The 66,449-nt window shown below is 49.7% G+C and overlaps 1 protein-coding gene and 1 long non-coding RNA gene across 4 annotated transcripts; one reads left to right on the top strand and one right to left on the bottom strand.

Moving 5' to 3' along the window:
• The first annotated feature begins 26,884 nt into the window (after nt 1-26,884).
• Nucleotides 26,885-63,125, top strand: RFT1 (RFT1 homolog). 2 transcript variants are annotated; one of them, XM_032322157.1, is made up of 13 exons: nt 26,885-26,994; nt 31,323-31,408; nt 33,650-33,766; nt 34,871-35,060; nt 35,632-35,733; nt 39,252-39,389; nt 45,557-45,635; nt 49,311-49,361; nt 50,627-50,757; nt 51,921-52,065; nt 56,467-56,572; nt 62,100-62,349; nt 62,657-63,125. In XM_032322157.1, exons 1-13 carry the CDS (start codon nt 26,932-26,934, stop codon nt 62,822-62,824), a joined length of 1,626 nt encoding a protein of 541 aa, XP_032178048.1. In that variant the 5' UTR covers nt 26,885-26,931; the 3' UTR covers nt 62,825-63,125. The 2 variants fall into 2 exon arrangements, with proteins under 2 accessions (XP_032178048.1, XP_032178057.1); XM_032322166.1 differs by lacking the exon at nt 49,311-49,361.
• On the bottom strand, nt 30,774-38,615 carry LOC116578155. 2 transcript variants are annotated; one of them, XR_004280754.1, is made up of 5 exons: nt 38,541-38,615; nt 38,085-38,301; nt 33,179-33,602; nt 32,956-33,079; nt 30,774-31,373 (listed from the first exon to the last, which is right to left on the bottom strand). It is a non-coding gene; the product is annotated as an uncharacterized LOC116578155 (long non-coding RNA). The 2 variants fall into 2 exon arrangements; XR_004280751.1 differs by having other exon boundaries at nt 32,956-33,602.
• Nucleotides 63,126-66,449: the final 3,324 nt, after the last annotated feature.

Here is a 66,449-nt window from a genome sequence, read left to right as displayed (position 1 = left end):
CTGGGCCCAAATGCCATTTCCCACACCCTCATGTCTCTCCCTGTCTTGGTTGCATCCACTCACACGCCACTTCTCCCTGACACCCAGCTGTGAATCTAGAGCAATTCCCTGAGCTGAGGAACCGTATTCATTAGAGTGTTTTGTGTCCTGGTCCTCTTACCCCCACCCCATGGCTTCCCTGGGGCTGGGCTGGAGAGAAGGGTGATGGAGGTGAGCTTCAGGTGATTTCTGCCCACCTGGGATCAAGTTTCCTTTCCGATTCTTTCCTCCAGGCCCACAGTGACCAACTTATCCTCTCCCTCAGCATCAACAGTTAGCCCACTTCATGCTAGGCTGTACCCTTTGGGATCTCCGGGTCTAACCGCAAGACCTTTGCTCCCACACCCTAAGATTCACCTTAGGACATGGAAAGGAAGAATAATGGCTATCACTGATGGAGCCTCCCCAGGGTCAGGCCCCTGCACCCCATGAATGTGTTCACTCCGTTCAGTCCTCAAGACCCCACAAGGTAAGGACCACTATTAGTGCCACTTTGGGTGAAGAGCAAAACTGCATCTCAAAGACAGGTGAGACCACTTGCCCAAATGGTACACAGCTAGGGAATGGCAGGGTCAGGATTCGAACCAAACTGCCCTGCTCCGAAGCCCATGTTTTATATCAGCGGTTCTCAATCTCAACACTCCTTCCCTTCGGCGCAGATAATTCCTTGCTGTAAGGACTGTCCTGTGACTTGCAGGATATTTAGCAGCACGCCTGCCCTCTACACACTAGATGCCAATAGCACTCCTCTCCCTCAAGTTGTGGCAGATAAAGATATCTCCAGACTGCCAAATGTCCTCGGTAGGGGAGGGGCAAGAGAGCAAAAATCACACCTTCTTAAGAACCATGACTTTAGAGCAGGGCTGGTAGCATGCTGTGGGAGCCAGAAAGACTTAAATTAGACACCAGGAAGGACTTTCTGGACCCTCGGGATTATGCAGACACATGAGCTCAAGGGCTGTGAGCACATACTGGCATCAGCCAGTCTCTCTGTTCTGGAAACTTCAAGGGGAAGTGTGGTGCACCCGAAGAGGGGCAGAGAGGCTGAGGCAGTGTAGGCCACACTGTGACAAGGGTAGAGGAAGGATGCAGGTGGGCTTCCATCCAGAGACAAGCCTGGTGACCAGGGACCCTGAGGAGGGTCACCTCTCATGACCCTGGGGAGAACAAGCCAAGCTCAGCTGGAACCACTGTGCATGGCAGAACTGTTCCTGTGCACCACACTGGGCTAGTATCCCTATAACATGCCTGCTCCCCACCTTGGAAGGGCCTCCTGAGGCCTGGGAGCAAGCCCGGGCTATGTCACCTGCTAACTGTATGACCTTAGGCATCGACCACACCTTTCTGCTCATGACAGACCCATGTCAGGGGCTGAGTCACAGTTAGGTGAGATGAGGTGTGGGAAACCTCAGCCAGGGTGGACACCTGGTGAGTGCTCAGCTCCCATGGGCCAGGGAATAGGTACCGTCACTTTGCTGAGTCACAGGCTATCAGCCTCGGAAGAGCCCTCGATGGCCTCTCATGACACGGGGTGTAAATCCCCAAGCAGGGCTGGGCCCTTGGCAACTGTTCAGAAGTGGTACTTTCTTTTCTTCCTCCTTTGGATTTGCAGCCAAGGAAACAGGCCCATCACAGAGAGTGGTGGACAGTGTCCGGACCCCTACTCCTAGCACGCACCCAGGGCTCTTCCTCTCTGGGCTTCCTGCAGGGTATGCCCAGAGGAGGGCTGGCTTGATTAGTGCAGCTCCTACCCCATCCAAAGGCCATGAATGCTGGGGGCCCCCAGACCCCTCCACAGGAAGTCCAGGACTCAGCTAAACCACCCGGAACAGGCCTGAACTTTCCCCTGTTCCCGGGGCCCACCTAACTGGGGGGCAGGATGGGGTTTCCCCCCCTCCCCTTGATCCCTGCCAAAAGTTGGTCCTTGCTCTGGCCTCTCTGCCCCTCCCTTTCTTGCTCCTCTGTATCATCATCCCTGTCCTTAAAGCTTTGGCTGCAGGTGCCATCCTCATCACACCCAGAGTGCTAGCCTGGCCATGGTAGATTCACTCATGTTTCTCGAGCAGGAGGCCCACGTCAGCAGGGATGTTGTGCCTGGGCCATCGTTGGGGAATGGAGAAGCCAAGAGGGTTCTGCTGGAAGTTGGAAGGGCACTTGGGACATGGTCCAAACTGTGGCCCTATCTCAGGCCACAAAGATAGTCATGAGCAGGGATGGCAGCCTTGGGCACTGGGTAGGGGGCAAGTAAGTGCTGTGGCTTTGGGAGCAGTGCCACATGGTAGTAGAATGCTGGGCTAAGGGTTTGAGGGGCCAAGTTCACATCCTGGCTCTGACCTGGACCTGGACTTAACTGCAGATGAGCTTCCTCATCTGTGGAATGGAGATGATAAAAGTAATACTGGCCTGGTGGGCGGTTGGGAGGGTAGGAGAGACCGAGCTCATGGGGTGCTAGGCATGAGACTCAATCCAAGAGTTAGTGAGACCCAGCTAACAGTCCCCAAGTTCTGTCCTCCATGCATTCGTGTTTGGGTGAAACTTGAGAAGTACTTGGGGGTAGGCAAGGGGAAGGTGCTTTCTGAGAGCATGGGGCACAGGGCTTTGCTGGGGCTCTCATGGGTATGCAGCCCCTGGCTTGCCCCAATCCTATACTGACCATGGCAGAACACCTGCCCACCTGAGTTCCCACCTCTGGGGAGGCTGGATGGATGTCGGTGCTGTCAGAGCCAGGAACAGAACGAAAGCTTTTCCCTGGCACAGAGACCCAAGGGAGCGTCCACCTCTTCCCCATCACCACTGGGCCTCTCCCATTCCTTCCTCCCCCCCCACGCAACAGCACCCTCTGCTCTAATCCGCTAGGTCTCACACTAAGCTCTGACACCCGCGCTCGCCAGGCCCCTCGCCTCCTCGTCTACCCATGCCTCAGTTTCCTCCCGCAGCGGGCAGCTCACCCAGCCCAGCTTGGCTGGTGGGGTACGGGGGACAGGCCCTGCGCGTGAGGGCGGCCCTCGCGGTGGGGAGGGTGCGGAAGAACAGCGGGCACACGGTCGTCCACCGTGCGACACACATACACACACACACACACACACACCCCATCCGCGCCCAGACCGCCGCGCGCGCCCCCGCAGGCATGTCTCGGTGTTAGGGTACGGACTGGCCTCGGGCCCGGCCACGCCCCGCCCCGCCCCGCCCCGCCCCTGGGAAGCCTGAGGGAGCCGCGCCGGAGGCCCCGCCCCGCCTTGTGACGCACGCCGGGCTATAAAAGGGCCGGCTCTATTCCCGGGTCCGGCTGCCACCTGGAGGCTGGGCTGGCCCCGTCACCTCGGTCACGGCGCCACTTGGCGCCTTCGGCTCCTCATCCTTCTTCGCAGCGGGATCTGTCCAGGAAAGTCCGTGAGACCTGACTGCGCCCATTTGGTGGACGGCACAGCCAACGCCGTGGGAAAGAGGGTCGTCCAAGGCACCGCAGCCTGTCCCCTAGGAGGGAGCCTGTGAGAAGACCGTGAGGACAGGGGCTTGGACTGGGGATGAGAGATGCGGAGAGAGAGTCACAGAAATCTAGAAAAGTAATGACACGCTTTGGCTATTCTGATGAAAAATAAGGAATTAAGGAAAATAAAGACGAGTTTACAGAGGAAAGTAGAAGTCTCCCATAATTACCCCGATAATTTGATCTCCCCAGATAGATCTACTCTCCACACTGATTATATCTTTAGAAACTGTTGTGCTGGAGGCCACCATCCGGAAAAACTTTCTAGAGAAGATGACAGAACACTCTGGGGCTTAGGACCCCTTAATAATTTTTCCCTGGGACAGGGATGGGGGGAGGGGGAGTGGTCCTAGGCTCCTGATCCAAGTTTCACCCAGGGTTTACCAATACCTCTGAGCAGGACTGTGAGCAGGGGCAGTGGGCAGTGCCCAGAGAGAAGTGGTTGGGCCAGTTGGACCAGCAGACTGTGAGCAAGCGCCCGCATACTGGCATAGCCAGCACCCTCCATCCCAGGTCCTCCAGGGTATAAGAGGCCCCAGGGCACCAGGACACCCCTTGTCAACCCACTCTACCTTCCCCCCACACGCTGCTCATCAAAACCCCTGCCTCTGCTCAAGCTGGGCTTTGTCCCTGGAATGCCATTCCGCCAAACTCTCCACCATCTCACAAGGCCCCCTACAAAAAGTCCTCCTCCAGGGAGCCTCCCAGATGCCTGCCGCTCACCAAGGAGGTCCTCTGTTTCCCATAAACCCTCCCTTCAAGGCTACCCCACCGGCCTGCACTGTCCAGAGCCTGTCCTAAGGCCCCAACCACGTGGCACAGAGGCTCCGGAGAGGGAAGAACTAGCAGGCAGCCTCCACACTAACTGGCTATGTGACCTTGAGCAACTCCCTTGGGGCTGCTCTGAGCGGGGAATTGAAATGTTGGGAGCAAAGGGCCCAGCCTGTGCCCAGGGCTAGAAACAGGCCACTGGGCTATCCGTGTCCAGCTCCCTCAGACTGTGAGCTCCCTTGGCTGAGACATGCCTCCACCCCAATGCCCAGCCGGTTGAAGGGGGCAGAGGCAGAGGTTAGCCTCCCTGGGGAGCAGAGTCTCACCCTCAGACTGCTGCCCACCCCACCACCTTCACACGCCTGAGCCCTGTCTCTGCCCACAGGCTTCTGTGGGCAGAGGCTGTGGCCACCTTGGCCACAGCAGCTAGGCAGACAGCCAGGCTGCTGGGCAGCAGGAATGGTGAGGCCTTGGGGCAAGAAACACAGCCAGTTCCCAGACCAGCCCCTTGGGGCCTGTGAGCACTGGGCACTCATCCCAGAGCAGTGGAGGAAGGGGAGGAAGAAGGCTGGAATTTCTGGATAATGGGTGGCATTTGGGTCAAGGGCTGGGGTACACAGTCTAAGCCCTCAGGTGGGACCCTTTACACTCCCGCTCTAGGCCAGTGGGGTGAGGACTCAGGCCGGCTGAATACAGCTGCACCAGGGTTCTCCAGGATGAGGACTGGAACTATAGCTTCAGGTACCGAGTCCAGAATCACAGGAGCCACCAGGTGTGGGGGAGATCTGGGATCATGCTAGAGGGCCTTGCAAAGAAGACAAACTGACTTTCAACTTGGCCTCAGGTTTCACAACCTGGAAGCCTGGGAAGTTCATGCTGATGTCTGCTCTAGTTCTATCATGTTGCAAAGCAGCTGTGCTGGCGTGTCCTCCGGGGTAGGGGTGTGCACACATGTGCACCGCTCCCAGCCTTGGGGGCATCGCTCCAGGGCAAGCCTGGAGGGGGTTGAGATTAGAACTCAGGAAAGCATGAGTGGGTTTGAATGCCAGGCCTTAGGGGCTGCAGTGGGAGTGTTCTGGGGAATCTGACTTTGGGTTCTTGTGTATGCATGTAAGGGCCAGATGGTTTGGGGGGGTGGGGGTAGTTGAAAGGAACAGAGTGGCAGAAAAGCCCAGCCTTCCCTCCTGTTCCTCAAGGCCCCTCCTTCCACATCACCCTCCTGAAAACCCTGGAATCTAGAGAAGAAGTCCCTAAGGAAGGCTCCATGTCCCCCCAGGCTTTGGAGAAGGCATGTGGTGGCCAAACTTCAGTCACTGTCGGGAGTGCCATGTGTGCCTAGCACGGCCATGGTGCAAAGAAGAAAAATAAACTTGTCCCCCCTGAGGCAGAAGCTTTGTTCCAGAAGAGGGGGAGGGGAGAGAGTCTTCATAGAGGCTTGGATGGACTGAAGTGGGCCTGCACTGAGCAGCCCTCTGCCCTGTCACTCAGCCTGCTCAACTCTTCCCCCCCAGAGCAGCTGCCACCCCAGCCAGGCCCCAGGTCACGAGGGAAGCTCATGCAGGTGTTTGTCTCCTATTCTGACTTCTCCATTCATTTGTCCCCATTGTCGCCACCCTGGCCAGGCCCACTGGTGTCTCTCATCCAGCCATCTGGCGTCTTGTCTACTCGGGACCCCACCCCCCCACCCCCAACAGCTTTTTCTCCTCACAGCAACCACACAATACTCCTAACATGCCAAGGACTGCACACTCCCCACCGAAGCTGACCAAGGATCTCTCAGGACAAAGGACAAAGTCTAGACATGACCACCAGGCCCAGTATGGTTTAGCCCTCCAGCTCCAGTGAGAGAGAGTTCTTTCAGTTCCCGCTGGACAACATCCTGTAATTTCTCACCTCAGGACTTTCCCTGTGCTGTTCCCTTTGTTTGGTACTCCATGCCAGCCAACTCCTTCTCAGACTTCAAGTAGGTCTTGGCTTAGTGAGAACCTCCTCCAGGAAGCCTTCCCTAACCCCTTATACCAGGTTCAGTAAGACCTCAGACATCAGGGCAGAGTGTGCCTTCTAGCCCTGGGGAACCACACACCTGGGGCTTGGGGTATGGTCCAGCGGCCAAGCCCCAGCCTTAGCCCCCAGGTCTCGGAGGAAGAGAAAAGAGGGTGTCAGGAAGAAGCGAGGGCAACCGACAAGGGGCGGGGCTCAGTTTGGCTCCTGGAGCCCTGTCCCCCCTGTCCCGTAGGGCCTCACCAGGTTGCTAGTCCCCCAAGTCTACCTCTTCCAGAACTTCCAGGCCGTGGGTTACCTGGACCTGAGGCTCTCCCACTGATTATAGTCCCCTAGCTGAGCCCCGGTCGGAGGGAGTCCTAGGAATTGAGGGCAGACCTGGCTTCCTGGGGCTTGTCAGATGGGAGGCAGGCACAACCTAGATCCTCAGAGAAAGAGTAAACCGCCGGGCTGGAGTGAGACTAAGTGCACACTAGTAAGTGAGTTTGTGTCAGGGCTGGGGTGGTGGCAGAGCCGAGGCTGACACGGGCCCCCAGTGGACCTGCTTAAGGAGATGCATGGGGTGCTTGTGCCCCCCCCCCCCACCCCTCGCCATGCCTCTGACTCTGACCCGCTGCTGATCCCCGCTCCAGCTGTGCAAGGCAGGCAGCAGAATGGTACCTGTTACTTTGCTGGTAGGACGATACTGGCTCCTTCCAGGGACAAGCTGAGCCGTTCCAAACAGCCTCTTGTTGAACACTTCCCTGCCAAGTAGGGGTGATGCCAACTTACAGGGGAGTCCACTGCTTGAGGCCTCTTGGCAGGTCGGGGGCAGGGTCAGGTCCCCAGGTTTGTGTGAAGCTACAGCCTCCAGGCTTCCAGGAGGAAGAGCTGGTGACTTCAGAGGCAGGGGCATTGCATGGTTAAGCCTGGGTCCCAGGCAGCCAGGTCCCCAGCTCAGTCCTCGGTGGCCACCTGACCTCAGACAGGTAGTTCAGCTTCTCTGAAATGTGATGGAATGATCATAAGAGACCTAGCTCTCCATGGTCACGAGGATGAACTGACCCAGTGAGGGACAGAGGAGGAGGACTTCTGCCTCCCCTATCCCATCTGTCCCCTTCGTGGGTGTGCATGAAGGTCTCTGGGGAGCCCACATGGTTGAGTGCAGTTGTGAGGGGTATAGGAATCCTTTCCTGCCCTTCGGCCCAGCCACACTCTGCTCCCCCAACTTCCACAGAGAGCCCCCCTCATTACTGTCTAATTGCCTGCACCTGGGTAGACCAGGCATTTTGATCCCATCCCAAAGATGAGGAAACTGAGGCTCGGGTGAATCCTTGCTCTAGGCCATACAAGTTGCTTGAGGAGACTGAGGCAGGAGTCCAGGGCCTGGGTTGTCCCCCTGGCCTGCAGAGGGTCCCTGGCCCCTTCCCCAGACAATACATGGGTGCTGAGGTAGGGGCCAGCTCTGCTGCCCAGCCATGGGTTCCAAGGCCAATAGATGGGTGCTGAGGTAGGGGCCGGCTCTGCTGCCCAGCCATGGGTTCCAACAGGGCCTTAGCCAAGACAGCTTCTCAGGAAACTGGAACAGGCCAGAGGTTTCCAAGACTGCTAGCTAGGGCCGGGCCCAGATGGCATCCTGGACTTTGGCCCATGTCTCCACCAGAAGAGGGGATGGAATCTAGCATGATTTAGGAGGCCAGACACCTGTTTTCCTCTGGCTGGCAGGACTGCTCTGCGGGAGGCTCCCAGCTGCCGAATGCAGGGGTGACTGCCCTTTAGAAACCCCTCTTCCCTTCCACACAGCTGTGGTGTTCCCAGCTCACAGGGCAGCCCGGGCTCCTGAGGCTGACCACCTGAGACCAGGAGCAAGCATTAGTAGACGGACCTATCCTTACAGCTCCTGTTGGAGGGCAGTGGCTAAGCCCAGGGGGTCCTGGCAGGAGGTCGGGGTCCCCCCGGGGTGATGGCGGCTGGTCTTCTTGCAGGGAACTCAGCCACTCCGCTCTGTGACCTTGGCCAAGGCACCTCCCCTCCTGGCTTCAACTCCCTTATCTATAAATGGGGCTTTTTGTACCCCTCAGAGACTCGGGGAGTGTGGACCAGAGAGAAGTCTAGCACAGTGCCTGGGTCAGATGTGTCCTTCCTAGATCACTGTGACCTCTGTTATAGGATTTAATTTTGTTATTACCCGGGGTATATGGAGGGATAGCCCAGGGACATTTCCTTTCCATTCCCTGAAGCCCTCTGCATAGAATCTAAGGTTTTTAGAAGATAAATGCAAGCCATTTCATCCAACTCCTCTAACAGTCTGTCATGGGAGACTGAGATCCCAACAAGCAAAGCGACTTGCCTAGGGTACCAGCAACAGACTTCAACGTTTAAGGCCAATTCCAGGAAACAGTGAGGGAGGCCTGTGGGGCTTTCACAGGGTACCCCAAGGGTCAGTGGGGGCCTCCCGTTCCCAGTGCCTTGGACGCCATGCAGACAATGGGAAATGAAGCCTTGGGGAAGGGATTTTCCAGGTAGGCATGAGGGAGCACATCAGGAGGATAGAGTGTTTTAGCAGAGGATGCAGCAGAAGGGAAAGCCTAGAGGCAGGAATGATGGCAATAAGCACCTTAAAATGAATAGCTCGATGAAGGCACGGCCTTTATGGATTATATCCATGCTGTCTGGCTTTCCTGGGGCTGACAGAGCAGGGATCAGAGTGCCCTGCCCTATGCTGGTAATGGCCCAGGCCAGGCAGGGCTGGAGCCACAGGGGGGATTCCACCAGCCAAGAGGCCCAGCTTCCCTCCTCCGAGGCAGTGCCTGAGGCTGACCACAGCCTGTTCCTTGAATACAGTCTTTGGGCATGGGTCCAGGGAGCCTTCGTCAATCTTCGCCCTTCTGACCTTTGCTCTGGGAGCTCGTGCTCAGCCCTTAGCAATGGGTGGCTGGGAACCTGACCCGCAGCTCGTGGGGCAGGGTGTGGGGGGGTGTAGGGGGCTCCTGTGCCACCTCAAACACCTTTCCTCTCCTTCACTCTTGATTCACTCTTGATTTCATTCTTGATTCACTCTTGATTCTGAACCTTTGCCCCATGGTCTCAGACCCCCTGGGACCACTGTTCTGGTATGTGAGCTTCTAGCGGCCGGTAGGGTGAGACTTAGACCGTGTGTGTCTTTGTTCCTTCCCTAGATGCAGGGTCACTCCCTTAAAGGCTGTGTCCTCTTCTCCTGGTCACTGCCAATGCCACCACACATGTGGCCCCACCCCATGAGGGCCAAGTACACCGTAGGGACTTAGCGAAGGCTGGCTTTCCTCTGGCGGCACCCCTGCACCCAGAGACCGTGCTCAGATGTGTTTGTCCACTGCACATTTCTCGGCTTCTCCAGCTCAGGGTTTGCCCTGGAGGCACCTTTCCTCCCAGCACCCCCCATGGGACTCAGGCCAGCATCTTCCTGCATGAGACCAAGGCCTGGGTGGCTGAGGGGAGGAGGAAGAGGGGACAGAACAGAGAAGGACAAGGACAGAGAGTCTATTGTGGGTCTGTGGCTCCCCAGCCCGCTCCATACTATGGCTTCCCACAGTGTCCAAGAGTGCCCTTGGTGCTCCCCATTGTCTTCCCCAGCTGCCTGGCTCCCCAGAGCGGAGGTGGGTCTGGAGAGACCGTGGGCTCCTGACCCCTTGCACCCTGCACTCAGAGGTCAACCTTTTTAGGGGGCCTTCTCCCCAAAGAACTCAACCTTTCACCATATTAGGCAACAGCCAGCTGGTATGGGGCTGCCCGAGAACATCAAAATGAGACGTGACAATAGTTGTTTCTGCTCGGGGCCCCAGTGCCGTGCCAGGAGAGAATGAGAAGTGGCCTAGGATAGCTGACTCTGTCCACAGTGCAGAGCTCAGCAGGCCCAGGGGACACAGGACTCTGGGGAGCTCCCACTGGCCCCATCTTTCCCTGGCCTTCAGGTTCAGAGCATCCCAAGTCCCCAGCTCCAGGGCCCACCACCAGCCTGCATGCCTACCAGTCAGGTCCCCTGGGGTAGACTCTGGCCTCTGCAGAAGATGTGGAGCACATGAACTTGACCTCAGATTAGAATAATAGAATAGAATAATAATAGAATAAGAGAATAATAATAATAACAGTAGTTCCAGCCCCCATGTATCAAGTGCCCATGACCTACCAGGCCCTGAGCTAACACTGGATGCTCTTTAATTGACCAGCCTCTGGTCACTTAAGCCTTTAGCACCTAAACACTGTCAGTACCCCCATTCCTCAGGAGGGGAAACTGAGGGCCAGGAAGGCTGAGTGACATGCTCAAGACACAGTCAAGCTGAGCCTCACAGCCACTAGGCCAGGCTGCCCTAAAGCCACAGGAGTGAGAGTGGGACAGTTGGCCACTGGCCTGGGGGTGAACCAGACAAGAGATGGCGTGGAGGTACTGGCAGCTGGCCAGGGAAGGGCGGAGCTCCCCCTCCAGAAGGCTGCTTCTCCAGCCGCAAAGACTGGTGCAGATCTTGCCTACTTAGTCTCATGGGGCAGGTGTCCAAGGGGCTTCAGGGGGCTGGGAGAACAAGCACAGCACACTGGTCCGGGGCCTCCCCGTGGGCCCTGTGGGTCTGGCCACGACCCTCGGGGCCCACCAAGAGGGGCCATCCCGCCCAGCCCTGCCTGCTCTGATCCCGCAAGATTCTCCCCCCACAACTTGGGAAGCTGTGTGAGGGCACCCGAGCCCGAGTGCTCCTCGAATACCCTGGGCCCAGAGAGGATGCCCGGGTCTGCCAAACAGAGAAGGTGTGGGCCTGCCTCCGGCAGCATAGGGCCTCACCGCCTGGGCCCTTCCCTGGATTATCTGTGGAATTTGCCTTAGAAAACTCTTGGTTGCAGCTGACTGGGGAGGGCAGAGCCAGGCCTGCCCTTGTCACGGGACTCAGGGTCTCAGGCACACTATGGGGAAATACTGATGGGAATCGGACTTGTCACTTGCCCTCTGTTGTTCTTTCCCGTTCTTTTCTCCCTACTCCCCTCTGGCTCTTGCAGATACACTGGTTAAGAGACCACGCATTCATATTTCTATCTCCACAAACCGGAACTACAAACTGACCTTGTGCTTAGTAAGCAACAAGGAACATGCAACCCTTTATTTAGTCCTACTCAGTGCAGAGAGTCGAGGAGAGGTGAAAAGAGGAGGGGGCATATTCTGCGTGGGCTAGGGCGTCCCACTCGGTGCTGGTGGCAGGTCTTACTAAATCATCACAGACCTTCTGGCTGAGCCTGGAGGGATACAGCTCAGAATCCTTCTTAACACAGTCTCAGGGAGCCATCAGCAACCAGTCACAATCGACATACCAAGTCGAAACTCACTGACCTTCTCTTCTTCAGCCCACCCCCTTGCCAAGGATTGAGGCCAGGGTGAGGCCAGGGCTCCCGTGCAAAGCTATCCTTGTCCTGTCCCACCTTGCACTGCCTGTGCCCTGATTTCTTTGTCCTCATTCTGATGCCTAACACAGGACAGGGAGAGGGCAGACAGGATCGTCTGTCATCGCATCTCGGGTTCCTGTGAGGCACTGATGGCCTGGTTAGGGACTTGGCCCCACAGTGGTGCAGAGCCTTTAGACCGAAGATGTCTGGGTTGCTGATCCGAGCACCTTCAACAGCTGTCTCCATCTGGGAACCTGAGACCCTCCCCAGACACATGTCACATGTCTTCTCAGAGCTACCCTGGGGCCCAGGGAACACGGGTCCCCTTGCCTGGCTTCCCGCCTCCCCCAGGACTTCACTGTGCATTCCCTCCCAGGTTGAGGACAAGATCCTGACCACTAACTTGCTTTTTGCAGTCATTCAAACACGTGAATTAGCACCTACTGAATGCCAGAGCCTGTGTCAGGGGCCAAGGGCTTCCTTGAGCAGAAACAGAAGGTCCCTGACTCAAGGAGCTTGAGGTCTGCAGGGGAAGGAGGTGTCTTCCAAGATGGTTTGTTGAGAAAGCATTAAGCTCAGGATCAGACAGTTGGGATGTCAGTTCCAGCACTGCCACTCAGGCCTCAGTTTCCTTGTCTGTGACATGAGGATTATAGTCATAACCCAGTAACACTTGCCTCACAGACTTATTAAAGGATTAAAGATAATTTATCCCATCTTTCAACATTGTTGAGCACTTACTAGATGCCAAGCCTTGCGTTCAACTCAAGGGATGTGATTGCTCTCTTAGAGCTGACAGAAGAAGGAAGAGCAGACAAATCACTAGGAAAAGACCACACAGAGGGAGCAGAACCCAGATGGGGGAAGCCTAGGCACTGGGAGAACCAGGAGAACCCCTAACTCCACCCAGAAAATCAAAGCAGCCTTCCTGGAGGAGGTGACTCCTGAAGGAGGAGAATGAATAGCCAGGCTTAGGGAGAAAGGTGTTCCAGGTGGAGGGAGCAGCTTGGGCAAAGGTTAAGCAGTGAAGATGGTGGACAGGAAAGTGCCTGGCAGTGGACTTCGGCATTTGTTGAAAAAAATGCAAGTCAGGAGAAGGGCCCAAACTGGGTGCTGGATGTGGGACAGATGAACTGGGTCGGGTGTGTCCAGGGAGCTGCATTATTTACTGTCCCAGCTATAAAATATTTACACGGGTTTCCTGATGATTTATGGTGTTTGCTTTCCTACCTCTGGGCTCCTGGCAGGTAAACCACGTGCCCCAGAGCTAAGCCCGGGAGGAGTCCTAAGGCGCTGGTGCAGAGCCCCTCACTGGGCTAGGAGGAGGGCTCTGCTCCCTTCAGCCAAGCTGTTCAGCAGCTCTGAATTCTAATGAAGCGTGAGCTCCACAGGCCTGAGTCCCCAGGGCAGAACCAAGAATCCAGGGTGACAGAGATCCAGGCTGCGGGGCAAGGCTGGCCCAGACAGTGGCCTGGAGCTCGCTGGCTAAGTGGTCTTTCACACGTTCTGGACCTTTCTCCCCTTGTGTCCTTCCCCTGTAAAATGGGGTAAATAGTGCAGTGTTTTGAGGACACTGAGATCACACGGCACAGTATGTGAGCTGGGTGACAGGAAGCTTTAAATTCCTACATGTTTCGTTAAATGTCTGCAAAGGGTAATATTAGGACAACTTGTCTAATGTAGCGCACCTCAACTCTTATAAGTGATTCAAAAGTGTCTTATGTGGGAAGTGGGTATGCGTTGTAACCTGCTTGGGTTGAGAGCTGCGTCTGCAGAAACCTTAGAAGGGCCTGACCTCTCTTTTCATGGGCGGGAGACCAGTCTCCTTTGCTCAGCCCCTCTCTTGGATTCTTTCTAGAGGGCGGCCCAGTTTCCCATTCTTTTCTGCAAAGGAAGAAAGAACAAGCTCCAGACAGTGGGAGGTTAGTGGGATAAGGGGCTCAGGTGAACCTCTGTCCAGGCCAGGGTGATGCCTCCTCTTCCTCCAGGGAGAAGCAACCCCTCAGGCAGAAGGCAGAGCCCCCGAGAGCAGGAATGGCTCCTGGCCATGGGGGCGGGAGGTCTAGGCCATGGCTGATGGGCTCTTAGGTTCCCGCAGATCAGGCTACGGGGGAAAGTGGGCACATGACCAGGTGGGCTCTAGTCTGGGACAGCAGAATGGGCAGGACATTAGCTGAGCAGAGATGCTGTAATCAGTAGATTCCTGAGATAGACTCCTGGAGAATCATGATCCAGTCGAGGATGGGGACCAGGGTCTCCTTCCGGGGCCCTCATGGACCAGCTTGATCAACCTCTCCACTGAGCAGACAGGCACACTGAGGCCAAAGAGAGAAGGATCAGAAGGCCACACCAGATCAGACTTGGGATAGGAACCCAGGGATATCATGCCCGTGTTCTAAGAGTCACAGATCTGTGGACTTTCAGAGAGCAAATGTCCTCAGGGACTACCTGGTCTGTCCCCCCATCACAGTGCACAAAAGAGGAAAGTGCACATCCTGGACCTGTTTGCCTTTCCCAGCTCTAATCTTTGTGGAAGGGGACAGACAGTCTCTTCAGGCTGCCTTCCCTGCACTTTCTCTGTGGCTTGGTTTAGCCTCTGGAGTTACTGCAGGGGAAAGTGGACAGGGACAAGAAGAGAGACGCTTTGGGCATGCCTCCAGCTGTGGCTGCATCTTCTCCACAGCCTCAGCTCTCTCTGGACAGAGCCGATGAGGTTTTATCTTCTTCTGGATGACATGGATATCAGTCAGTAATACTTTAGTGAGAATCAGCTGATGAGTTCCTTAAGCTCACTGCACAAAGCAGAGAAGCTAGCACAGAGCTAGGGTGAGGAATGCAGATCTCCAAAGGGAGAGGGAGCTGAGGAAGAACAGTCGGTTGTCTTAGGCACGCCCTTTCATCCTGGACAAGTGGCCTTACCTCTCTGGGCTTCAGGGTTCAACAGGAAAAGAGAAGCCACCTAGGTATTTCAAATAGATGGAATTAAATGTAGGGAATCCACGACACAGGGGATGGAAGAGTGGAGATGTTATGGGGGAAAGGAGGCCCAGAGAGAAGGAGCCCAGAGAGAAGGACCAGCAAGAAGCCACCCCCATCCCCAGGCTAAAGGGACAAAGGGTAACGGGGTGGTATGCATGTGCTACCCCCCCCCCCCCGGAGATCCCCTCCCTAGACCTCCTCGGCCTGTTGGATTTTCCCCAATACGTTTCTCAACCAGGGTGTTTGTAGCAGCAACTTCCCCATTTTGCAGATACTTCCCTCCCTCGGCCTCAGATCTAGGACACACAGCTCTCTGGAGAATGGCTGCCTCTTCTGCCCAGTTTGTCTGGACCTGGAGAGCCTGGGACCTGTGCCTCACCCCTACCATGTCCAGAGGGAATGCAGGGGGCCTACTAGGCTGAAATGCCAGGAACCTGTGGAGAGGGCTGAAGACTGGTGCCCTCTGAGCAGGGCCCTGGAAACCCAGAAAGTTGAAATCTCCATCCCACTGTCCAAACTTCAAACAGCAGCAGCCCCTCGGGATCTTGAGACCCATGCTCTATCAACCAGTGGACCCGTAAGTATTTACTGAGCACCTACTGTGAGCTGGACATCATCACGTCACCTTGGCTTTACCTGACTCCAGACCTGTGATGTGAGCATTCTGATATAAGCCCATTTTACAGATAGGAAATGGAGCCTTGGAAGGGTCCTGGGTCCCTACACTAAGATGGGACTGTGCTAGTTTATGTTTATGCCCTCACAGCCCTAAGGTATAGACGTGGAGAACACTTGGCATTCACCATTTCAACATCAAGGGTTTCAAGAATTCAAGAGTAACCCCAAAGGTCGGGGATTTTTCTGTCTTTTATAGCATGACTTGGAACCTTGCCTAGGTCAAAGCAGGTGGCGGGAGGCTGATTTGGAGGTTTAAGCAAAGCAAACCAGGCTGAGTTCCTCGGTAGCGCCCTGTGGGAAGGCAAGAGGCATATCAGGCTCTGGGATCAGGTTACCCCCCACCCCATTACAGTTGCCTGACCTTGAGCTGGTCCCTTTATCTCCTCAGTTGTAAGATGAGATTCATAATGCTGACCTTGATGAGTTCTTGCGAAGACTATAATCGCACATGTAAAGGTCCCGATGCTCCTGGCACATAGTAGGGGCTGTGAGGTCAGTGATGTTGACTGTGGCCTTGTAGATGGCGAACCCATCAACATTCATGGCTATACGACAGGCCATGAGGCCTGAGTCAGAGGGAGCTCCAAGGTCAGGCAGGGTGATTCTAGAAGACCAGGGCAGTGAGGAGGGTCCGTGCAGGTGAAATGTGAAGATCAGACAGGCAGGAGGGGCTGAGGGGTGTGCTCAGGGGCTCCGGCCTTTGGGATCCCAAGACGCCTGGGTACAAAGGGCAGCTCAGCCCCTTCCTGGGGGTATGACCTTGAACATGTTACTTCAACGGGTCCTCGCTTTCTTCTATAAATCAGAGGTATCATCAGTGCCCATTTCCTAAAGTATGTAGGGGCGTGGAAGTGCCTGGGATACGCCTGGCCCATGCTAAGTGCTCAGCCAAGTCCATAGACACTGTTCTCCAACATCCGTGGTTACTAGCATTTTCATGGCAGCGGGACAGGAACTCCGGGGCGTGAGTAGACGCTGATGGTCCTCCATGGTGCCAGCGATGTTTCCTGGGCCCTGAGCCCCGCCTGCCTCTCAGCTTTGGCCTTCTCTGAGCGAGCATACCTCTGGTTTCCCATCACTTCCCATCAGATTTGGGTAGGGGAGTGGCCAAGGCCTCCTGACCAGTGGCCTTCTGACAGTTTCATGCTCCCCTATGAGTAGGAAATGGGTCTGGATCCCCCGCTGGGAGTAGCTGGCTCCCTTGTCCTGGTCTCCACACTAATGTCGCTCTGCACAGACCTTCCCTGACACCCTTCCCCACCACTGAAGCAGGCCTCCGATCCCACCACCCGGCCTTCCAGGGTCTGGAGTTACCTCACCGACTGGGTTATTCGATTGTGGTCCCCCTCTCCACCCTGGGAGGAATGCTTCTTGAGACAGAGTCTTATCTGTACCTTAGCCCCCAGTGTGGTGTGTGGCCCTGAAGAGGTTCTTGGTAGATGATTGCTGAATGCACGAAGAGGGATGACCAGCGAAAGCAGAAGGTGTGTCTCCGTGGGAGGCACAGAACCCTGGACAGAGACGAGAAGGCCTGAGTTCCCAGCCTTGTTCCTTTCCAGCCGTGTGACCCTGGGCCCGAGTCTCCCTACGCATACCATCAAGTCTTCGGGGAGAAGAGATCAGAGATGCTTTCGGGTTCCAACATTTTATGCCCCTGAGGGGTCCCCGCCAGGCTCCAGCTTGGAAGCCGCCTCTGCCAGTGGGTAACAGGAAGTTCCAAATGCAGCCTCGTCTATCGTGAAATATATTCTTGGATTGGCTATGTCTGAGCCATGAGTGACTAAGCCCAAAGAATTCTCCCTTTCCTCGGGGCCGCCTTCCAGAGCATGAGGCTTGGGGCACCCCTTACACAAGAGCATGTGCGTGCGCGCGCACACACACACACACATATGCACACATACAAGTTCACGCACGCACTCACACAATCTGCACACACAACTCTTACTTACACCTGCATATAAACACTCACAGTGACCTGTTCACACACACACGCCCCACAACACAGGTGAACACTCACCCACATATGTGATCTGTACATTCTTACTCAGTCACATTCATGCTCAAACATACACATGCCTAGAGGCTTACTCACAAATTCACCCATACCTATACACACGTGCACACTCTCACACACACACACACACACACACGCTCACATTCACTGTCACACACGCTTACTCATGCATCATGTACAAACTCATTCAGTCACACACACAGGCACACACTCATACACAGTCATACACATCCTCTGTTGCACAAACCCAACCCCCACCTGTCTGGCAGCTTGTCCTTCTAGACCCGCACAGACCTGGCCTCGTCTGGTGGCTGTGCCCTCCTCTTTTCCCTCTTGCTTCTATTTATTTTCTTAGTCATGATGAGCATATTTGGAGAAGGATCTATTTTCACCCTATCTGGAAACATATTTCCCCTTGGCCATGAGCTCTGCAGAACAGTGAGAAGGCCAGGAGGGCTGAGGCCAAGCCAGGGTGGAGACCAGAGAGCCACAGAGGCTGGAGGGCTTCCTGGGAGGGTCTTACTGCCCACGCTGGGGCTGCACCTCTGAAGTTCTTTTTGGGTAGCTCTGAACTCAGGGCAGCTGCTCCCTACAGAGGCAACTGTGGCTGGGAGAGTCTGACATCCCTTTTTGCTTCTTCTGTCTGACCTGGGGGTGTCCCTTGATCCTTATCAAATTCTTTCTTTCTTCCTACTTTCCTTCCTTCCTTCCTTCCCTTAAGATTTTATTTATTTATTTACTTGATGGAGAGAGACAGAGCACAAGTGGGAGGAGAGATGGAGGGAGGAACCTCAAGCAGACCCTGCTGAGCACGGAGCTCAATGTGGGGCTCCATCCCAGGACCCTGAGATCATGACCTGAACCGAAGTCAGATGCTTTACTGACTGAGGCACCCAGGCACCCCGGCACCCCGTCAACCTCTCCTTTCTACGAGGGAGTCAAGCCTTCAAAGATTATCTTGTCCCTCACAGTTTTCAGATGACAAAACAAAGAACATGTGTTATACTTAGTGAACATTTCCTCTGCCTCAACCTCTGTAAAGCCCTTTACATGCATCATTTCATTTCATTTCATTTCAGCCTTAGAATCACCTAGAGAATGTGCTAGTATTCTCCCTTTCCACAGATAAGGAAACTGAGACTCAGAGTGCTCAGTCTGAGTGGCTCAGTCGATTGAATGTTACACTCTTGATTTCATCTCTGGTCACAATCACAGGGTCATGAGATTGAGCCCCGCATTGGGCTCTGCACTCCGCAGGGAGTCTGCTTGAGATTCTCTCCCTCTCCTTCTGCCTGTCCCTCCTGCTCATGCCCTCTCTCTCTTTCTCTCAGATAAATAAATAAAATCTTAAAAGAAAGAAAGAAGGAAAGAAAGAGGGCACCTGGTTAGTTCAGTGGATTAAGCCTCTGCCTTCAGGTCAGGTCATGATCTGAGGGTCCTGGGATCAAGCCCCACATGGGCTTTCTGCTCGGCAGGGAGTCTGCTTTCCCCTCTCTCTCTGCCTGCCTCTCTTGCTTGTGATCTCTCTCTGTCAAATAAATAATTAAAATCTTTTTTAAAAAAGAGCAAAACTGAGGCTCAGAGAGGTCAAGGAACAAGCAGAAGGCACACAGCAGTGGGCGGAGAGCAAGGTCCTCAGACCTCAGCAGAGCCCGACTGCTGCCAGCAGTCACCGTGCAGAGCTCCCTGGAGATGAACAGGGGTTATGTGACTGGCCCTGGTTGGGTAGGAGTAGGTTTAAACTGAGAATCCCTGAGGGAGCATACTCAGGCAGTGCCTACCACTTGCAGTCAGCTTCGGGCTACATGGTATTGATCACACTGGTGTCAGGTGTGGTGGGGCAGCCAATGGGCAGGGTAGCCCCTGGGAGGGTACATTACACAGACAGAGCCTCTGAAACCCGAGGCCCTTGTCCACTCTGTGCCTCCTCCCTTTTTTGGAGCCGTGTCCGTTCCCCCACACACATGCTCCAATGTGACAGCCCTGGGAGGCTGGGCAGGGCAAGCTTTCATGCTCCAAGCAGAGTCCCCAAGTTTGCCAGCACATAGTAGGTGCTCAGTAACTATTGGCTAAAATTAAAAAAGAATGTTAAAACAGGCAAAGGCTTTCAACAGACATGTGCCCCAAAAAAGACATGCAAATGGCCAATAGGCACACAAAAAGATGCTCAAGAACATTAGTCATTAGGGAAATGCAAATCGAAAGGACATACTGCTTCATAACTGCTAGCGTGACTATGATTAAAACACGGACAATAGTAAGTATTGGTGAGGATGGGGAGACATCGGAGCCCTTCTCTACTACCAGTGGGGACATAAAATAGTGCAGTCACTGTGAAAATCAGATTAACACGGAGTTAGCACAACCTCACACCCAGATACCTACCCAAGAGAATGGAAAACATGTATGTCCGCACAAAAATCTTTATGCAAATGCTCATAGCAACAGTATCCGTACCAGCCAAAAAGTGGAAACAACACAGCTCTCCACCAGCAGCTAAGTGCATAAACAGAATGTGGTCAAGCTACACGTAGGACAGGGTTCAGCCATAAAAATTACGAAGTACTGGACATTGCCCAACATGGACCATTCTTTAAAAACAAAAAAACAAAACAAAAAAAACCCACTATGTTAAGGGAAAGAATCCTGGTGCAAAAGACCTGGCTCTGTACAATTCCATTTATATGAACTTCCCAGAATCAGCAAATCCAGAGACACAAAGTTGATTCTTGGTATCCAGGAGCTGCGTAGAAGCAAGAAAGGGGAGAGCCTGCTAGTGAGTAGGGGGTTTCTTTTGGGAGTGATGAAAATAAATGCTCTTGATGAAATCCTGGTTGACCCTGGCACAACTCTGGGCATACGCTAACACTCTCTGACTTGTACGCTTTAGAAGGGGTGAATGTAATGGTCTGGAATTATTAAAATAAATTATATTTTAAAATATTTCAATATATAACAACAGAAAAAACAACAACAAAAAAAAGTCAAAAGAATCTCTACGGGGTAGGAGACGGAGGTCCAGAAAGATGGAATGTTTTGCCAGGGTCACAGGGAGAAATGAGGTCAGCCCTGCCATTGCGAATCCGGTGGAAATGTCGCTGACAGCGCCTGTGTGTGTTAGGCACGCTCATTCTGTGTGCCCAGGGGTGTGGAGAGCTCTGCACGCGTTACCTCATTTCATTCTCACCGTGACCCACGTGGTAGGGATTCTGGTTACCCCCGTTTTACAGATGAGGGTAGGAGACTCAGAGAAGTGAGCAAATGACTTCCCCAAAAGGCCTTTGACTTAGATCAGGTCATCTCCAAGTGGTAGGGAAAAGGACCCTGGGAGACCCTTTGTTTGTGGTCTGTTTTGTTTTTTAACATGGCAACCGGCACCCTGAATGCAACAAGAAAGACAGGGACACAAGGAGGGGGCTGCTGCTGCAGCCAGCAGGCTGTTAGAGGGCAGGGAAGGGACGCTGGTCCCCAGCCTAGGATCCTGGCCTTCTGCTGCAAAGCAGCCTCCAAGAAACCAGCATAACAGAGTCTGGGACAACTCTCCATGCTGGACTGTTGTTCCAAAGAGCAGGACACAGCACATTGCTCAAGCTAGGGGCCTCTGCTGGCTCCAGTCCAAATTCTTTGGGGTTTGGGATAAACAAGGACTGCCCCATTTCACCTCTGTGTGACATTTCTACGTTGCAGCCCTTGGTCCTTAGAGCTAGGCCCCAGGGGAGGTCTCTTCCCACTTAGCCCATGAAAAGCCCTGGGTGTCTGTGCCATGTCCAGGCCAGCCGTATGTCAGTGCAGCTCCTCACCACGGATGGCCCAGCAGCAGCTTGTAGGAAACAGGAAGGGTGTGTGTGTTGTGGGGGGGGGGGGGTCTGAGGCCCCACAGCTTGGGCTTAGTCTTGGCTCTGCTACCTGCTGGCGGTATAACCCTAAGCAAATCACTTGACTTTCCTGAGCCTCGGTGGCCTCCTCTGTAAAACGGAGGTAATAACAGATAAGACGATGACATAACGAGTAGAAGTCCAGCTCGCAGGATGGAAGAAAGGATGACCCGAGGTGTCGCATGGGAAGCGGGGGCCTGATCCGACAACATTAACCATTAATTAACATTAACATAACCTTACGGGGGCTGTGGACCGCGACTCAGAAAGCCCGAAGGCTGAGTCCCAGAGTATACTCGCAGGCGTCCACGCCTTCATGTCTTCCCACATCGCGTGCTCTGCACGTGGCCACACAGTCATGCTTTCGTGTCCACACTCCCATATGAACTCACAAGCATGAATCCGTTCATGCACACGGGCACATACCTCCTCGCCCAGACTTCATGTAACTGAAGGCAGCCCCTGGCAAGCAGGCCTGCTCACACCTGCGAGTGCATGCTCCCCTCACCATGCCCATTGAACACGTGTCGCTGAATTTGTTTTCATTCACACATGCATGCCCACCCCCGTGAACTTGTTCTTCTGGGAGCCACCAGCCCAGCACTGGGGCCCAGGCCATTCATAGGACTCCGCACTCCAGGGCAGTCAGAGCCAATGCCTGGGTCCTCCAACGGGCTCGGCCGGTTCCCTCCCATGAGCCCTCGCTGCTCCTGCTCCCTCGGCCCAGCACAGCCCTGTGTTTGACCCAGCCCTCTTGCCCATTCAGGCACAGCCCAAAAACAGCCTCTGCAGGAAAGCTTTGCTGATGCCCCAGCCGGAAACATCTGTCCCCCCACTCCCCCGAATTCTCCAGGCCCATTTCTTCCACCCCAGCCTGCCTGGGATCACACTTGTGTTCTCCTGGAGAGGGACCCCAGGCTCTGAGAGCACAGTGATGGTGCCCCATTTGCCCTTGCGTTCCTTCCCAAGGCACAGCATGGGATGGTGGCTTCGAAACCAGGATGGCATTGAACTGAACCGTACTGCACGCGTGACAGGTCACTCTCCTGTCTCTGCACAAGTCAGTGCCCAGAGGAGCCAGCAGAACCCTGGGCCTATGGCAGCTCACCCTCAATGCATGGGCAGACCCTGGGTCCCCAGGGCAGCACGGTACACCCTTCCTGGCAAGAAATTTCCCGAAGGCCCTCACCCAGGCACTGCCTCCAACCCCTGCTGCCCTGACCACTGACCCACAGCCCAGTCCTGACAGCAAGACCCCTTGCAGGCTGGACAAGCCTGGGGAAGAGCTCAGGACTTGCTTTGACATCTTATTTTCAGCTCATTGAAGGAAGCAGTTTTGTTTTGTATTGTTTTGTTTTGTTTTGTTAAGATTTTATTTATTTATTTGAGAGAGAGAGGTAGGGAGAGAAAGCAGTGGGGAACAGAGGGAGAAGCGGGCTCCCTGTGAGCAGGAAGCCCAGTGCAGGCTCAATCCCAGGACCCTGCAATCATGACCCAGAGCCGAAGGCAGAGGCTTAATGACTGAGCCATACAGGCGCCCCAAGGGAAGCAGTTTGTACAGGGTGCCTTAAGAAGTGTCCTCAGGCAGTGCTTCTCAGAGCCCGGTCCACTGTATCAGAACCACCCAGGGTGTTCGTTAATGCAAATTCCCAGGCCCATCCCAGCCTCTTGAATCAGAACTGCTGAGGTGGAGCCCAGGAATCAGCATTAACAAAAGACACTCTGGTTTAGTCCTAGTTGGGGTCTGAGAGCCACACTGCCAGGGGCAAATTCCAGCACCACCATATACTAGACCTTGGGCAAGTCTGTTACGGCATTGAGCCTCAGTTTCCTGCGTCTGTAAAATGGGGAGAACAAGGCTGCCTACCCCATGGGGCTGCTGTGGGAATAAAATGAGATCATGAAAGCAAAATGCCTGATACTGAGCCTAAACAGGCTCGGCAAATGTGAACTATTAGTTGTTCCGCCGGTGCTCTCACCTTCCCCCTGCCCCAGACCCCCTCCCCCACCGCCAGGACTTCTGAGGGAGGAGCAGAGCCTTGGGGTTCTCCTTCTGGGAGGGGCCCTGGGGGAGGTTCTTGGTGCAGCAGGAAGGCTTGGGAGGGCAGGGCCCTCACCCAAGACACCAGCCACCTACTGGCTGGTGCCTGGGACCGAGCCCAGCTCTGCTTCCTCCCAAGGCACATAGCTTCCTCCCTCCTTAGCGGCCCCCTGGCAACCCGCCCCCCCACTCTGCTCTGCTTCTTGGGGAGACTAGCCGGCTTGGTGTCAGCCCTGGCACTCCCTCTAGCTTTGTAATGAAATAGCCTGCTTGGGTCAGCTTTCCTCTGCAGGGAGGCCACCTGGCACAGAGGGCAGGATGGAGGGGGGCAGCCTGGGGACACAGCTCCTTCAGTGACCACCATCTACAGTCTGGTGTTCTCCAAACCAGGTGACCCCTGGGGAAGAACCCGTCTTCCCTTTTTCCCTAGTGCTTCATCATTCACTTATCCCTGCATTCATTCATTCAATATCCAGATGTGTACTCCATGTCAGGCGCTGGGGCTCGACACTGATCACCAGGACTGACAACCTTTTTCTGTAAAAGGCCAGATAGGAAGTATTTTCAGTTTTGGGGGCACACTATTCTGTTCTGATAGCACGACCGTAGTTGCAGACAGTATGCGGACAAGTGGGTGGACGGGGGTGTTCTCCGAGACCACTTTATTTCTGGACATTGGAATTTGAAGTTCGTATACTTTTCCTGTGTCATCAAATATTTTTCTTTTGATTTTTCCCGCAACCACTTGAAAATGTAAAAATCGTTCTTAGTTTGAAGGCTGTGTACAAAACAGGCAATAGCCAGCAGGCAGCAGTTCACCAGCCTTGAGCTTAGCCTTCTACACAAAACCCACAGATTGTGCCATACCCTCTGGGTACCAGTGCTCCTAGAAGAGGCAAGGCTTTTGGGGAGGCTCGGCATGGAGGTGAGGGAATCCTCTAAGCCCACTCGCGCTTGACCACTGTAGGCCTCCCAGAGTCCATACCCTTGATGCCATGTATGTTCTCTGTGGTTCAGATATGGAAACTCTTAGGTCTCCTTTGGGACCAGAAGCTTTTTGAGGGCAGGAACATCTCCAAGCATTTAGGGTCAGAAAGCATCTGGGTTCAAATACCAGATTGACTGCCCCCTCGCTGAATGACCTTGGGTGAGTCACTAACATCTCTGTGCTTCCTTGTGCTCATATGTAATACCCACCCCAAGAGCTGTTGAGGGAGGTAAAGGAGCTGAAACATACATGTACATTGCACACACGAGTGCCGTGCATGCCACGAGTACCATGGAGTCGGTGGTCAGTACTCACTGGCCCTCAGCAAGGTCCCTCCCCCCACCACCCCAGCACCCAGTATGGCTCTGAGCAAAAAGTGCATGCTCAGTCTCTCCTTACTAAGTCCTAACCTCCAGAATGAGAGAAAAAGGTCCCCTGACTCTGTGCCCAAGAACCCCTCAGAGTCTGTATCCTGGACTCCCCTGAGGCTTTGCTCTTTGGACTTAGCCTGGAGCATTTCCCTTTTGGCTTCTTTGCCCCCAGCAAAACGATCTCCTCGTCTCTGGTAGGCCAGCCCACCAGGATGCCCAGGGTTAGGAGTATGTGGACATGAAGAGCTCTTTGTTGGTTCTGCTTCAGGGGCTAGCCATGGATGAGGCAGCTGCTTGGCTGGGGATAAAGGGAGCGGGAGCCTACCCCGTCTGCCAGCTCAAGCTCCATGGGGATGGGCAAGCTGCCCAGGTCAAGCCCTTGGGCATCTCAGCCATTAGGCCAAATACATTAGGCTGACCCTTTGGCACTTTGCCCTCCTCTCTAGGTATAGTCCTGTCCCAGGTGGGTGCCTGATTTATCTTGCCCTCCAGAACAGCATGTCCCCTCCCCCTCCAAAAGCCTCTCTTACCTTATCTGGTTTCATATTTTTCATAGCACTTATCACTATGTGAAATTTTATTACCAGGACTGTTTCAATTGGTTTCCCTTCCACTAGATTTTAGGTTCCTGAAGAGCCAGACTTTTGTCTGCTTCCATTCTTGTGATTACCCTCACAGGACAGATAGACAGAAAATATCTCCTATTCAATAGATGAGCAGACGGAGGTTGCCAGGTTAGTGAGTAACAGAATGAGGATTCAGGGCCGGGTCTGTCTCATAGTCAAACACATTCTGAGCCTCTATCATTGGACACAGTTTGAGTAATTTGGCAAGATGGAGTGGGGGAGGAGAGGGGATCGGCCTTGAGCCCTGTGGTGTTTCCAACAGCACTAGGCAGCTGTAACAGGGCAGGAGGCGTTTATGGAACTCCTAGAAGCCTTCCCCAATACTGCTGCAACACTCTTGCCTTCTTGAAGCTCATGGCTGTTTAGGCAGAGACACATATTCTAGACTCTTCACTGCAAAGCAGATTGTGCTAGAAGCTGTAAAGGTCACAAAGTGCTTGCCAGGCGCTTAGGCTGCTGTAACAACATACAAAGGACTAGGTGGCTTAAATGACAAGCATTTATTTATTTATTTATTTATTTAGTTCTGGAGGCTGCAAAGTTCAAGATAAAGTGCTGGCTGGTTTGTAGATGGCTGCCTTCTTGCTGTATCCTCATATGGCAGAGAGAGAGCATTCCTTTCTTTCTTATGTCTTCTTATAAAGGCACTAACCCCATTCATGAAGGTACCACGCTCATAACCTATTACCTCCCAAAGGCCCCACCTCCAAGTACCATGACACTGGGGATTAGGGGTTCAACGTGAATTTGGAGAGGACACCAGCATTCACTCCATCGCAGGTCCTGACTGTAGTACTCGGGAAAGTCAGGACAATGGGGTCTGGGAGAATGGGTGAGGGGCTGGATGGGCCATCAGGGAAGGCACTTTGGGCCGAGGGCAACAAGAACGAAGTCTAATGCGATAAGGGCCTGTTTGAGGAATGGTAAGTGTTCCGAATGGCTAGAACCGGAGAGTGTTGGGAAAGGGCAGTGGTGGCGTGAGAGGTGGTTCAGAAAGTAGACTGTGGTCAAATCAGAGCAGCCGATGCTGTGCGTTGTGCCTTATGTTTTACAAAGCGCTTCCCGCCCATTCCTCTGCTCTGTCCTCACCACGGGTAGCACGTAGACAAAAGAGGGGGGTTTTAGGATCTGAAGCCCAGAGTTGGCGCCACTCACATCTCGTCTTACTCATCTGACGACAGGGCCCAATTCTCAGCTCTTTAGGAAGGATGACACGCACGTGAAAAGGCCGATTTAACTTCCGGTCCTTCAGTCCTTTCTGTGTAAAATAATGGTAATTCCTGTCCTGCCTAGTTCTGGGGGTTGTGGTCCAGCTTTGTAAACCAAGACCAAAAGTCAAGAATCTTAATGAACAAGGCCGGGAAGTTAATGTTCCTTAGCTGGGAGGCTGAGAGCCTCAGGGACGGGACTTTGGCTACTTTAAGAGTTTCACTTAACTCGGGACGGGAAGGGGTATGAACAGAAACCTCACAAGCTCAGCCCAAATGAGAGAAGAAACGCGGCGCCGGCTCAGTGACGTCATTCAAGCCGGCCGCTTAACGGACCAAAACGTTTCGTGCTCCGCCTCCGCCTCCCCAAGATCACCAATCAAAGGGCGAGTCGCTCCGTGACGCTGTCTCTTTGCGACGCGGCCGGTAGGCGGTGGCGTTTCCGGGTGACCGAGTCCGGGCGCCGAAGCTATGGGCAGCAGGGAGGTGCTGGGTCAGGCGGCCCGCCTGGCGTCCTCCGGTCTGCTCCTGCAGGTACTCTGTGCCCGGCCGGTCCGAGCTCCACCCGCAGCCGGGATGCGCGGGGAGGCGGCCCTGGGGCCCTTGTGAGCACGCCCCGGGGTACACCGAGTCCCGGTGTGGACCCCACTTACAGAGGGGTTGGACAAGAGGCGGTGGCGGCGGCGAAGGAGCGCCTGGGCCTGGAGCGCTGGCTGGGAGACTGCAAACAAGTCACTTTGGTTCTGAGCATTGTATCTCCCATATGGGTAGTAGGAGGCAGGTCGGGTGGCAGGTGGTCTAGAATATGATGCTTTTAAGGGAAGGGGTTCACTTTCTCCATGTCCCATCGCTGACCCTCGGACCCCTTTTCAGACGCTCTGACTCCCACCGAGTTGAGAGAGACAGTATGGCATAACTAAGAAAAAGATACCTGGTGTAGGACTCCTGGTTCTGCCTTGTGCTAGCTGCATGACCCAGGACAAAGGACTTCGGCCAAAACTCAGCTCCTCGTGGGAAAACTGGGGTCATACTAGTACCTAGCTCATAAATTTGCTACAAGGCTTGACTGGAGTCATAAAGATAATTGTACTTAATGCTGAACCTGACTCTTAGTACGCACTTCGTAAATATTGGCTGCATTTTCCCTCTGGCTATGTGACCTTGGATAAGTCACTTCCCCTTTTTAGCCCTAATTTTCATCATCTCTCGGATAAGGTACATGCCAGTTGGTCCAAATGGTCTTTAAAGATTCTTTTAACCTAGGAGCTGGTCATTCTAAGTCAAGGGGCTCAGTTTTTCCTGTGTTGCACTCTTGAGCCGTTTAGCCCTTACTCAGAAAAATCCTGAATCTGCCCTCCCCTTTATTTTAGAGGCAGCATTTCACTTGGATAACAGGAGAGAAAACCGGGCACACTTGAGCTCAAGTGTAATCCTTGTTACTTGGCAGATCCCTGCCCTTGTGAAAAATTGCTTTACTTTGAGCATCAGTTTTCCTCATCTTAAATGAGAACAGTAATGCAGCCTCATAGGGTCATTAGCAAGATTAGATGGCATGACTGTTAAGTGCCTGGCTCATTATGAGTACTTAGTAAATGTTAGGTATTTTTATTATGGTAATAAGGATTTTAAAAATGGTCCTTATAGGGATGAAATGAAATAGTACATAAAGCATGTAGAAGAGTTCCTTGCACAAGATAAATGCTTAATAAACATTCACCTAACCCTAAAGTAGGTGAATCCTGAATTTACCAAGTCTTTTTTCTTCTATTCCACAACATAAATAACGCAGTTCGGTGTTTTAGCCATAATGCTGATTGTTCAATCTTTGATTACCTTACCACCCGGATTGGCTTCATAAACAAACAAACAAACAAACCACATCTTAGCAGAAAATACAATGGACTAGGAGTCAGGTGTCTACCTGTAAAGTGAAGCTGGGTCATATGATTGTTTGTGACATTGAGTAAATCACTTTGCTCTGAGTCTTAACTTGCTTTCTGTGCATTTACCCAGTTGCTTTGAAGGGGCAAATGGGTACCAAATGTAAGAGCTTTTTTAAAGTTCTAAAGTCCTTGAGGGAGGTGGGTAGGGGACAGGCTAGATGGGTGATAGGTATTAAAGAGGGCACTTGTGATGAGCACTGGGTGTGGTGTGAACAGGATAAATCACTGAATTCTACTCCAGAAACCAATAATGCGCTGTATATTAACTAAAATTAAAATATACATATATGATGCATGTAATAAATTCCTTTTAATGTGAAAAAATAAACTGTGAAGTCCTTTACAAAGTTAAATGAAGATTGTGTTGCTAATAAGGGCCACTGTGTGGAGCAGATACTGTGTAGCATGAACAGCTTCAGAGCTTCATTAACTCAACTTCAACTAGGAGATAGGGATATAGCCCGAGACATTTTCTTAGACAATAACTTTGACTCTTGTTAGCATAAATAGGTGTACGTCTTTTTAAGAATACAGCCATAATCTAGGCTTCCTGAGTGTTTTAATCTGTGTATGTTTAATCTCCTATGTGTGCAAATGTGCAAATACTTGAGGTAGGTTTGCGATTACACTGTATTCTGCAAGAATTTGAGAGCTTATTCTCTGTCTTAATTCTGAGCTGATCATAGTGAAAGTATGAAGGTCTTTCATTTGTATTTGTTTTTCAAAAATGCTTTCACCTTCACAATCTTATTTGATCCTTGTTCTCAACCCTATAAGATAGGTAGAGGAGTTAGGAGATGATGGGTTTAACAGCTAAGTGGTGATTTGAGACTCTGAGCTGAGCGCTTTTTTCCATTCAGGGCTGAATGGAATTGGCCTCAAACGTCTAAAATTGAGTAAAGAATTTGGTGTTTATATATATACATGTATATATCTGCGTTTCCTCGGAGAGCTACAGAGCTTTCATCAGGCATTCCCCAAAAGGCCACCTTTGACTCCATAAAGGTTAAGACTGTGGTAGCTTGGCTTTGGAGACCTTGTTGCTCTATGACTTCAGTGTTACAGACACTAACAGTGTTAAACTGTACTCTCCGTTTTTGGTCATATCTTTCCCCAGACATTTTCAAACCGTCATGGCCTATTGGCAAACTTTGATTGAAATCTTTCAAGGTGTAGCTGTTCAGGGGCGCTTAGGTGGCTCAGTCAGGTGAGCACCCAACTCTTGATTTTGGCTCAGGTCATGATCTCACAGTCATGAGATTGAGCCCCATGTCAGGCTTCACACTGGGTGTGGAGCCTGCTGAGGATTTTAAGATTCTCTCTGTTCCTCTCCCTCTGCTCCCTCCTCCCCCCCAAAAGGGCTCATGCTCTCTCTCAAAAAAACCACCAGGGATGCCTGGGTGGCTCAGTTCATTAAGGGTCCGCATTCAGCTTGGGTCATGATCCCAGGATCCTGGCATCAAGTCCAGCATCAGGCTCCCTGCTCAGTGGGGAGCCTGCTTCTCCTCCCTCTGCTGCTCCCCCTGCTTGTGTGCTCACTCGCTTTCTCTCTCTCTCTCTCTCTCTGTCAAATAAAATAAACAGAATCTTTGTTAAAGAACTTAAATAACCAAAACCAAAAAACAACCAAACAAATTGCAGCTGTTCACACGTAACTCTGAGAGTGATTTGTCATTTGCTGGGGAGCGCATTTGAGTTCCACCTGCTGTGCTGCCTGGATGCAGAGGGGCCGCTGAGGTTTGCAGCTGGTCAGTATCCCCATTTAGCATCCCCACCTGGCATCCTGTTCTCAGTCTCCTGCAAGAATTCTTTGCTCAGGTAGTTTTCTTGAATTGACAGGTTTGAAATCTTGGTATATATCCTCTTCAATGGCGATAGCTGGACTCTTTCTCCCTTTCCCTATTTTATATTATCTTATTATTTACAGTTATCATTTAAAAGTTACCTCATTGTGTGTCGGTGGTACTCAAAAATTTTTTCAAAGGATTTTATTTTGGGGGCGTCTGGGTGGCTCAGTGGGCTAAGCCTCTGCCTTCGGCTCAGGTCATGATCTCAGGGTCCTGGGATCGAGCCCCACATCAGCCTCTCTGCTCAGCAGGAGGACCTGAGATCCCAGGACCCTGAGATCATGACCTGAGCCGAAGGCAGAGGCTTAACCCACTGAGCCACCAGGCACCCCAATAAGTAAATCTTTTAAAAAATAAATAAAGGATTTTATTTTTAAGTAATCCCTATACCTAGGTTGGGGCTCAAACTCATAACCCCAAGATCAAGAGTCACATGCTCTACTGACTGAGTCAGCCAGGCACCCCGTACTTAAATTTGAAAAAAAAAAAAATATATATATATATATATATATATATATTTTTTTTTTCAACTCCTCTCAGGAAAGTAGCAAATATTTTTTGCTTTTCTAATTGAGAATACAAGTTAAAAGAGACTAAAAGTCATTATCAGAATCCCCAGATATTACTAGGCAGAGAAGAAAGAGAAATTATGCCCTGTGATTCCTAGAGATACCGCCGTACCCTGCAGGCTCCCACTTGCTAAGCATGTGCTATTTCTAAACAGGCTGGAGTGGGGGCCAATGTGAAGCACTAACTAGAATTCTCTGTCTCCTGGAGCGCCTAACTTTGAACTGGAAGAAATTCACTAAATATGTCAGGGCCTCCCTCTTATCAATAAATTAGGGAGACTTCCATGTGCCTTTGTGGGTTCTTGACCATTGCAGAGGTGTGCTGAGGGACCCCAAGGAATGACATTTCAGCAGAAATGCAGATAGGCGGCGCGTTTCTGAGAGGGTCTCTGGCGAAGCTGCTGTCAGTACGTTATTAGGGAGAACAGCCGCATTGTTTTCATTTCACAAGTAAATGTTCCCAACATAATTTATTCTCGTGTATTTCCCCTCTTTTTCCGTAGGTGTTGTTTCGCGTGATCACCTTTGTCTTGAATGCGTTTGTTCTTCGCTTCCTGTCAAAGGAAATCGTTGGCATAGTGAACGTAAGGTAAGAAGGGATGAGCCCTGGCACTGCCCACAACCCACACCCCGAGTCAGGGCACCTTTGTGTCACCCTCGGATTTTAGAAGCACGGCCCTTTCCCAGAAGCGGAGTGTTCTAGCAGTGGGCTGAGGGAGAGCGTGCTGGGCTGGGGGAATGAGCAGGCGATGTTGCTTCTAATGGCCCCATGGAGTGTTTTCCATTAGCGGCCTCCAAGTGCACATTTCTCTGCCAGCTGTTCCGGTTTGGCTGCTCTGGGAACCCAGGAGAGGAGTGGGAGTAATTCCTTGCAAACCCTGTCTCAGGTATAATCCTGTGTTCTTGTCCTGCTGACAGCGAGGGAAGCAGGAAATCTGCAGTGCTTGAGGATGTGCTTCATAACTGCAGGCCTGGAGCAGGCTGCCTTCCCTCCTCAGTGACTTTTATAATTGGAGAATGGAAGCTAGGGTGAGAGCTTGAGTCCCTGTCACGAGTCCCTCAGCGGCGGCTCTTAGAGAGCTGCCTTGCTTTAAGACTCCATTTTCTTTTTTTTTTTATTCCTTTCCTTTCCGTTCAAGGGCACCCACACATATTCTGAATTCACAAATGACACGAAAGTATATGGAGTAATGTGAGTGCTCAGAATAGCTCAGCCTCTCAGGTGTAGCTTCGTGTCCTGATAAATAAGACGGTATGTTCCAGACAGCATTTCACACTGAATACCCACCAAACAAGCTCCGGGCTCTGTTCTCCCAGCTTGCAGAAGGTTCTCAAACTTTGATGGGCAAAGGAATCATGTGGTTTACAGTAGGTGAGACTGAGGAGGGACCCAGGAATCAGTATTTTGACAAGCTCCTCAGATAATTTTTTTAAAAGATATTTTATTTATTTATTTGACAGAGACAGAGATCACAATTAGGCAGAGAGGCAGGCAGAGAGAGAGAGGGGGAAGCAGGCTCCCTGCCGAGCAGAGAGCCCAACGCGGGGCTCGATCCCAGGACCCTGAGATCATGACCCGAGCCGAAGGCAGAGACTTAACCCACTGAGCCACCCAGGTGCCCCTCCTCAGATTATTTAAAGGTAAGGACCATACTTCAAGAAATACTGTGAAAAGCAGGAAGAGGGGCGCCTGGCTGGCTCAGTGGGTGGAGCATGTGACCCTTGATCTTGACGTTGGAAGTTCGAGCACTATGTTAGGTGTAGAGATTACTTAAAAATAAAATCTTTTTTTTTTTAATGTAAAAAATGTGGGCACCTGGGTGGCTGAGTCAGTTAAGGGTCTGCCTGTAGCTCAGGTCATGATCCTGGGATCCTGGCATGGAGCCTTGCCTGGGGCTCCCTGCTCAGTGGAAAGTCTGCTTCTCCCTCTGCTGCTCCCCCGACTCGTCTCTCTTCCTCTCAAATAAATAAATAAGATCTTTCAAAAATCTGTTTAAAAAAAGTAGGAAGGAAGGGGACCAAATCTCCTCTTAGGTGCTCAGATTTGAAAACAGTTTGGGCCTCTCGCCATCTGGTCTCCTCCAGATTGGCAAGTCTCTGCTTTGACAGCCATGGTCTAGCCCACCCCCTACTTACCATATGGTCCAGTCTCCTCATTGGCAGTGGTGGACAGAAGCCTTGGGTGGCTACATGATCCTTGGACAACCTCAGAGAGACCTTAGTCGTGGGCTGTCCCCACTCTAGCTTCATCAGCCACAGCCTGTTGATGAGGGAAAATCTCAGCTACCACTCACCCAGGTGCAGGAGGCTCTTCCTAGGTACTGCCCACCCAGCAAGTATGCAGATAAGCCTTGCTGACCTGGGTTGCGGTAACGTGTGTAACAAGTCTGTTGGCTGTCCTGAGAAAGCTTTTGGCGAGAGCTTCCGCTCAGTAGAGCCTCTGCTTCTCTTTTAAGAACTGATGGGTCACCGGTCTCAGTGCGACCAAGAGATCCGATTGCTGTGTGCGGTCATACCTTGTCCTTTTCTCGTTAGTGTCAGAGTCATACCTCTGCTATTTGCTCTGAAGCGGTAGGTTTTGGGGGCCACTGCAGCATTGTCTATTCTGGCACAATGCTCTATAGGCACACTCTCAGGTGTCCCTTGTTCCGTTCCTAACTGCTGTTCAAGTGGATCAGATTAGTATGGGGCCCCGCAGGAACTCACTGCCCTTCACATCACCGCCAGTGACTTCTACCCAACACTTTTCCTTCCTGTCACTGGCAAAATCTCAGAAATTCTCTCTGGAAAAAAAACAGAGTCATTTTTGATTTCTGCTTTTCCTTTACAGGCTAACACTGCTTTACTCGACCACCATCTTCCTGGCCAGAGAGGCCTTCCGTAGAGCATGTCTGAGCGGGGGCCCCCAGCGAGACTGGAGCCAAACCTTTAACCTCTTGTGGCTAACGTGAGTTGTGGTTTGGCAGGAGACAGTGCGAAAGCAAGAGTCTTAAAGGTTAAACAGCAACATCTGCCCAAAGCTGAATTGTCTCCAGCTTTGGTTTAATGGGGGGTTTCTGGGGCTGGGGCATGGGGCAAGAAGGAGAGAGTGTCCAATTGGAAAGAGTTTGTTGGCTGTTTTCTCTGTGGGTGGCCAAGAGCTCCGGGTGGGGGTTTCAGGGCCAGGTTTCTAGCCCTGTTTCTACCCTCTTGGGAGGTTGTTTCTGCCATTCCTGATGCCCATTCTGGGCCCCACTGGGACTGTGCTATCTTCTTCATTCGTAATCTTTGCCGCTGTAGTCTTTTCCAAGCTTTTAACAACCACTTAGTATTTTTTGAAAGCCTTTTAGGGCTTTCATTATATCTTTCTTCAATTTTGTTAGGTTGATTTCAGTTCTGAGCCTTTTAGAATAATCCTGAAGGTCAAATACATCAGCTAAAACTTGTAATGGCTTTTCTGCAGTTAGATCCCTGCAGAGAGGGCTGGTGCTGGCTACATGACTCCTTCTTGCCCCATGGAAATGACTGTCGTGAGGCTGGGAGGTGTTTATTTTATTCAAGGCCTGACAGTTAACTACTCAGTCATATTGAAGTGCTCTGTGGTGTACGTGTGAAGGGACGCTGTGCACTGGACTGTTGCTTATTTGGGTGCAAGAACCAACTGGATACTGTCTTTTAGTCATTTGCGGTGCCAACAACAGGCATGTACTTTCCGGGAATTTTGCTTATCTCCTCAGCGTAATACACTTGATAGGAGTGTAGGTTTTGGCGTTAGTTGGGGATCGGGTTCTGCTTCTGCCCTTGACTAACTGTCCATGACCTTGACCAGATTACCCAGTTCTTGTCATCAGCCTTAGTTCCCTCATCACTTAAATGGGGATAATGACAGGATCATTGGGAGGTGTTGGAGACGTAAAGGAAGTGGATCGAGTACCTGGCGTATAGGAAGTGCCTTGATAAGTGGTAGATATTTTTATGTTATATTTCCTTTCTGTTCGGTGCGGCTATTTTAATATATATTAATTTTTATACTTAGCATATTAAAAAAAAAACCATTTTTTCCCTTTTCTAGCGTCCCCCTGGGTGTGTTTTGGTCCTTGTTCCTGGGCTGGGTATGGTTACGGTTGCTTGAAGTGCCGGATCCTAATGTCGTCTCCCACTATGGAACTGGAGTGGTGGTGTTTGGCCTTTCGGCCGTGGTAGAGCTTCTGGGAGAGCCCTTCTGGGTCTTGGCACAAGCACAGATGTTTGTCAGACTCAAGGTCAGTGTGCCTTCTGCTTTGATGGGAAGTGTGAAAAATAAGAGAAAGAGTGGTTTCTTAAAAATGCTTTCTAGGAGAGGATGATTTTTTTCCAGATTTGCATCTAAAAATGAATTTGGAAAAAGATAACATGATCGGTTTAGTTCATTTCCTTGAAATTTGGCAGATGGGCTGGGCTTAAGTTTACCTCTGCTATACTGTTAATGCAAAATAGATTTACTAATAGGGAAGATACTAGTTTAGATAAGAATTTAAGAGGGCTGTAAAGGTTTTTCAGACTTTTCTAGTGATTCTGTACGTAATTGCATACTAACAGTAACTTTTCATCTTTCAAAATAGGTAATTTGATAGGTACAAGAGAATATATAGCGTATGTGTGAATCTTAAAGCATGATAGTATACTGAAGATCCAACAAACTGCCCAGCCCACTAGAGCATTATGGGTGCTGTGTCTAACCCTCTGCCCCATCCTCACTGCCAGGGTGGCCACTGTCCCAGGCTCCTATTCGTCATTCCTGTGCGCCTTTAGCTTTTATTAATGTGAGGTGCCCTCTTTACCCTGTTCCTGCAGGTGATTGCTGAGAGCCTGTCCGTCATCCTCAAGAGTGTCCTGACAGCTTTTCTCGTGCTGTGGTTGCCTCACTGGGGGCTGTACATTTTCTCTTTGGCCCAGGTAAGAGTTACAGCTTTTCAGTTTTGTATAATCTATGTTTCTCCATTTTATTTTTTTTCTTCTTGTTCCCATTACTGTGTGATTTACATTTGGAGTATTCATGCCTGTGAGGCAGGCTGGGAGTTCTAAAAAGACAGCCTTGACCGTGCTTTTCTGTTGGCTATCCCTCCTGCTCCTGGCGTCCCCAAGGGCCTGGTGAGGTCCCTGCGCTAGACCTCGCTGTCAAACATAGTGACTCCTTTAGATGTTCCGTGGGCAAGCCCATTCCAAACTCACCTTTGATTGTCTTATGGAGGAGGGGAAAAAGCAGTGAGGGGGTGGGGTGGGAGTCAAATTGCATACGTGTGATTTTTCCCTGGATTTCAATCAGGTGTTTTCAGAATAGGAGGAAATTCTGCCAAGCCTGTTCGGAGCTTGGACTGTAATCTCACACAATGCAGAGCACAGGAGCCAAGTCCTGGCAGGCACACTCTCACTTCCGGCAGGCCCTGCCTCGTTGCCATCCCATGTTCTGGTTCTCGTTCATATCCGTAGCTCTAACGAAAGTACAACTGGAGTACGGTGTTCATTTTAAAAATGAAACCTACGATCCCATAGGTACTGGAACAGCTTATAGTACAAAGCAGTTTGTAATTTTTCTTAATGTATAGGAAGATAAGTTAAAATTTTTAGTAGCGACTTATGTGAAAGTCTTCCCCGTATCTTAGCAAAAACTACAAATATTGTTGTGAAACACAGAAAAAGTAGATTTCAAATCAGTGGTATAAGCATGAGAATTGCCTCCTAAAAGCAGTTTGCAAATAGTTGCATATCTTAGAAGAGTTATTTGTGATAATTTTTGCCATGTTTTATTCGATCTGGGACTACAGTTTTCCACATTAATCATGTTTTTGATATCCTCTCCCTAATAGGACAGGAGGCCATGAAGATGCCGTTATTGGTTGACTCCTTTTGGGAAAGACACTTGTGTTAGGACTTTGTGATGCTCCCACGCAGGACACATCCTAAGTCAGCAAGGCCCATTCCCAGTTTACTTGCTTTCTTATTATAAGACTTGGGAGAGCTCTTCTCTGGCATTTTCTCTGTCAGTGTCTGTGTGAGAGGTCTAAGAGCCAACAGCACCTCATATCAGCAGGCGATCCCCACCACGGCTCTGGGATTCCCCTTTGTCCAACCCACTTCCAGGTTCTTCCTTAAACAGTCCCTTACCCCATGGCATCATATGTCAAATAAAAGGGTCACTCTAGAATATATAAAGAATTCTTACAACTCATCAACAAAAAGGCACACTACCCAAAATGTAGGTAAAGGACCTCAATAAACATCTCTCCAGGGGCACCTGGGTGGCTCAGTGGGTTAAGCCGCTGCCTTCGGCTCAGGTCATGATCTCAAGGTCCTGGGATCGAGTCCCGCATCGGGCTCTCTGCTCAGCAGGGTGCCTGCTTCCTCCTCTCTCTCTCTGCCTGCCTCTCTGCCTACTTGTGATCTCTCTCTGTCAAATAAATTAAAAAAAAAAAAAATCTCTCCGAAGAAGATACCCAAATAGCCAATAACCACATGAAAAGATGCTCCATATCATTAGTCATTAATAAACATAAATCAAAACCACAATGAGATACTACTTTGCACCCATTAGGGTGGCTGTTACCAAAAAATAAGAAAATAACAAGTGTCGATGTGGATATGCAGAAATTGGAGCCCTCACATATTGCTGGCGGGGATGTAACACGGTGCAGCCATTGTGGAAAACAGTTTGTCAGTTCCTCAAAAAGTTAAACATAGAACTGAGGTATTATGCCTAGCAGTTCTGCCCCTAGGTATATCCCCAAAAGATTGAAAACGTATTCAAACAACTTGTACGCAGATACCCACAGCAACGCTATTCACCACAGCCAAAAGGTGGAAACAGGCCCGATGTCCATCATCTGATGAATGGATGAACAAAAAGCGGCATACGTGCACAGCGGATTAGTCCTCAGCCATAAAAATGATAACTCGCCACAGCACCAGGAACTCGGAAACCATTATACTAAGTGGATGAAGCCAGGCACCAGGCTACCGATTGCACGCTTCCATTAATATGCAGTGTCCAGATAGGCGAGTGTATAGAGACAAAGCAGATGTTCATTGCTGGGGTGTGGAGGACTGGAGCGTGATGGCTTAATGGGCACAGAATTTCCTTTTGGAGTGATGGAAATGTTCTGGAATAAAGTGGTGGTTGTACAACACTGTGAATGTACTAAAAGCCACTGAATTGTATATTTTAAAATGGTTATAACACTCGGTGTTATCCTATGTAAATTTTTCCTCCCTCAAAATAGGGAAAGGATCACGTAGTTAGGATGTCCTACCTGAAGACTGCCCATGGACTGTCACTCTTTCCCCAGGTGCTGGTCTGTGGGAAGGTGCAGGGAGGTGGAGGAGGGAGTCCTGTTGTCCCAGGGGCTGTTGCGTCTGGTGGCATGGCTCACAACAGAGCTGCTATGTCTTCTTACAGGGCATGAAGGGATGGTGGACTCTGCCTTTGGTACAGGAGCAGGCTTAGCATTTCCAGATTAAAAGCAGGACCTGGTGGTGCCTGGGTGGCTCGGTGGGTTAAGCTGCTGCCTTCGGCTCAGGTCATGATCTCAGGGTCCTGGGATCGAGTCCCGCATCGGGCTCTCTGCTCCGCGGGGAGCCTGCTTCCTCCTCTCTCTCTCTCTGCCTGCCTCTCTGCCTGCTTGTGATCTCTCTCTCTGTCAAATAAATAAATAAATAAAATCTTTTAAAAATAAATAAATAAATGAATAAATAAATAAAAGCAGGACGTGGAGGGCCCGTTCCCTTCCGAGCTAGTGTGCATTGCATTCACAGCATGGAGAGAAGGCAGAAGGGAGCCTGTGAAAGGGGCTGTTTGGATACTCCTCCCAAACTGCAAACAAAACCCCAGGCTGTGGCTCCTGGCCCCAAGCCACCCTTTTGTCCTGGCTCTGTGGAGGGAAGGGTGGGCCCTCTTATCACCCCCCAACCCGGAGTCCCTCTCCCGTTCTGGAGTGGCTCTTGCCCTGCCCATGCACCCGGCTGAGAGGGGGGAGCTAAGAGCTCAGTTCTGCTTTGTAGTCCCCGTCACAGCTTATGGGTTTCTGGGAAAGCCCCTGTCATCTAGGACGGGGGTCTCTGCATATAAGCACAGGACATGTGGGTCCTCGCAGGGTGCTGTCGAGGCAGGAGGGTCGATCCTTTGAGAACATGTCTGTCATTGCTGTGGTGCTGGCACTAGGGGATGTCTGTCAGGGAAATGATGTTCTGCCTGCCCAGAACTGTTCTCCCAGTCAGCTGCCGTGTTTGGAGCCCTTTCCCCAGAGATGCCGCAGTGGAGCTGGCTCTTCCCTGGAGCGGGAGGCACTGCTGACTGGAAGGTGCAGTTAATGAAGACAGTTCTCTTTACTGTTTGGCTTTTGAGGTTAGATTTCCAGGCAAATCTTAATTCTGCCTGTATTAAAAGCATGCCACTTAAATCCACTATTTTCTTTTTTCAGCTTTTATATACTACGGTTCTGGTGCTCTGCTATGTTATTTATTTCACAAAGTTATTGGGCTCTGCAGAATCAAACAAGCAACAGGCTCTTCCCATCTCCAGAATGACAGATCTGTTACCCAGTGTTACAAGAAGTAGAGTAAGTAATACACTCTATCTCTTATCATTTTAATCACAGATGCTGATTATCCTGGAAAGGAGGAAACTATTACTTTCTCACTGATTGCTGTCATCATAGGGATGATTTCATAGCTCACATTTATTGAGTGCTTGCTGTGTGCTGGGGCAGGATTTCTCAGCCTGGGCACTATTGACATTTGGGGCTGGATAATTCCTTATTGTGGGGGCTGGCCTGTGCATTATAGGGTGTTTAGAAGCACCCTTGATCTTTACTCACTAAGTGCCAGTAGCTACCACCTCTCAGCTGTAATAACCAAAAATGTCTCTGTGGGGGACACATGACCCATAGGGGACAGCACTGCCCCCCGTTTAGAACCATTGTGTAGCCAGAGTGCTGAACACTTTACGTGCCTTATGTTTAAAGTTTATACCGACTCTGTGAGGCTGACCTTATTATTTCTATTTTAGGGTTGAGGAACTGAGGTTTAGAGACTAACCCTCTGGCCAAGGTGAGGGTCAGAGTGAGGGCAGGAGCCTGGAGTGGCTTGAATGCCCATAGAGCATGGACTGTAACCACCACATGCATCTCTCTATTTGGCTGTGTCTTGGTTTTTCCCAGGACTGACTTGCAGCACAGGGAGTCCAGTGCGCCGACAAAACAGAGATGATCCCTGCATTGCTCCATTACCTAGAGCTGGGCCGGTCTTTCTGGTGACGCCCTTTCCCATTGAGGGAAATCCCACTGAGGATTCCAGGTGCTGATGTGTAGGAGCAAGGCATAACCTTTTTCTTCCGAACTCTTCAGTGCTCAGTCCATTTGACTTTTATTTCCTGACTCTGGTGGAGTCGTTGCTACTGTCTGCAGCCCCTGACTTGTGCATGTGACGTGACGGCTCACTGTCTCTGCCCAGTGCTCTGTGAATGGGGCTGACCCACTTTCCCTTTTTCCCATGCTTGTTTGCCGGCTCGGTGCACGTAGCTGAGGTAAGGCTTCAGCCGGACTTCTCCCTTATTCCTGTTTTGTGATTACTTAAGAAAGTAGGAAAGTATTTGAGGCATATATCTCAGAGCTTCTGGAATCCTGTTATACAGCTTTTCAAGAAAGACCAGATATTACGTAATAAAGAAAGATATGTTCTCATTTGTTAGATAAGAGTTCTCCGTTCTGATCAAACAGATCTCACCTTTAACCTAAATTACCGTGGCAGTTTTGGGATACCACAGTGCCTCCTCTGTGGGCTTAGAGGGTATGGACTCGGGATCACTTTTGTCTGGTGCTGCTGCAACCTGCCCACAGAGCAAGCCTGCGTGTTCAGGAAAGTTCCCCTCCTGAGTTCTCCCCAGTGTTCATCTGTATCAGGCCTGGCCAGCTTTTCATACTGTGCTGGTCCCTGTGCCCAGCAGTATTTTGGAAAGGAGCATTTAGTCCATTAATATAGGTAAGGGGATAGTGGGTAGTGAAAAGAGCCTTAGTGTATATTTAACCCGGTGGTGGGCTCACAGCTCCAAGATGCGGTTTCCTTGTCTGTCAAGTGGGGATACTAAGAGTACCTCTCTTCTAAGGTGCTTGTGTGAGTAGGATGAAATGGGGCATGGCTGACACAAGTGGGTGTCCATAAGTGACAGCTGATACATCACCCCTGTGCTGCTGCTGCTCTAGCAGGGATAGGTCCACCAGCATAGCCTAGCAAGGCAGTGTCTGATGGCATTGGGCTGGGAACTCAGTGGTTTAATCTGGCATTCTGTCCTGCAAGTTTCCAGGCTCCAACTGCTGGTACAGAAGCCTTGACTGTGAGAAGGGATGTGTATCTGTCTTAGACAGTGGCACCGTCCCTGCTGATAGATAGAACACAGCCCCATGCTTTGTTGGGGGATACAGACATGTAGGAAGGTGATTACTAGGCCTCGGGGAGTTTCTTGTGCATTTGGGGGGCAGTGAGTGCAGATATAAAGCCTATAGGACTCTCTCCAGACCTCAGGGTCCTTATTTTTAAGGTGAAGTTATTGGGTCTACACAACCCATGAGGCCCCTTTGAAGACTTAAGGAATTGTGAAGGTATTTGAACTTGCACAGAGCTGTTTACAGTAGCTACCATTGACTGCACGGTTACCATGTGCCTGATGCTATGCTGAGCACTTGACATGGACTTGTGTGTTGAGCCATCCTGGTAACCCTGTGAGGTACTGTCTCCATTTTGCCAGTGAGAAAACTGAGATTCAGAAGAGTCAAGTGACAAAACCAACATCACCCACCTGACTTAGGACCCACTTCTCTCTAACTTGTGTCTGTGGACTAGCCTTAGTCTGTGGTTCAATCTCTCTGCTGTGCAGTCTTCCAAAAGAAATTGGCTTATTGCCCAAAGTAGTTATTTGTAGACTTAACGATTAGGAAGTTCGAGGTAGAACAATCCATGATTCAAGTTTATTTTTTGTAAAAGAGGAAGGAAGTGAATTGAATCTGAATGCATTGGATGACTTTCCCACCAGCGGTGTGCCCACTTTCACTCTTGGGAGCAGCTTTGTGCCGTGGGGGCTCCCTCAGACAGCTCCTCGAGCAGTTACACCCAAACCGCTTTGACCAAATGGGGAGATTTGTTTCTGTACTTGTAGAATTCCATCTTCTGTAGAGACTTACTTAGCCTTAACATAAATAAGTGATACCTCGAATTAATGGCTGCCTTTTCTATCTTTTATATTTTTTGACACTTCTGAGTGATTTCGTAGGAGAGATCTGCTAATATTTAAGTAAAGCCGAGGAATTTAACACAGCGAGCATGTATTAAGCAGTACTCTGTGGTAAGCACTGTTCCAGGTGTCCCAAGTGGGGGCCCCGCCCTCAGAGCTTGCCTTGTGGAGGGGAGATAAGGTGTGGACTCAACTAACCCCTGCCAGTGTGTGTGTGTGGAGTGTTAACAAAATAGAAGCATAGAAAAAGGATCTGAATTCCCTGGGGAACGTTGAGGAAGGCCTCCTGGAAGAAGCTGCTTTTGAGCTGGGCCTCGACACGTGGCCAGGCAGAGGTGAATGCAAACGTGTGGTGGTGATGCGTGTGTGTGGCTGGAGGAGAAAGGACATTTGCTTGGGGCCGTTACATGCCCATCGCTGTGTTGGCATTGGGATTGCGGGGATGACTATGGAACTTAGGTTGGCTGGACAGTGGGGGTGAGGCGAGGAAACAAAAGTTGGAAGGAGGTTCTGGCCTGCTGGGCTAGGGCCAGTGGTGGTGGCCTTGGTGCCCTGGAGTGTGGGCTTGATTCTAGGGCAGCAGAGCCTGATGAAAGGTTTGGGAACAGTGCTGTGATCCAGTTGCCTATGTTGAGGCGCTTACCATCTGCTTCACATTTATCGAGGGTCTCGTTTCTCTCATTCAGTCCTTAGACCAGCTCTAGGAGATGACTCCTTATCCCATTTTGTGGGTGGGAAAATGGAGGCCTAGCAAAATTAAGTGTCTTGCCCTTAGCTTTCGCACTCAGAAGTTGGGAGCTGCACCTTGAGCCTCAGTGTCTGAGCTCTACTCCAAAGGCCAGACCCTCCCAGGAGAAGGATGGGCTAGAAAAAAGTTTGGAGATGAAAGAACTCACAAGGAGGCAGTGGCAGTTGTCGAAACAAGAGTGATGAGGACAGTGGGTGGACATGGGAGTATGGACACAGCTGGGGCAGAGTCAATGGCCCCAGAGCAAGAGGGAGGTGAAGGGGTCCTGTGTGGGATGTGGAGGTGATACAGGGTAGGACACAGGACAATAGCTGTAGACCCCCGGCTGACTCTTGTCAGTGGAGGCACATGGCTACTGGACCATCCTGAGGCTGAAGAGTTTGGGAAGGGGAACACTGACTCACTCCATCCTGGGTCCCCAAGTTCTGACTGCAGACCTTCCCCCTAGGGCACTGCCCATCACCTTTTGCCATCCATGCCTCAGTTTCTCTACTAGTACAGTGAGGCAGTGGAATGGCTTGTTGATGAGAGGATCCCAGAGAAATGCGCAACCATGAAGACCAGCTAAGCAGTAACAACCTAGCTCTTGTGAAATAGGCTTCTTTTGACCTCCCAAATGACAAATCCGTTCTAAAGAAAATGGTAAAAGCCCAAAGAATATGCTACTTCTTTCCTACTACTTAGCAGACACCTCGGAGAAGCAGACAATCTCTGATCAGACTTCTTGCCTCTATGCCCTGAGCGAGCATTTTGGAGATAAGCACTTAGTGTGACCATTCCTTCTAAACTGTGGGCCCATTTAAATTGAATCCATTAGGAGAATGGAATGCTCCCGTATGAGCTTTCAGGTCAGACACACTGTCAAGTGTGTCTTGACACACTTGGTAAACCTTTTTAGAGAGCACCATCAATCACGTTCCCAAACCCATTCACAGCCTCTGCCAAGTGGGCGCCACAGGAACCCCATGGCCAGCTGTAACTGTACATTTTCTTGGAAGAGAGCACAGGCACTGCTGCACAGATCCTCCCCAGGGGACCACCTCGTGTTGGGGTGTAGAGTGCGACAGAGATAGAGGGAAGGTGCTGTCCTCCACTACCCTGGAGCAAAGGGCCGGATGGGTGCTCGGGATGATGCGGTTCACAGTGCCCCCTAGTGGTGGTAAATACTCTGGCGCTCTTTGTTCTGGGGAAAGGAGATGCCTAATTTTCTCCTACAGCAAGAGGGGACATTTACCCCTGGGCTAGAGCTCCGGGTGGCATCTGCTCCAGGTCCAATGATGCTCTGAGGGCAGCATGGTTTGGGAGGATTCAGGCCTGTCTTCACAGTGTCTGGAAGAAAGGCTCAGAAATCAAGGGGTGAAGAGATTTGAAGACGGAAAATGAACCTTGTTTTCAAGGGATTCTCTGGACTTACTCTGTCCTAAATGGTAGCCTCCAGCCACGTGTGGCTATAGAGCATTTGGGATTGGGATGGGCTGTATGTGCAATGCAAGCTCTGGATTTCAAAGACTTAGTATGGAAAAAACGTGAAATGCTTTTAATACTTATTTGTGTGTTGAAATGCTGGTGTTTGGGTTAAATAAATATACTAAAATAATCTTACTAAAAAATTAAAATAATCTTACTTTTTTTTTTTTTACTGTTCACTGTGACTGCTAGAAAATTTTTAATTCTATGGGTAGCAGACAACAGTGCTCTATTCAGCGGGGTTTAGGCTGAGGTAAGGGGACCATGTGACTAGGACAGGTTCTACATCTACCCTTCGGCCAACTTCCATAGCTGTAACTGATCTCTTAGAGAGGTAAAATGGGCTTGGCCTTTGTGACTCAGCCCTTTCCTCCCAAAGAACCCCCTGAAATTCTACCTTTCAAAGTCATCACTTTGAGTTAATAAGAATTTTTCAAAATGCAGGTGCTCTGAGATTAAAAACCCAACACCTAGATTAAACATTCTGAGATCCAAGGATGCCTCCGTGAGAGAGGAGGGGCCTTCAGAGGGGACTGCGGGAGATAGACAGAAGTCTCGTTTGGCTGGGTGCCTTATTTCTCTGTTTTGTGGTCAGCAAGCTGCCTTTGAGATGGCCTCTCTCTTACAGGTTGACCTCTGCCCTTCCTGAGTGTTTGCTTTCTTCTTACCTTCCTTGTCCTTAGGAAGTGGACAATTTGGGAAGAGCCATATCAAAGCTCTGGGCTTGTTTTTTCTTTTCTTCTGTCATACCAGTTCTGAGCAGTTTGGCTGACCTAGGAAGCCTGGTTTCCTTTTGAAACACACAAACAAAGCTCATATACTTTGTGTAAAGGGACCCTGAGTGGCTAAATATAGCATTAAATTAACTATAGCATTAAATGTAGTGGGGTGTATGGAGCAGAATTTGTTCTGCACCATGGCATGCTTCAGACATTTTTAAAGGCAAGAAATGACTCTGAGTGTGTGTTAGATACATGCTGGCTTACCGTCTGGGCAGCAAGGGGACAGCTCAGTTCCTTAGGGGTCTCAGATAATGACTCTTGGGCAGGATCCTTACATGGGCGCTGTTTCTACCTAGAGACTTTGTCTTTGTGTTAAGCAATGGAAACCCTTTGCTAGGGTTCATTGGTTCCCTTCTGTGTGCTTAGTATTAAATGAAAAATGAGTGGGAACTCTCCAAGTTGGGATTTAGGGAACAAGATGAGTTTGCCTCCTGTGGAGGCTTCTTGTACTCGTAGACTTAGAGTGTCTGGGAGCTTTTTGTTTTGTTTTGTTTTCTCTCCTAGGCTTTTGTAAATTGGAATGAGGCTAAATTGACTTGGAGTTTTTTCAAACAGTCTTTCTTGAAGCAGATTTTGACAGAAGGTAAGTAAAAGTCACTCTAAGCAGTCAGGACACCATAGTATAAGGGAGGGGATTCCACAAAACTGCAAATTACCTAGACCCAGACTTCTACTTTCTAGAGCCCCTGTGGGCAGAGGAATCTCAGAAATGGAAGCTTTTGAAATAGGGAGAGGGAAACTAACATTGATTTAGTTTGATAGTGAGGGACAGTGCTGTTCTATAACTTCTATGGGGTCCTACAGTAATGAGGAACAACTCACCTCTTCTTTCTTTTTTAAGATTTTAATTATTTATTTGAGAGAGAGAAAGTGAGAGAGAGCATGAGAGGGGAAAAGGTCAGAGGGAGAAGCAGAATCCTTGCGGAGCTGGGAGCCCGATGCGGGACTCGATCCCGAGACTGGGATCATGACCTGAGCGGGAGGCAGTTGCTTAACCTACTGAGCCACCCAGGTGCCCTGAACAACTTACTTTGAATCCAGTTCTAATTCTCAAACGTTGTTTTATCATTTGAAGAAGTGTATTATGAAGTATTATATCAATTAGAGAAAATTTGGAAAATAAAGAAAATTATCCATAATTTCATTATCCTATTCTTTTTATACATTTCTTTTTTTTTTAAGATTTTATTTTATTTATTTGACAGAGAAGGATCATAAGTAGGCAGTGAGGCAGGCAGAGAGAGGGGGGAAGCAGGCTCCCCGCCAAGCAGAGAGGCCAATGTGGGGCTCGATCCCAGGACCCTGAGATCATGACCTGAGCCAAAGGCAGAGGCTTAACCCACTGAGCCAACCAGGCGCCCCTACATTTCTTTTCTTGAACATCACTTTTAAGAACAGGATTCCCTCATTTATTTTCTTAAATAAGATTTACCTGTGTGGTGGTTTGGCCAGACTTCCAATATCTTAAGGCTTTCCAGTTTAACAGTGACAGAGCTCTCCACATGGAGGGCTGACATGGAGCTGAAAGTTCATCTAGTTTTTCTACATATGTGTATTGGTTTATTTGCGCCCAGCTTTAATTCAAAAACGAGATTTGAAGCATCTAGAAGTGCGTAAAGGTAGTGGTTTCTCTCTATATAAACTTCATATGTTTATGTCCAATATCTATTACCAAATATATTTTTAAACCTTTGCAAAAATTATTATTATTATTTTTTTTTTTTTTAAAGAGAGCAAAGGGGAGACCACATGTGCATGAGCTGCAGGACAGGGAAAGAGAATCTTAAGCAGGCTCCTCCCTGAGCACAGAGCCAGATGCAGGGCTCATTCTCATGTCCCTGAGAACAGGAGCTGAGCCAAAATCAAGGGTCAGTCCTTTAATTGATTGAGCCACCCAGGCGCCCCTCAATCATTATCTTTTTATTATAAAAATAGTATAACTTCATTATAAAAATTTTGGAAACTAGAAAAAAGTTCCCTACAATTCTAGTATTCTAATACAACCGTCATTTTTATTACCTTACTATTTCCTTTTCTCCCCTCTCTATCTTTACTTTTCATTAATTATGCTTCCAAAGGGAAGGAACTCCCCTAAGCCTCACTTGCCCCATCTGTGAATTAAGAGATAGGACCAGGAGGGGTCTGAGGGCTCTTAAGCCTTGAGAGTGCTTAGTTCTAGCCTGAGCCTGTAACATTGCCATTTCAAAGTGGAACTTTGGGGGAAACCAGGACCCCTGGGGGAAATAAGGGTCACAAGCCTTTGGAGAACTGAGTGAAGGTGCCTTAATTATATGTTTCTTAGGAGCAGGATCTGCCATTTACCACTGTCTCCCCAGTACCCTGCTGGAACTGGCACACAGTTGGTGTTCAACAAGTATCTTTTGATAAAGGTGTCTGTATACAGTGAAATTGTATGTTGTGATAGTTTATATTGTTAGAACAGGAAAATCAGTAGAGGGAATTTGGAAAGGGCATTTGCTTTATGCACTTCCTTTTCCTTCCAAAGTTTTAGGAGCAGTTTAAATGAGTTGAGAGTGGACCCAGTCCAAGTGATGTCCCGAAATTGACTGTCTGGACCATAGTAGCTAGACGCAGCAGGTGTCAGTGAGCCAGGTCTCAATGTGGTGCCCATAGCTCACTCGCCCCGCGGCTGGACCTCTCCGGCCTGACTGGCAGAGGGCTGTTAGGAACCATCTCCATCTCCATCACTGTAAAATAAGGAAATGACTGGACAAGAACCCTCCCCCCCACCCCCAAATTCTTCTTATGTAAAAACTACAATGCTAAAAAAAAAGTTGAAATCGTTCATTGTAATAGCAAAAATATAGATGCTTTTACCTTCTGCCCCCACATTTCCTGAACACTGTGTGCCAGGTGCTGAGAGTACACAGATGAATGAATTATAGGCCACAGCCTCAAGGAGCTCATACTCTCACTCAAGACTGAAGATTTTTGTGTGGTTAGTTATGAACCAGGGCTGTGAGGTCTGTACTTGGAAATATTAGTGTCTTTCAAGTGCCATTGCATTTCCTGGAGCTCTGCTAGGAAACCAGGGACAGAGAAATGAGGGAGATGTGTTTCCTGCCTCCAGGGAGCTTACAGAGTGTGGGAAGAGAGGCCAGTTTTACCAGAGCACAGGGAGGTCCCTACAAAGAAGCCAGTCTAGATAGCCAGCAGTGCTAAGAACAGAGGCTGGGAGCAGGAGGGGCTCCAGACCCGGAGGGGCTAAAACCTGATCAGGTAAAGCAGAGGATGACAATGTAATGCCGGGAGGTGAGGATGAGTTTGCTGAAGAAAGACCAAAAAGATAGTCTGGGGTCAACTTATAAAAGGCCTCAAATGCAGAGTTAAGGAGCCTGGACTTTTTGTAAACACCAAAGAGCAATTTAAAGGTATGGAAGCAGGGGTTGCCTTAAGATCTGTATTGCTGAAACTGGGACTGTTAGCAGTGAGGATGGATCAGGGCAGTGCAGAGATGTGGACAGGAGCGAGTACTGTACTGTGAGCCATGCCCGAGAGGACCTGCAGAGGCCCTGCCACTGCTGTAGTGCTAGGAGAGTACAGGGAGGCTGGGACTGAAGGGAGACTTCAGAGAAGATCCTCACTTCTTCTGGTCTCTGAAGATTGCTTTCCTTTTTGAGCAGGTTGCAAGGAGGTGAGAATTTGCCCGTTAGGGCTATGGTCACTCCAGAGCTCCGTCTCCACAGTGGGTTGTGTTTTCCACTAACAGATAATAAAATTTGTGGAAGGTGGGGGAGGGGCTCTGGACTGGTGTCTTCACCTTGAAGGCATTAGCCTGTCTTATATTTGAATCATGAGCTTGGGCTCCAAAGCCTTTCCAGTCTCCATAGAGCTTTCTCCACCCAGGGAGGCAACTTGACACATTTGTGCGTATGATCATGGACCTTTCATTTCACAGAACATACACTTAAAATTTGGAACAATCATTTTCATTATTAACATTTTTGTAATTCCCCCTTCCCCGCTTTTTAAGTTATTAGACTGGTTTTATTGACTTTGTTTCGTTTTTAATTTAACTGGTTTGGATATTTGCTGTCAGTAAATGCCCCACCACTTTCCCAGTTGTTACTATTTTGAAATTATTTGAAATCAACATTAGGACAAGGAAGATATCTTTAATTGATTATATAATTTTTCTCCTTTGAGAGTATCTGCCAGCTGGAGAGTTGCTAGACAATAAGAAAAAAGAAAATTACGTCCTCTTAAAATGCTAATTATTTTACTTCTCTGTTTGTAGGCGAGCGATACGTAATGACATTTTTGAACGTGTTAAATTTTGGCGATCAGGGTAAGATGAAAATTCTGTAGTGAATACCATTAGTAGATACTTTCTAGTATTTTTTCCAGCAGTTTGACACATTTAATGAAAAATAAGCCTGATGATGATAAAAGATGGAGACCGTAATAAAATGATGCCTGAAGATTGAAAATTGCAGGTATCTGCAGATATCTACAGTGTACTGACTACCCGCGCTCGTGTGACTCGTGTGGCAGGTCCTCTTTAGAGGTCCCCTGGTTTCTGCAGAGCTCTGGTGCCCATTGCAGGGTTGGGGTGCTAAGAGAAAAGGGAGCTTCAGAACAGGGAGTTTGTACAGCTAGATAGGTCTTGATATTTTCTTCTTATTTATTTATTAAGGATTTTATGTATTTATTTTAAAGATTTTATTTATTTATTTGAGAGAGAGACAGTGAGAGAGAGCACAAGCAAGGAGAACGTCAGAGGGAGAAGCAGACTCCCCACGGAGCTGGGAGCCTGATGCGGGACTCGATGCTGGGACTCCAGGATCCTGACCTGAGCCAAAGGCAGTCGTCCAACCAACTGAGCCACCCAGGCGTCCCTTATGTATTTATTTTAGAGAGACATAAGCAGAGGGGAGGCAGAGGGAAAGGGAGAGAGAGAGCAAATCCTCAAGCAGACTCACATCTGAGTGTGGGGCTTGATCCCAGGACTCTCAGATCATGACCTGAGCTGAAGTCCCGACACTTAACCGACTGAACCACCCAGGCGCCCCTCTTCATATTTATTTTTAACTGTAATGCTAAAGTAGAGGAAAGAAACATTTTCAAAAATCAACTTTGTATTAATGATTTTTTAAAAGATTTAGTTATTTCTTAGAGAGAGTGAGGGGAGGGGCAGAAGGAGAGAATCCTCAAGCTGACTCCCTGCTGAGTGCAGAGCCTGATGCAGGGCTGGGTCCCTGGACCCTGAGATCGTGACCTGAGCCAAAACCAAGAGTTGGACGCCCAACTGACTGAGCCACCCAGGTGCCCAGCATTAATGCTTTTTATAAAGAGGTGCCGGTGATGGGAATGTTCGGTATTTGACTGTATCAGTGTCAGTACCCTAGCGGTGATATTGGCCAGTACTATCACAAGATGTTACTGTTCCGGAAACTGGGTAATGGATGTGTTATGTTTTCGAACTTCATGTGAATCTATAATTATCTCAAACAGTTTAATTTAAAAAATTAAGTCAGAAAAAATGTTAATGGTGCTGTGAAATTCAAATAGAAAAACCAGAAGGATTGTTGTTTCTTCCTTTTTGTCTTCTAGGTGTATATGACATAGTGAATAATCTTGGCTCTCTAGTGGCCAGGTTAATTTTCCAGCCAATAGAGGAGAGTTTTTACATATTCTTTGCTAAGGTGCTGGAGAGAGGAAAGGATGCCACACTTCAGAAGCAGGTAGTCTTGGTTCTAATGTCACTGTCTCTCAGGTGAATTCTCCAGTTGCGGGATAAGCAGACTGAAATGTAGAGCAGTCAGTTTCCCTCTGTTTGAAATTTCCTTCTAGGTTCTCATTCTTCTTTCTGAATGGAATGATGGCAGGACTCTGAGCTCACTTCTTTCACAGCCTCCTCCCTTTGCCCTGGCTGGCCCTTTCCTTCTTACCCTTACTCCTTCTCTGTGACCTCATTCTTGATCCAGAACTTTCTGCAGCCGTCCCCAGTGTGGCACAGACCCCCCCCCCCTTCCATGGTCTGGGCTTAGCTGGAAGATTGAGATTGCCTCCTCCATCCTCAGATTCTCAAGATCCAAACATGAGCTGAAGGATGCCAGGGCTGGAGCAAGGCTCGCATACAGCGTGGGGAAGAGAGGACCTGCTCATTTCATTTCCCTCTCCACACCAGTTGGTTAAGCTTCGTAAAGACTATGAAGTGCCCAGACTGCACTCTGACCGTGAGAACCTACCTACTCTGATTGGCAAATGCAGAAGAGATTTTAATCCAGGCGTATCTGATTGTAGAAACTTCCCTTTTCTGAAACCGTTGAAAATGTCTGACTTATCTGAGAATTAAAAGGAAGCTAAGCTGGCCTCTTACATGTCTTAGAAGACACTTTGCAAAATACAATTTATGCACAATATCTGGAAACAAACTAATCTGGTTCTCGGTTGATTTAGGAGTATTTTCGTCAGCATACTTCGACAAGAGCATCAGGATTTGGAAACGTTTGTCAGGAGAAGCACTCTGACGAAGCAAGCCAGCTAGCAACCTAAAATTTAAGAATTTTTAAATTCTTTTTAAGAATTAAAATTTTTTTCTCTCTATTTAAGAATAAATATCAGAGAGGAAAGTGAATGTTTCCTAAGCGACCTTTGAAAACGTATCCCCAATGAGCTAAAAACCACCCCTCTCCCACACTACCTAAGGAGGAACAGATTGGCTTTTCCCCTTCATTTCCTTCGTGCTAATTGACATGAAAACACACACAGGCTGCAGAGAAGCAGGGATGCCTCTCAGCAGTTGAAAGAGTGATCTGTGAGACAGCAGAGAGAGAAGGGCAAGTGTAAAGTTTTTCTTTAGCTCATGATTCATCCAACTTCCTTCCCTCTCCCCTGGCCCCAGGAGGACGTTGCTGTGGCCGCCACGGTTTTGGAGTCGCTGCTCAAGCTGGCCCTGCTGACCGGCCTGACCATCACCATTTTTGGCTTTGCCTATTCTCAGCTGGCTTTGGATATCTATGGAGGGGCCATGCTTAGCTCTGGATCAGGTATGCACAAGAGTTTTGCCAGATTTGTTCTTTTGTGTGAACAGAAAAGAGTCTTACAAAATTCAAAAACTTGGGTGCATACAGGTTGGTGTCTGTCGGTGTCTGTGCATGGGCCTCTGAGACCATTGCTCTCACATGAGGTCAGAAACAGCTCAGTGCCGTCTGGGGCTTTAGCACTGTCTGTTTGGGCCGTCAGTCCCCCAACCTCGCTTGGAGAAGTCATTATGAATCCTTGGCTTTCCTCCCAGGCCTAAAATGTGTTTTGCTGGGTACCTCCCTGCACACCCTCTGGAGTGAGGGAAGAAGGCAGAAAGCAGGCTCTAATGAGTCTCCGCTTGATATTAAACATGTCTGAAGGTAGCAAATGCCGCATAAATCACCCAGCCTGATGCATGAGCCTCTGAAGGGTAACTCAGAGCCATTTGCAGAGAATCAAATTGATCTCAGCAAGCAAAATGGGATATTTAATCCAGTGACTCTTGGTTTTTGAAGGACAAAAGTATGAATGTATCTAACTTAGAAGCTCCTGGCACCCTTGCCACTGAGCCTCTCATGGCACTTGCTAGGCCCTGGGGACTTCACCAGTTTCAAATGTGCTGGGCCATAGGCTGGCAGTCCGTTTGCAGTCCATTTCATCTTGGGTTCAGCAAAAATGCTTTCAGTTCCTCATGTCACTAGACAAGAACTCTGAAGACTTCTTTCTGCTGTTCTATCTCAACATAAAGGGCTTTTTCAAATGTCGTTTTACAAGTTCGCTGACATGTTTCGGTCTCCGCCATAATGGGCCCAGACTTTGGTAGTAGGGGATGAAGGGCCGAGTTTCTACCCAAGAGCAAAGGTCATTCAGTTTGTAGAAACACCTGTCATGAAACCATGATGTGGTTGCAGCTGCCTGGGGCTCGTGCTGTGAGACCTGCGTTTCCATCAGGCAGGCAGGGAGGCTCGTCAGGAAGCCATCAATAAGTCGTGTGCAGACACTGGGCACTCAACCGTTTTTGCAGCAGCACAGCCCCTCCAGAAAGGTGATCCCCGGGGAACAGCCTTGATTGTCACACAGTCACAGGACATGGTCATGAGGAGAAGGCTGTCCCATCAGCACAGTGTTCATCTGGTGGCGTACTTAGTCTTAGAAGGTCTAGAAGCAGACTGCTGTGACTGTGTGGGCCTTTGGTGCGAGTGAGAGGCTGGTGCCAGTTTTCAGCATTGGTAGAAAGAGTTATCGGTTAAAAGGGTCAGTGGTAGTTGCTTTTTAAGGTAGTAAACTCGGCCCTTCATCCCCTACTACCAAAGTCTGGGCCCATTATGGCGGAGACCGAAACATGTCTGTTTCTAATGGCTTATGTCAGAGCCATTAATAATTTTAGACTCAACACAACGAGCACTGAGTAATGTATAGAGTTGTTGAATCACTGTATTGTACACCTGAAACTAATACAGCCCTATAAGAAGAAGAAGAATTTTAGACTCAAAAAGATATTCTCTTGGTATCATCTTCTGAAAGAGGAAAGTCTTAAGAATGATCTGGTTTCTCAGTCTCTGGAAAGAATGTGCTGTCTGGTGAGCCAGGACCACTGTCATCTCTGGCCCAGGGCTCCATCATTGTCACTGTCCCAACAGGGTCTTCTAGCATCTGTCTCCTTATTGTAGCTGCCTCACACTTTGACCAAACTTCGGGCTCTCTGTAACCCACAGTGGCTCCTGGTAGTCCATCCCCTCTGGGCCCCTGCTGGCTTCCTTCCCTCGTCTCCACGCCACCCTGCACCTCCTTGCCCTGTTCCCAACTCCTCAGACTAGTGCTGTGGATCCAAACATCTTTCCTGTGCTGGAAAAGATGAACGCTGGTGCTCTCCCCTGCTAGTCTTCATTCACCTAAATACTCCACACAGCTTGGGGCACCTTGCGGGCTCAATCAGTGAAGCCTCTGACTCTTGATTTTGGCTCAAGTCATGATCTCGGGGTGGTGGGATTGAGCCCTGTGTGGGACTCTGCACTCAGCATTGGGTCTTCTTGAGATTCTTTCCCTCTCCCTCTTCCTTCCCCTGCCTCATGTGCTCGCTCTTTCTCTAAATAAATAAATAGAATCTTAAAAAAAAAAAAAAAAAAAAACTTCACAAAACTTGACTGTCTCTAGCCTGAGTTTAATGAGAAAAGAATGGCAACTTTCTGTGGCTCAACCGAATCACCTGAGTTGTTTTTTTTTTTGTTTTTTTTGTTTTTTTTTAAGATTTTATATATTTATTTGGTAGAGAGATAGAGAACACTAGTGAGCAGAGAGGCAGGGAGAGGGAGAGAGAGAAGCAGGCTCTCCGCTGAGCAGGGAGCCTGATGCGGGGCTCAATCCCAGGACTCTGGAATCATGACCCAAGCTAAAGGCAGCCGCTTAACCAACTGAGCCACCCAGGTGCCCCCACCTAAGTTTTGAAAGTGAAACTTGCAACACTGCTGTCTTCAGTTGTCCCAGTTGCCTATCAGTCTTTGTCCTCACCTGGGAAGTGGACTACCTATGACCAGAACTGGCCTCTTTGAGCCCCTATCCCCTGTGCTGTCATCTCCCTATGTGGGACCTGGACACTGCATCAGTGGGGGCCAACATCCTGGTTAAGATCTGCAACCTTTCCTTTACCCAAGAAAGTTCTTTCAGGACTCTTTCCAGTCAACTGCCCATTCTCCATCTCAGAGGCAACCACTCTTCTGATTTCTATCACCATAGAATAGTACTGCTTTTATAATTTTTTTCACTTGAGCGAGAGAGAGAGAGCCTGAGCAGGGGGAGGGGCAGAGGGAGAAGCAGACTCCATGCTCTGCGCAGAGCCCGTCATGGGGCTTGATCCCATGACCCCAAGATCATAACCTGAGCCAAAACCAAGAGTCAGATGCTTAACCAACTGAGCCACCCAGGCACCCCAGATTAGTATTGCTTTTAAAAGGGACTTCCTTGTCCCAGATCCTTGTCCCAATGAAATCATACACCATGGACACTTTGGTGTTTGGCTTCTTTCTCTCAAGATATATTTGCATGGATCCATATATTTGCATGGATCAGTACTTTTTTCCTCTTGGATTACTTCTCTGAAAGGTATTTCTTTATATGGATACCCATAGTTTATTTATTCTTTCTCTTGTTGATGGTCAGTTGGGACTATTATAGGTAAAGCTTCTATGGACATTTTTGTACAAGTGCTTATGTGAACATGTACATTTATTTTTGTTGGTTGTATATTTAGGAGTGGGATTGCTGGGTCATAGGTTGTTTTGTTAGAAGTTACTTGGCTGCCTCTTGGTAATGGCCCTCCCAAAAGAGAGGACCCATTCCGTTTTATTTTTTTAAAAAGATTTTATTTATTTATTTACAGGCAGAGATCACAAGTAGGCAGAGAGGCAGGCAGAGAGAGAGAGGGGGAAGCAGACTCCCTGCTGAGCAGAGAGCCTGATGCGGGGCTCGATCCCAGCACCCTGAGATCATGACCCAAGCCAAAGGCAGAGGCTTTAACCCACTGAGCCACCCAGGCACCCCGACCCATTCCATTTTTAAGGCTCCCAGTCTTTTGTTAGCAGATTTTTTCATCAGCTATAGGTCTGCATCACCATGTTTTAGAAGAAAATGTCATGGTTATTCTGATTCTCTCTGCAGATTTGTAGGTGTGTTCTGTCTCTAGTGTTTTGCTGCTCCCAAGTCCTGGGCTTCTCCCCATGGTCTTGTCTTCAGGGCCCCTTTAGCCAAGTTCTCTTGCTATGCGGGGCCCTTGAGTGCTCAAACCACCAGACCTCTTCATGCTAGTTTAAGAAGCAAGAAGATTTGCTTCCTGGGCAGATAACATTTTGTTAAGCGAGACATTTGTAGATCTATTCCCTTTTTTTTTTTTTTTTTAAGATTTTATTTATTTATTTGAGAGAGAACGCATACAGCAGGGGAGGGAGAGAGACAAGCTGCTTCCATGCTGAGCAGGGATCCCAGTATGGGACTCAGTCCCAGGACCCCAAGACCATGACCTGAGCAGAAACCAAGAGTCAGACACTAAGCTGACTGAGCCACCCAGGCCCCCCTGGAGGTTTATTCTTAATTGCCCTTTCATTGTTTTTTTTTTAATTATTATTTTTATTAACATGTATTATTTGCCCCAGGGGTACAGGTCTGTGAATCATCAGGCTTACACATTTCACAGTACACTCCATATCACATACCCTCCCCTATAATTGCCCCTTCTTTTTCAACTGTTTATTTTAATCAGTGCCATGGAGTACTAGAAGTCCTTCCAGGATTAAGACCACAGGCTCAAGTGTGTGTCTGCCTATTGATGACACCAGCCGGGCTCCTGACCCAGTTCTGGTACATGCAGACCTCCTGTCTGGGCTCTAGAGTCTAGAGAGATTCTAGAGTCTCAGTGGGTTGTTTCCTTATAGGTCCTATTTTGCTGCGTTCCTACTGTCTCTATGTCCTCCTGCTTGCCATCAACGGAGTGACCGAGTGTTTCACATTTGCTGCCATGAGCAAAGAGGAGGTCGACAGGTAGGTACCCAGAAAGACCTGCCTTTAATCACGGCCTTGGGCCAAACTGAAGTAACTTGCCTGTCTTCTTTCCTTTCATCCTGAACATGCGTTCCCAGAAAGCCTTGTAGAGGTAGCGCTCCCCGCTGGTGTGGCACCGTTGCTGGGTGGCCAGTGCTGGCTCGGGAGCCAAGCGGCGAGTTCTCCCCACGCAGGACTGGGGTGGCAGCTGCCCTTCACCTCCCTTCGGAGGAGGGAGAAACTTGGGCCCTGAAGGGCTGTGTTAGCCTAGGTTTGCAGCGACAGGCGCAAGACAAGCTCCCCTCTTCTGCCTCCATGCCCAGCGCCCCAGTGGGTTATCATGGAGCTTCTTCAAGATATAGCATCCTACCCCCGAGACTCTCCTAGGGCCTGGAGAAGCTTAGGCGTCTGTGTCATCTCTCCTCTGAGAAAGGCCCAAGTGCACATACACATTTTGCCACCATTTTTTCCTGTCCGTTGACTCCATATCAGGACCTCTGCCCTGGTACGTCAGACAGCGGTGCCTGACACTGCTTGTGTGCCTGTCACGATCCCCTGTGGAGCTTGTTAGACGTGCGGATCCCTGTCCGCCCTTCCTCCACCCCATCTCCTAGCCACCTGCAGACCAGCAGCCCCCTCAGGGATTCTGCGGGAACTGGCTAAGAGCTTCCGACCCACACCCAGGGTGTGTCCCAAACGCCAAAAGCGGCATGGAGGCGCCGCCGCTGGCAGATGAGGTTGAGGAAGATAGAATTGACAGAGGAAAAGGAGAGGAACAGAAGGCAAAGACAGCAGAGGGGTGGCTAGAGAGAATCGGGCACGTGGTCCTTGTTATCCCTTTGCCCACTGACGCCAGGGTCTCCTGGGGGCTTTCGTGCTGTCTCTGTAAGGCCTTGAGTGCCTAGACCAACTGTACTAGCACTGAAGGGCTTGGGCCAAGGAACCTCATCACAGCCCCAGGAGATTTCCGATGATAGGGAGTTAGAAACCTCGGGCCCAGACCAGCTTATCAGTAAAACCACTCGGAGCCCTGTGACTCTCTACAGAGGCCGGTGGGCATGACTGAGTGGAGCTTTCACAAAGCAGTAATGCCCCAGGTACGTGCAGGACGCACATCTGGATTTTACTTCCGTTTTATTTCATTTTTCAGACTGCCATGTCGTGACTCATTCCCTGAGTCAGTTGATTTCCCTGCCCACTTTTAGCTCCCAGCCCATAGTTTTCAAATATTTGTCCAGATAGGGTTTTTACATCAGAGAGTTAAATACATAGCTGGCAAACTACTTCGAGGCCATCCTCCCACCCCTTATTTTTTTCATGGATGAAAAGGCCGATTTAAGTTTGATTTTGAGATAATGTGTTTTTATTTAAAAGGTGTTTCAAACAGGAGATAATTTTTAGATACAATGTGAAATATACTAAAGGAGGCGCTGAGCCCTGGTGGAAAGAGCTCTGGACTAGGAATCCACCTCTTCGAAGGGAATTTTGTGGTAATAATTTCAGTGTTAGTGTGGAGGGGGAGAGTCAGCATTAAGCCTGCTTAAAATGTTAAAAATGGATCTTACAATCAAACCACGAGGGAATAAAGACCAGTGGCTAGTTGCTTTCTTTCCTCTTACATAGCATTGAACCAAAAGAAACAACTTTTTAAGTTAGTTGTAATAGGATTTTGATGATACATAAACATCTGGAAAATTATTTTCATGATATGAGTAGTTAACATAGAGAAAAGACAGACCCAGTGCACCTTCTAATGTACTTTTCATCTGCAGTAACGCACTTCCCCAAAGAGTTAAATGTGACTTTAAACATGGTCTTCCTATGTGTATTAACCACAGTAGCCTAGGTCCTGTCTGGGCCCCTGGCCCAGCCCCCAGCTGTGGTCTGAGCACATGGCACCTGGGCTCATCACATACCCCAGCATTTTTTCATCTCTGTGAATTTAACCAGACTACCAAACTACCAGACTACCAAACTCTAGTAAGGATTTTTGTGGTGGGATTGGGTGGCTTCATTAAAGGCCATCATTGATTTACATTTCAGATTCTGAATTGAAAAAAAAAAATACCATATTGATCAAATCATGGGCTTTTACTTAACTTCAGGTCAATCCATGTTTTTCTAAATAAAAATAGGGCATTTGATTGGATGTGAAATATTAGAACATCCTTTGAATTCCAAGTTGCTTTTTTGTTAATAACTACATAATATATATCGAATATGACTGACGGGTTTTTCAACCCGCCCCATTGAAGAATTTTGTTCTGTTTTGTTAAGGGTGTCTCAGTTTCTTTTGTTCATTTGACAAGTGCTTTTTGAGCCTCTACTCTATCAGGCCTCATTTTAAGTCCCAGGAACATAGCAGTAAAAAGACAGACGAGATCCCTGCTCTCCTGGAGCTGATGTCGGAGAGGCAGACAGCAAATAAGTAAATAAATAAGGAAATACTGCACCATATGGATAACTAACACTAGGTTATGCAGTGAGAGTGGGGCTCTTTTAGTTTGGGAGGCCCCTCTGGGAAGATGGCAGTTGGGCTGAGGCTGGATGACCAAGCAGAGTCTGCCAGGCACAGAGGTCAGCGATGCAAAAGCCCAAGACTGTCTGATTTGCTGGCCTGTGAATGCCCACCTTGGAACTGGACCCCGTAATTCAAGAAGTGAAGGGTGAGCGCGATCTTCTCACTTTGGCGGTAAGAGACTGGCGCCATCCCTTCCGTGGCTGCCGAGGCTACGCTGATGGATGGCGGGTCTTGATGTGTTCAGCCAGCACCCACTGGGGGGCGCTTTGGTTGCTGCCATGGTCAACATCCTTGACCCGCCGTCTCTTAATAAGCCTGATTTTAATCCCAGTATCTTCTTGGGGCCATGGAAAAACTAAGCATTGACTGTTTTATAAGTAAATAATAACTGACTATTTATGTTAACTGAACCTTAAAAAATAGTCATTATTGTCACTAATTTTGCATTGATTTTAAAAGTGGCTTTTTTTTTTAGTTTAATAAGCATTTATTCCTTTAGGTAAACAGTCTATACACACAAAATATATATGGTTTAGGATCTCTTTCTGAGTGGAAAGGAATTTAGGTCTCAAGAAATTTTGAGCCCAAGTTTTCTGGAAATCATTTAACTGAAAAAAATACAAAAACTGGTTCAAGGAAACCAGCAATTAGATTTTGAAATCAAACTGCGGGTTGGGTCAGCAAACTTAGAATTGGGGAAGTTCCTCTTTTGTGTTTCCCATACTCAAATTCACCCTGGGAAACAGAAACCTGTCTACTGAAGATAAGATAGAAACACAGTGTGGTGCTATGCTTGACATCAAGATGGGTGCCGTTGATGGGCCAGCAAGTTTATGGTGGAATGGTAAGCAACAATGAGAAAAGTGACTGTAGACAACACCTAAGGTTAGATCTGAAACTATAAACTGGTATTGACACCAACTACATTATTTTTCTCAGTAGCCTGTAGGAATGGATAAGGTGAGTTCACCCAAGATGACTTAAGACTTGGAATGAGCAATGGTGTACTTTTAAGTAAAGCCAACCATATTTTTTCCCCAAGGTGGCTTGTGGGTTCATAATGATCACAGATACCACAGATAAAGCATTTAAAATTCTGATCAAAGCCAACTTTAATTTTTCATCTTCACACTTAAAAGGTTATCTGATAGCCATCAATTTCTCAATCCTAATATTGGTTGCTAGCTTACAAATCTCGAGGTAAATTCATCTGTTTTACCTCGTGTTCAATTTCCATCAGTTTTAATATACACCAGTATAAATATCATTACTGACTATTTTGTATGAAATTCAGTGTTCTACAGATCCCATGGAGTTGTGGGATAGAACAGGAACCTTTGCCTTTTATGTGAACTTCAGTGGTACTGTGGAGATCAAAGCAATTTTGTTTACCCTTATTTTCATTTGTAAGAGAACCCTCTTGCAACAGGTTTATTCAATTTAAAAAAGTGGTATTTTAATTGCATCTTTACATTTCTTTTTTTCCTGAAGTGGATTATGCTTTTAAGGCTCTAGATTTGTGAGTTCTGGAAAGTTCCACAGCTGCAGAGCCCTATTCTAGTAAAAAACAGTGGACCCCATTATCAGCTCTTCCCCAATGGCCACACCAAAGAAGCCACACTGTTGAATTAGCATAAATTAACTACTGATTTCATTCATTATTGACATTTTACTTGGAGCTGGGTGAGGATGACTTTGAAAGTTTGTGCATCTATAGTCCCCACTCCAAGGATTTGAGATGGTTTCTGGGGGGGAAGAAAGACCATACATCTCTGTTCTTTTTTGAAAAAGAGGTCAGATAACTAACCCGTTTGGGATGGCCCCCACCCTCAGTGGCTTGTTATGAAGTTGGCCCTTCTCATCATTGATCAGTAGTTAGGGAAAAACACACCTCCCCTGTTGGGGGATAGTGTGTGTGTGTGTGTGTGTGGTGGTAGTAGTAGTAGTAGTAGTAATAGTAGTAGTAGTAGTAGTATCACCCCCTCTGATAAAGTATATCTCCATAGCACCTTGGGCTTGGTCAGCCCAAGATCTAGTACCTGGGCATTCAGCAGACACAGTGGCTTTCTTACCACCCCCTCATGTGCGGAACCTGAGTGGCCTCCCTAACCTAGCAGACAGGGCTGGGGGACCTAACAGTTTGCTTCCCTCAACAACTGTGTACTTAGAATTGCCTGCTGCTCACTGAGCAGAAACCAGATGCTGGAAAATTTTGTGCATGGCTATACCACAAGCCTTTTGGAAGACTACAGCAGCTGTTTCGTCTTTGCTGTAACTCGGTTTCCCTTGGTGAGGACTGAAGGTAACTAAGCTAACTAAGTGGAAGGGTAGCATAATCTATCCAGTGAGGAATCCAGAGAGCTCTGGACACAGAAAAGATGTGTAAGAGTCTGAAGGTCACTGTCATGGTTCCGGCCTTACTCCCTGTGTGCATGTCATTTTGAAGGTGGGTTACTTACTTTAAGTGAGTGCTACAGGCCAAGGTTACAGGGTTTCTCCATTTCCCCAAGGGAAATGGTGTGCATTTCCCTAAGTTGAGGGACCAGAGTCAGGTCACTCCTTAGGCAAATTGCCCAGCCTCCCTGTGCCTGGTTTCCTTGTCTCTGAAATGCAGCCAGATCTCACAGGGCAAGGGTCACGTGTGTTCACTCATCAGCATGGGCCTGTGCTCCTGACGGGCTGTCACGGAGTTGGCGTTCACGTATAATTATTATCCGTGTCATATTCTTGTGCCTCACATTCAATACTTGGGCTGAACAGGATTTTTATGTGTTTGGATCACAAAATGTCACTTAAACTAATCAGTGATCCTTAAAAACCATAATACCTTGAGTTGTTCATTTCCTCACTCTTCTCCATACAGTGTTCACAGCTAAGAAAACCAGCTGGGTTACTGCTGCTCAGAGGTGCTCTCTGGGATTCCATGGTCACGGCCGCTCGTTTTAGAGCAGGCTTGTTCGGGACAAGGTACCCACTCCCCCGCTTTGCCGCTCTCCCTCTCCGCAGGTACAATTTCACAATGCTGGCCCTCTCGTCTTCATTCCTGGGGTTATCCTACCTCCTGACCCGATGGTGCGGCAGCGTGGGCTTCATCTTGGCCAACTGCTTTAACATGGGCATTCGCATCACACAGAGCCTTTGGTTCATCCACCGCTACTATGGAAGGAGCCCCCATAGGCCTCTGGCGGGCCTGTACCTGTCACCCGCCCTCCTCGGGGCATTCGCCCTCAGCGGTGGGATTACCAGTGTTTCTGAGGTGAGAGCCCCTGCAGGTCCTCCACCCCATACTTTTGCAGTCTTCCCCTTGTTCCCTGGCTCTGCTCTTCCTGGACCAGCTGGGCAAGTAGCTGCCTCCTCTTCCCCCTTCCCCAAGCCTGAAGACAGCATATCTTGATAGATGTGGCCAAACTGAGTCACCGGTGGGAACAGAGTTAGCCCCTCGGTATGCAGCCGTCACACCTTTTATCTGACTCCAGCCTGGAGCGGCTGGGCCTCTGCTCCCCCGGCTTGCCCACGATGTCCGGTTGGAGGGCCCGAGTGGTGATGGTGGTATCTCTCCGCAGGTGTTCCTCTGCTGTGAGCAGGGCTGGCCAGCCAGGCTGGCACACATTGCTGTGGGGGCCTTCTGTCTGGGAGTGACGCTTGGGACGGCGTTCCTCACAGAGACCAAGCTGATAAACTTCGTGAGGACTCAGTTCGGTGGGTCCAGACTGGCCGACAAAACCTCGTGACCTCAGAGGCATGGACACCTGTGGCGCCTGGACCAGCTGTGGGGCGGTTTTGTGGGCAGAACGCATTAGCCGTGCAGGAGAGCCCTGCTGAGGGGTCTGCAGTGGGGGAGGACTGACCGAAGTGGGGGAGGACCGACCCCGGTGGGCGAGACGTCGGAGAGAAGCGCCGGCTTGCATGCCATCCGTTTGAAGCCTCAAGCAGGAAGGAGGAGTTCCAGTTCTAAGAAGTTCTAAGGAGTTCCAGTTCTGGTCTAAGAAGACCAGAGACTCTTTAAAAATAGATACATTATTTTTGTCACCATTTTGTTGTCATCAACATTTTTCTTTTTGGTTAATGTATTCCTTTTGAGCGTAATTGACCTAAGGAGCTCCGTAAGGCAACAAACTGTATCTTGGATATGATAGTTAACAATAATCTGGGCCAGAAAGAGAGAGGTAGCCATTTTACATGTCACAGGAACATGCCACTGTAAAAGCAGGAAGTAGACCTGATGTTGTGCACCGAATGAGACCAGAGGTGGCCCAGGAGTTGTGGCTTCCCCCATGCAAACCCTGTGGTCTGGCTTTTTAGAGAGGGAATGACATTTCTCAATGAGAAATCCAGGAAATGAACACAAAGTTTTTCAGGTTGCTTTTTCCAGAGTTAGCTAGGGAGAGTCTCTCACCTCATCGTCATTGCGCGTGCCCTTGACCGCGTGCCTTCCCAGAGCTGGTGCAGGTTGGCGCCAGACCCCCGGCCTGCCACCTGACAGAGAAGGCTCTGAAGGAAGCAGAGATCTGGTGTGAGCTACCTCGGCCCCTGAAGGAAACACTGCTTATGTGGGGATTGCACGGATGGCAGCCAACGGTGAAGTGGTGTATGATTTCCCCTCAAACAAATTGGGGTAAGTGCTATATGGCAAGCCCTTCCCACTGACCCATTGCTTCCTGCACTGGTCAGTAGACCTGAATGCCAGCTTCAGGACCAGTGTGGCAAGCCTGGGGGCCTGGTGCTCCAGCCAGCAGTGTGAGCCCAGGCTGAGGCCCACCTCCCTGCATCCCGCATCGTGCACCTAGCAGGCAACGTTGTTGGGCAGTGTTCTGAGGTGACAAGGCATCTTTCTTCTTTCGATAAGGTATTCCTTTTGGGTGTGATTCACCTTTGCAGCTACGTGCACAGACAGTGGGATGATAACAGTAGTCATCTGGGCTTGATGTCCCAAACTTGCTGTTTACACCCAGAGAGCAGGGCACCTTGCATCAGAGGGAGGTTTGGCTAGAATGCACATATTTAAATCCACTGGCCAGGAGCCAGAGCTGAAGGGCCAAGGATCAAGACCCATCAGCACACTGAGACTAGCACCCAGGCACTTGGGCATTTTATATATTCAAAGGGAGAATGCTTCCCGCTAGTTGGAAAAATAGCTACACGTAAGGTATCCTGACCAGTTAGAGACCCTCCAGAAGCATGGCCGTGGTTATGGTCTTATGAGGCTCGGTCAGGCTGCCTCAGAAGAACCGATTGTCCCATGGTGGGGAGCCCAAGGGTGGGTGGGGGCGGCACACACTGAGGCAGACCTCCTCCCTCTCATGTAGTTTTGTCTCTTGATGCACGGAAGTGAACCTTAGCCCTCACAAGTTTCTTCCCTGCCACCCTGGAGACCCACTCCCTCCCCCAGAACCCTGTTGCCCACCCCATGCCCACTCCACCCCAGACCCCAAGCGAGGCCCTGCAACTACCTGCCTCAGAAGTGCTGGTGGTGAGTCAGAAATGTAGGTTCCCAGGACCCATTCCAGACCTTTGCAACCATTGTCTCTGGGGGCAGGGCTCTGGGATCAGCTTTTTTAGCGAACCAAGGTTGGCACAACCCATCGCCCTCACCTGCATCAGGGCCTGAGACCTGTTGTCCACAATGTCCGTCCTCTGCTCCAGGAAGAGTCTCTGTTGCCTGGACACTGCCAGCCCCCCAGTCAGGAGCAAGCCCAGTCAGGTTTCTGCTCTGCTCTGCTCTGCTCTCCGGCGTGGAGAGAGGCTGTGCCTGACAGTGCCTTGCCTTGCCTCGTCCAAAGCTGTCCCACCGGCGCTTCTGTTCGCATGGGGCCGCTGCAGGCAGGAGCAGCTCCTCTTGAAAGATGGCCAGCCGGGCCGGCAGACTGGGGCTCCTTCCCACATCCTACTTCCCTGTTTATAGGAAAAGCCCCATGGGAAGCGGGTGTTTACTTACCACTAGCACCTGCCCCCTGGGCTGTCTGCCCAGAGGTAGCCGGCCCTCTGCACTTCACCGACCTCTGCCGCCACCCCCTGACCGCCTCCAGGAAGTGCAGTTGGGCCTGAGCTCTGCCTCTGGAGCTTTCCCTTGCTGACTTCCCTGAAGCCACTCGGGTGCCCCAGGGAGCTTGCATACACGTGTGCTGAGCTGCCTTGCTTTCCCCAAAGGGCTTCTGGGGGGATTCACACGTTTGGCTTTAAGTACCACTTAAGATATCATGAGGCTCCTTCTCCATGGAAACAAGTTTGTAAAGCACATCCTTTTATGAAACGAAGAAGCTTTGATGGTGGAAATAGCGGCATTCCTTCTGTGCTGCTCTGGCTGTGCCTTCGAACTGGTAACTTCAGATTGGGCCTCTTGGGTCGCTCTGTAAGGGGCTGCTGCTGCCTTGCCAGTTCCTGCTCGTTCCTGGCTCGGAGGTGCTGTGTGCTCTGTCCCACTCCCGGCCACCCGCCAGCCTGATGCCAGCAGGGCACGCCCTCCTGCCTGCCTCCTTTCATCATGAGTTTGTGTTGCCAGTTTCATGTCAGTCTCCTGATTTTCAAACAAATCCATTATTTTTGCATCTCTTCCTTTCAAAGAAGAAAAAAAATTCCAAAAGGAAGGTAGGCCAATGGCTTGAGTACGTGAACCATCTTTATTCCTTATGGTAACTTTTCTCCCCACACGGATGCTGTGCCTGGGCTGTGGGTCCTGACTCACAGGGGGACCGTTGCCTGGCCTCTGTGAGGGAGCCTTCTGTGTCCGGGGCAGAAAGACCTGGCAGCGCGCCCCTGCTCTTCCCTTCCCGCCCTGAGCGCTGTTTCTCTTTGCTTAACTGTGCACTCCTCTCTCCTGTCTTCTCTGTCTGGCCTGGACCTCATCTTGGTCTTTTTTTTTTTTTTTTTAATTAAGCAGCCATTCCTTGACATGTGAGTTCATATATCGGGTCAGTAGGGCAAGTGTGTGTATTTTAGTGTGATTTGGGGGAGCCCACAGTACCTTTATCAGGTGCTGGACCGTGTATTTACTTCGGACATTGGACTTGTGAGCTGATCAGATGCTATTGTTTTCTTCTGCCCTGCTTGCTGTGCCTGGATGAGGGAGCTTTTAATGTCAGTATTTCATTTGCTAATTAACTTTCAAAGGTAGGGGGGAAAGATGCTTTTTTGGAAGAGTTTGAGGGGAAGGAAGGACTTCTGTTGATTTGCACCATCTCTTTGCCTCGTTACCATTGCATTATCAGTCTTGCTATTTTTTTTTAAATTTTATTTATTTATTTGACAGACAGAGATCACAGGCAGGCAGAGAGAGAGGAAGGGAAGCAGGCTCCCTGCTGAGCAGAGAGCCCGACACGGGGCTCGATCCCAAGACCCTGGGATCATGACCTGAGCCGA

This window comes from Mustela erminea, chromosome 1, assembly GCF_009829155.1.
Source record: "Mustela erminea isolate mMusErm1 chromosome 1, mMusErm1.Pri, whole genome shotgun sequence".
NCBI classification, from domain to species: Eukaryota; Metazoa; Chordata; class Mammalia; order Carnivora; family Mustelidae; genus Mustela; species Mustela erminea.
Note: the sequence above shows the minus strand (reverse complement) of the source record. Positions and strands in the feature narration are given on the sequence as shown.

Excerpts from the sequence above, each read along its gene's own strand:
- RFT1 (XM_032322157.1), top strand. The coding sequence starts at position 26,932 with ATGGGCAGCAGGGAGGTGCTGGGTCAGGCGGCCCGCCTGGCGTCCTCC. Across the intron at positions 26,995-31,322 it reads CCTCCGGTCTGCTCCTGCAG|GTGTTGTTTCGCGTGATCAC; the intron begins GTACTCTGTGCC and ends CTTTTTCCGTAG. Across the intron at positions 56,573-62,099 it reads AGCAAAGAGGAGGTCGACAG|GTACAATTTCACAATGCTGG; the intron begins GTAGGTACCCAG and ends CCCTCTCCGCAG.